This window comes from Megascapheus bottae, unplaced genomic scaffold, assembly GCF_031878675.1.
Source record: "Megascapheus bottae isolate mThoBot1 unplaced genomic scaffold, mThoBot2.hap1 HAP1_SCAFFOLD_53, whole genome shotgun sequence".
Classification (NCBI taxonomy): Eukaryota; Metazoa; Chordata; class Mammalia; order Rodentia; family Geomyidae; genus Megascapheus; species Megascapheus bottae.
This window is the reverse complement of record NW_028327559.1, coordinates 1676366-1739841: the sequence shown is the minus strand read 5'-3', so window position 1 is coordinate 1739841 and position 63476 is coordinate 1676366. Positions and strand designations below refer to the sequence as shown.

Genomic DNA, 63476 nt, shown 5'->3' with positions numbered 1-63476 from the left:
CTTCTCATTGGACGATTCATGAAGACGCTCCTACAATTAGCCAATCAGAAGCAACCTGTGGTGATTGGCTTACCTTGGCCCATCCCACCCCCAGGCCTGAGTCACCCTACTGGGTTCATTTACCTGACTGAGTGGAGTTGAAGGAAGGAATCCAGTAAAAACCATCTCCTGTTAGCTCAAGCTTTAGTCCCTGAGCCAGTTATTTGTACAGCAGACTTTGCTCTATGTATCCATTTGTAGTTTGTGTGTGTGTGTCTGTCTGTCTGTCTGTCTGTACCCTAAAGGCTTGACCTCAGTCGGCCTGGGTGCTGTTTCTAAGCTTTTTTTTAACTCAAGGTTAGCTCTCTACCACTTCAGCTTTTTTTATGTTTATTTGAGTTTGTAAAAGGCACAGGGCGTTGGAGAACCCTCAACAGAGGAGAGTAAGTGTTCACCGAGTTATTGGTGGGGACTCCCACCAGAGAGCCCTAAGGATGCCATAGTTGACACCAAGTTTACTCCCTCAAGAACTGGGAGAAAAATGGCCCATTTCTATTGGCCTGGATGAGGGTTTAGGGCTTGGGTGTTTACAGTTTTGAACTAAGTGTGGGAGTACAGCGTGTACTGTGGAATTGAAAAGACCAGTTTACAGGGGGAGGAAAAGCCTGGGTCCATACATCTGGTCAAGGAGGAGCTGCACCCAAAGCAGCATCATTGGGACTGGCCAGGGACTTGACAATGCAGAGGTTGGTTTGGCACACGTTGGGACTGGACAGGACATCTGAGGAAATAAAAGTTGTATGGCATGGCACAGAGGGATATAAGGGGAGATTTAAGGGCATGGTGTGATGGGTGGAAGTAGGTTTTATTTTAGTAGAAATGTTAACTAGGAACCAAACCACAGGGGATTGTTGTAGGTGAGCCCAAAGAAAATAATCTGTTTTAATTAAAAGATTGGAGAATGGGCCAGGAGCATAGCCTAGTGGTAGAGTTCTTGCCTAGCATGCATGAAGCCCTGGGTTCAATTCCTCAGTACCACCTACATAGAAAAAGCCAGATGTAGTGCTGTGGCTCAAGTGGCAGAGTGCGAGTGTTGAGCAAAAAATGTCCAAGGACAGTGCCCAGGCCCTGAGTTCAAGTCCAAAGACTGGCAAAAAGTTTTTCATAAAACAATTTAGGAGATGAGTATAAAGAAAAAGAAACACTAAAACCATAGAAACCGCCATCATCCAGAAAAATTAACCACTAACTTAGTCTTATAACCAGATAGTTTGCTGATGCTTTTGAATTTTAATATGTTCAGATGATTCCTTTCTGGATATAAATACAAATATGTGCAGATACTATCTCCTAGTACTGACATTGGGGCTTAAACTCAAGGACTTGCTCTCCTGTTTTGGCTTTTTCCTAACTGAAATACTAGGCGAAATAGGCACCCTAGCTATGATTCTGTGTCTGAGGAAGTTGTATCTGCACATACATGTTTGGATTACTGGTCAGTGGCCTCTGCATCCTAAAAAAGACATACTGGCCATACAGGGCTTATCGGAGCCCCATGTATATATGATCTTTCATTTCACAGACAGGCTTCTCACATTTAATATTCCATTGCTCTTGAAAGAGGAAATTCATCTTGTCAGAATGTGATCTTCACAACTCCCCACAGCTCATTTTGTTTATATCATTATTCTAGATTCCTTCTATGGTTCTTTTAATTTAGTTATTTTATATTATTGTCATTATAAAGGTGATGTACAGAGGAGTTAGTTATATTCATCAAGTAAAAAGTACATTCCTTTGTGGACAATGTCATCTCTTCCCTTGCTGTCTCTCAAGCACAATTCTTTTTTTTCCATATATTTTTATTGTAATTAATAGTAGGGTCACATTATATTCATAAGATAGAAGGTGCATTACTTCGAAAATATTGATACCCTTTCTCATGTCCTGTTTCCCATTTCCCTCCCCCCTCCCCTCTCACAACTTAATTTCCCCCTTTCCCTCTCCTATTTCAAATAACCAATTAAGCATATATAAAATATATCAGATAATAAGGTGAAGTATTATAACAATATGAGATAACCAAGGGACAGTAAAACAGATGAGAGATAACATAGTACATCAAGGACAACAATCACTCATTATATGGCTTTTGTTTCTACATCCTGGAGGTCCTTTCATTTAGCGTCATACTATATGGCTTTTTTTTCTGTGTTGATCTTTTGCTCAGTGGCAAGACATATGTATAAAGATTTTCTTTGAGCTAGGCACCAGGGACTCATGCCTGGAATCCTAGCTACTCAGGAAGCTGAGATCTGAGGATCAGATTGAAACCAGTAGTGGCAGCAAAGAATCAGAAGTGGAGCTATGACTCAAGTGGTAGAATGGTAGCCTTGATTGTAAAAAGAGAAAGGATAACATTTAGGCCCTATGTTTAAGCTTACTGTGTTAGAAAACAAGAGCAGGCAAGTTTGCATTTCAATGTAATCTGCTTTTTCGCCTTTCTGAAGTAAGCAGATTTAAAAACATAGAAAAGTGTTATTAGTGAAGAGACTAATTCTCAGCAGTGCTATTAGTTGGAACAAAAGAAAAGATCATGAGAAAGAACATGTATAGGAATGTAGGGTTATGTGCTTTCTTCAGCAATAGATATTTGAATATCATAAGTAAAGGACTGTGATTAGCTGAAGATACCTGAGGCTAGTTTTATAATAGAAATATCAAGTATTTATTTTTTCTTTTAATTGTTACACAGCATTTCACAGAAAAATTCTGAAGCAATGAAGTGATGAATATAAAGATAAAAACTAGTCATAGAAACTGTCACCATACAAAAAGTTTCAAAATTATCTCCTAGACTTCCATAACAAGTTAGATTGCTGATGTCTTTGAATATTAATATGTTCAGATAATTCCTCCCTGAATACAAGTACCTATGTGCAGATATGAGTATACAATCTATCATCTATAAGTCTGTCTTTTCTATCTGTCATTTATGTACTTCCTGGTATAGGAATTGGGGCTTGAACTGAGGACTTGTCCTTCTGTTTTGCTTTTATTCCCAATAAATTCCTGGTTGAACTATGCACCCTAGCTATCACTCTGTGTGTCAGGAAGTTGTGACTGGACATAGGTGTTTGGATTCCTGGTCAATGGCTCTACATCCTAAAAAGACATACTGGCCATACAAGTCGTGTATCAGCCCCTGTATTCATGATCTTTCATGTCATATACATGTTTCTCACATTTTCCTGTCCCATTCCTGCTAAGAGAGGAAGTTCAAGCATCTTGTCAGAATGTGATCTCCACATCTCCCACTGGCTCATTGTTCATCCCATTATTCTGCAGACTCCTTGCTTAGTTCTTTTGAAGAAGTGTGCTGCTCAGTCCTCTGAGGCTGAAGAGCTAAGGATACAAACTCCAGTGAAGGCACGAGGGCAAGGTAAGTAGTCCAGTTTACTTCTAAAAAGTCATTTAACTGAAATTTTCTCAACAGATTTACTGTTATGTTAAATGGTCAATCAAAATGATAGCTAATAAAGGTAAGCTTAGAAGTAGATCCACAGATTAATTAAAGTAGTACACTGCATTTGCCTTTTTCATTACAGGTCAAAAGTGACCTTGTGAATTGATAATTTTTTAAGTCATCAAGCTCTCTGAATAGGATCAGTGGAGCAGGCCACAGAATGGGGCTTCGTAATGAGTTTCACTATCCACTCCTGCTCCTGGCCCTACTGTTTACTTTTTTTTTTGCCAGTGCTAGGCTTGAGCTCAGGGCCTAAGCACTGTCCTTGGATTTTCTCAAGGCTAGAACTCTATCACTTGAGTCTCAGCACCATTTCTGGCTTTGATCTATGTATGTGTTACTGAGGAATCGAACCAGGGTCTTCGCGCAAGCTAGGCAAGCACTCTACCACTATGCCAAACTCCTGCCCCCCCTACTGTTTGTTTTTATCCTGTTGCTTCAATTGCACCCAATAAATTAGCCACCAAAATGGTTCCATGTACTTATCTTGGGTAAGCTTCTGTATATATTCAAGTGATGAAGATCTGGGTCACTGAAGTAATTCCTGCTAGGCCCGGGAGCATGGCCTAGTGGTAGCCTCTTGCCTTGCTTGCATGAGGTCTTAGGTTCGATTCCTCAGGACCCCATACACAAAAAATGCTGGAAGTGATGCTGTGGCTCAAGTGGTATTGCTCTAGCCTTGAGAAAGCCAAAGGTCAGTGTTCAGGCCCTGAATTCAAGTCCCAGGACTGGCAAAAAAAAATTAGCTCTTGGTTACTTTGAATACTTGAGGATTTGTACTTTTGCTTCTTTAAGGATCAAATTTTCTTTTGCTCTAAATACCATGATTTATCTGATTTTAGTAGGTGAGACTGATAAAAGAAAGTGGTTTTCTCGGCAGGACATGACTCAGTCTAATGCAGCAGAAGGGCAAGACATGTGTGAGAGAACATAACCTTTGGTATGTTCATTATTTACATTCTATCTTCTCCTATAAGGGGTCTTTGTATTTTCTATAATATAGCCAAAGGAATTTATATCCCAGGTTACTCTAAACAATCAGTGGGACAAAGCATTAAGTGCTCTATAATACATTTCGTAAGTACGAATATTGAGACACTCAATATCTCATATTCAATATGATACTTAGAGTTACACTCAAAATGGATGATTATGATTTGTGCTTGTGATAATAAATATGCCTCATGTGGATGGGCACGGTGTCTCATGCCTATAATCCTACCTAGTCAGGAGGCTGAGATCTGAGGATCAGGATTCAAAGCCAGCCCTGGCCCTAATGTCCATAAGACACTTATCTCCAATTAACCACCAGAAAAATGGAGGTGGTGCTGTGGTTCAAGGGATAGGGCAGTAGCCTTGGGCTGAGGAGCTCAAGGAAACACCCAGGCCCAGAATTCAGGTCCTACATCCAAGAAAAATAAAAAAAATAAGTAAATATGCCTCATGTGATAAAAGTTTAAATCCCAATGGAAGACTTAGCATTCTGAATTGTGAATCCTATTTTGTTACTAACTCTTAGCTTCTTTCGAATTCGATAATTCTCAGAGGTTTCAAATTCATAATTTCATATTAAAATCATTAGTGCCAAAGATTTGGACAGAAATATATCGTGTGCTGTGCTGTGAACTTCAGTATGTGGATTGAGCGAGTGAAGAATCTGACATAATCTAACTAGTTGTGTCTGAGAGGTGTTTGAGAAGGGTGTTTAATATCACAAAAAAACAGAATATTTCATTTTAATGAATTGGATCAGAAAATAAAATCAAATGTTTATTGGCTAATTTAAATATAGCTCAGCATAGATTCACATTGGATATTTTGCTGTGAATACACACAGATTAAAGAACCAATATGCGTGATAACCAAATGGAAGAAAGCCCAGGAACCCATATATACAATAGGAACTTAGGAATCATGGCTTCATGCCATGTTAAAATTGTGTTATATATTCAAAACTGAATCAGTTTCTCTTTCTGAATATTAACCTATGGAGACACCATCGGTGAACAAACTACGCATGTTTGCATTGTATTGACATGATGGACAAGGTATCTGTCAGCAAAGAATTTTAGCTCTAGCACCCCTTCCAATGGAGATGTTGAGAAAGATTTAAATTTTCTTTGTTCCTGAGATGGAAGCCAGAAGGAGGAAAAGTCCATATTCAGACAACGGATTTCCTAATGAGACCTTGATCCTCCATGGAAAGAAAGCTGACAGACAAGTGAATCTCTAGGAGGATCATTGTCCAGGGAGACGAGCAGAGCATGCCTAGGTTCATCATTTTACCCTGACAGTCAGGGGTTGGGCAGTTGTCAGCTAGAAAGATACCCATTATCCTGGTGTTTACGTTGTAATCAATTGGAAAGAAATTTTGCCAAAAGTCCAAGACTCATTTTTCACACTTAACAAATAACTGTTCTTCTGCCAGACTCAAAGGAACATAGGCTCAATGGTTTTCCTCATTTGTCATAATCAGTAGAAACCTTGGGCTCCCCTAGCAGAGATTTACAACAGAACAAACCGAGATACATAAGGCCATATGGTATGATACTAAATGAAAGGACCTCTGGGATATAGAAACAAAAGCCATATAATGAGTGATTGATATCCTTAACGTGCTATGTTATCTCTCATCTCTTATGCTGTTCCAGGCTTATCTCATATTGTTACGGTTTTTCAGCTTGTTGTCTGATATATTGTACATATGCTTATTTGGTTATTTGAAATAGGGTAGGGAAGGGGGAAAAACAAGATGAGGGGCGGAGCGGAGGGAGGGAAATGGGGACCAAGACATAAGAAAGGGTATCAATGTTTGTGAAGTAATGCACCTTCTATCTGGTGAATATAATGTAACATTTCTAATAATTACAATAAAAATATATGAAAAAAAAGAAATAGCTCTTCTTACCAGATACTTCTCCTTTAGATAATCAAGAGCCTGGGATTTGGTAGGTCCATGTTCAAAGCCAACCCATCACGAAAGTCTGGGAGACACCCTGTTCACAATAAGTAGCATTAAAGGAGGCAGGCAGTGTGCCTTATGAGATGAGGTCAAAGCCAGACATGGTGTAGAAAGGTGAGCAAGAGTTAAGAGAAGCCCTAAGTTTAAAAGTTGACATGGTCAGAATCTGAAATCAAGAGAGAAAGAGAGAGAGAGAGAGAGAGAGAGAGAGAGAGAGAGAGAGAGAGAGAGAGAGAGAGAGACGGAGGGAGGGAGGGAGGGAGGGAGAGGGAGGGAGGGAGGGAGGGAGGGGGAGGGAGGGAGGGAGGGAGAGAGAGCGCACAAGCAGTAAGAAATTGTCCTTTTAATTTCTTTAAGCTTATTATACCTTTTTTCTTCCTAAAGTTTACATTGTGGTAAAACTTTCAGTATTTAAAACTAACACAGTGACTAAAATTCCATTGAGTTTTCTTGTCAGTGAATGCTTTTTCTTAATGCATAGATCAATATGCTCTTGTGTCCTTGTGCATCTAGGAAAATACTCTTTCTTTTTCTATTGCTGTTGATCCTAGGCCTTTAATTGAGGGCCTGGGCACTGAGATGTTTTTCTTTTTTTTCTTCTTTCTTTTTTCTGTGCCAGTTCCAAGGCTTGTACTCATAACTGGGGCCCCGAGCTCAGGCCCCAGGACTAGCAAAAAACAAAAAGAAAGAAAGAAAGAAAGAAAGAACAAAAGAAAGAGGCATTGTCCCTGCGTTTTCACAGGCTAGTGCTCTACCACTTAAGGCACAGCACCACTTTCAGCTTTTTCTATGTATATGGTACCTAGGAATTGAACCCAGAGTTTCGTGCATGCTAGGCAAACACTCTACCACTAGGCCATGCTTCCGGCCCACTGAGGTGTTTTTACTCTTGGTTACCACTCACCCATTTGAGTCACAGCTCTACTACTGAATATTTGAAGGTTTATTAAAGATAAGTCTGTTAGACTTTCATTCCTAAGCAGATTTCAAATATGGATTCTGAGATCTCAGCCTCCTGAGAAGTTAAGATTACAGATGCAAGCTAGTAGAGCCCAGCTCACCATTACCTTTTCTTTTGCTTAATTCAGTATTAGGATCCTTCTTATCATACAAATATCATCTTTTGATACATAAGCAAATTCTCTCCTGGAAAGTGTTTCTGTATTTTATTACTATCCTAGTGAAAATATTAGTACTTTAAAAAATATGTATTTGATACCCCTTCCTCCAAAGCTTATGGGATGTGCAAGGTTGCTTTTTGTGTTCTTGAGTTAATTGCTTGCTGAAATATTCCCACTAGCCATACTTCTGTATATTTGTAAGGTTTTTCTATAGTCACATGCTTGAATGACATGAACAATGACCTGACAACAACCATGGCCGCAACAACAGTGGTTTCACATGAAAATCAGAAGAAAAGAGTTCAGTGATAAAGACACTGAAAACAACAAAGTTAATTTTTTCGAATTCAAACATTTTTACTTAATTAATTTTGAATACCAATTAAGGAATGGTAGCCATGAATTATAGCTGAAATAGGATCTTTACATCTTTATCTTATGCATTTACTTTTTAATTTTTCCTCTAACCTTTAAGAAGAAGAAAGAACTCCAGGTCTGGTAATGAATAATTATCTCATTTGTATATTTGATGTATGGGATTGAATGTATTTTCTGAAATACATATACATTTTCAAATACTGTTATTTAATTTATAGATCACACACCAAATAAATGGTGCAGATGATTCTAATGTCTTCTCTCAGTTGTCTGAATTGGTCTCAGAAGAGTCTGCCTTGCCTCATTATGAGCATTTCTCCATGTAAAATACCACTGAATACCTCTAAGTTCTTTTTGTCTTCCCCCAGTTCTGGGGCTTGAACTGAGACTCAAACTGTGACCCTGAGCCTTCCTTGCTCAAAGATAGGGATCTACCCCTTGAGGCATAGCCCATAGCTGTCTTTCTCTGAGTATTTTACAGGAGATGAGAGTCTTATGGACTTTCCTGCAGCAGCACCCTTCTCCTCTGTGCTCTCCCATTCTCACTGAGGATCATACCGCTTCCACCTACAATACTGCAAGAACCATAGGTGCCTTTCACATTCACGACAACTCCAGAAACCATGGTCAGTTTTGTAAATGCTAATCCCATATTTAGTGTACACCAGATCTTTTCAAGCAACATGGCCACAACGTTATAGCTCTCACTTCTCTAGATTTCTCATACATCTTCTCATATCCTCAAAGGGGGATTCTTGTACCAGAGCTTTCAGTATTCTCAAGGTTTTTTAGGTGTTACTGATGCATGATGAACTATAATTGGCATGAAATTTACAATTTAGTGCTTTCACCTCTGAATTCTGTGTATGTTTAATCATGGCTGCTAAAGAAGTGAACACACATCAGTCACAAAAGTCTCTTACTGCTCATTTATGTGGCTTTCTTGTGAACTTTGCAAAAGCCAGGCCTGGTAACCCATATCTGTAATCTCAGTGTGTCTGTGGCTAAGACCAGATTTGAAGTTCCAGACCAGCTGGGACTACATAGTGGGAACCTCTGTCAAAAATTAGCAGGCGTGGGCAGGAGTGGAAGAAAGGAAAGGTACAAAGAAGGGAAGTTCAAAAAGCTTTGTAAGTTCTCATTGCCTTTAGCCATTAATTGAAGCTTCCTTTCTGTTTTCACACTGTAGGGTAAGATTCGTTGTGTGTTTTAGCATTCTAGTTTGTCCATGCCTTGAATGCACATTGGTGTCCTTTTACTATAAAACTGAAGACTGCTGATGTTTGCTGTCCTTCAAGGGGTGATTTGTGATTGTGTATATTCTTTGGAGATCTGCCTTTCCATACTTTCCATCTACAAGAGTTCAGATTACCATAAATCTAATAACTTTTTTTAGAGTGGATACTTTCTGGCATTAATATGATCAGTGTGTGTGTGTGTGTGTGTGTGTGTGTGTGTGTGTGTGTGTGTGTATAGATGTGTGTAGTAATGCTTGAAATCCAATCCAAGAATCTTGCTTGTTTTTTACTTATGGCGGGCTCTGTTCCACTTGAGCCTCCACTTTCTGGGTTTTGGATGGCCCATTGAAGATAAAGGTCTCCTATATTTGCCTGCCTCTGGTAGCTATGAACCAACATCCTCTGAGCCTTCTGAGTAAATAGGATTATTAGAGATCAACTACTGGCATCCATATATATTGGCATGTGACTTTGATCTTTATTCACTTATAAGAAATGTCAGAGGAAATCAAATGACATCATTAGGATTACTCTGAGAAAACACTGATGTTTAACACATGGGTTAACATTCGCTGTGCTCATCAACCTTCTGTATGATTTCAATCTTTTATATCTGTAATGAGCAATTAGATTTCTTGAGCCCTGTTTTTGGCAATAATTAGGTCACTTACAAAAAAGTTGGTTCTTCCTCTCTTGGTTTTATAAATTGTAGGATATTTCAGGACAGGATTTATTGAGGGTTAATTTTGCCCTGCTGAACAAGGCATTTCTGATGTCCTCTGCTCTGTAATGACATCAATTCCTGGCAGAGTGTGAACAATAGGTAGTTTCCTGTCATCTCTTCATGTGTTTTATTCCTCAATGTCAGGCCCCTTTCTGAACACACGTGATCCACTGCTCTGTCACATATGCAAGGGGGTCCTGTGTAGCTCTCCTGGATTTCCCTCATACCTCTCTGTACTCTCCAGTGCACTGTCATGTGACAGTCAAGCTCCTAGCTTCCTTCAGCCTGTTTTCCTCACCATTGCATCTTGGGAACTTGGAGTATGCACCACCTAGCTTTCTTCTTTTTGTGCCTTGGTCTGTACCCCTCTCACAGAAGGGCCTGGGCACTGGGAACATTTTCTTCACTGTCTCTCAAGGACACCCATCTATAATAGTTTAGCAGTGCATTCACTGACTTCATTCTCTCAAATATGTTGTCTTCAAAGTGCTTTAGTGTGGTTTGCTTGAATACTTTTGGATTGGCTTCATAGAGCACCACAGCTCAGTACAGCTTACTGCACCTTAGGTAGAAACAGACTGCCATGAAGCATCAGTAAATATTGTAGATTGATTGGATACATATCAGCTCATAGTCTCTCTTCCTGTTTCCTTTTTAGGAAAGCTAGTTTCTTCTGGAAAGTACTTCTGTGCCTAGTGAAGGTCAATTCCTAGTGCAAGGAGAAAATGCATCTTATCCCAATACCTACTGAAGCGACAGTGGTCATTTTTCTGCCTTTCCACTGCCCTAGGCTCTAAGCTAACCCAGAACAGGGATGTAACTCATTTATCTGCAAAGCTTCATGCAGTGGTTTCATGGAGTAGAGTCTTCTTATGCACTTGGACAGAAGAGTGAATGAGAAAATATGGATACATGTGTTCCTTTATGGTTAAAAAACTGAGATAGCCTTTTTACTGTTTTTTTTTCAGGTTGTCTATTTCACCTAGAATGCACTTCATTCATGTAATGATCTTCACAACTTTAAAAAAAGACAATGTAAAAGACATATGAGAATATATTTGGAAAATACGTGCAAATGCCGAGAAAAGGAATAAGAAAAAAGCAAAGAATGTATTATCACAATTACAGTGTGAAGAGCAAGAAGGAGAATTTTGTCATTTTGAGGTATGTAATGATCTTCACAACTTTAAAAAAAGACAACGTAAAAGACATATGAGAATATATTTGGAAAATACGTGCAAATGCCGAGAAAAGGAATAAGAAAAAAGCAAAGAATGTATTATCACAATTACAGTGTGAAGAGCAAGAAGGAGAATTTTGTCATTTTGAGGTATGTGCCAGTCTATATGGAAATTCTTGAACAGCATTTAGATCTATACATACAACTTCATAGCTTTCTGACTCCCCTCTCAGGTGCTTAAAGGTGTGTTTTTGTAGTGTTCACAGTTGGGGATAAGTTATTTTACCAATGATACTTGTAATAATTAAAGGCAAATTTCTTAAATCACAATTATAATGACTTCCTAAAATTAGAATGTACTGAGATCTCATTGTAAGACAAAATTTTTGAATATAGTATTTGTTGATGCTGCCAGGAATAATATTTTGTATATGATAATTTTATATGTTCCTATTTACTTACTTTCAATAACTACTATGTATAGTATTGTAAAATTTAACATGCGTAGTTATCAAATTTTTTGATCAATACCTGCAAAATACTCATAAAAATTTGTTTGTTCACAATTCCTCAGCATTCAGCCATATTGTCATACTTTTCCATTATTGCTGACAGTAAATGCATGCAAAGGCATTTTTCATTTATTCTTTTGTCCTGGTCCTCAGAAATTCAAGTTCCTTAGGCATTCTTTATTGACTAACGAAATGCTGGTATTTGTCCTTGGCAACCTTCACAGGACTGTGGACAGAATGAAGGAGGCCATTGAAGGAATTTCCTTGGTGATTGCAAACTCTCAGTCTCTTGCACATACTCCTGTCACAAGGCCAGCATCAAGGGCTCTTCTATGAAAAAACTTCCACATGATGAAGAATTGAAGGGAAGTTTCCCTCCTAGAGAAAACCATGTGACTTCTTCATCAAATGCATATACTTCAGTTAAGAGCCTGGACCAGTACCTGAGCAGGGTCAGTTGCATTTCAATATGTTCCACTGGTTTGCAAAGTTTGAATGATTACGCTTCAGTTTTGACATCCTGACTTGTTTGACTACCTTGTGCTCAGTTAATATTGCTGTCATTCAGTGTAGCTTGTTTTGTTTTGTTTTGTGGATCCTGGGGTTTTAAATCTGGGCCTGGGCTCTTTCCCTGAGCTGTTCTGCTCAAGGCTAGGGCTCTATCACTTTGAGTTTCAATGCCACTTCCGTTTTTCTGGTGATTAATTGGAGATCAGAGTCTCATGGATTTCCTGCCTAGGCTGGCTTTGCATCGTGATCCTCAGATCTCAGTCTCCTGAGTAGCTAGCATGGCAGGCGTGAGTCACCAGTGCCCAGCTTCAGCTCTTTTGAATAGTGCTAATATAAGCACAAAGGTACAATGAGAAAAGATACATTTTTGTGTGCCTTGACCCCATAAGTATATTGGAAATTGAAATATTTTAACTTTCTGTGGTAGCTGCATCAGATACAATAGCCCTTAATGCTTTAAAGCAGCTTCCACAAAATAATGAAGTAGAAATAAGGCAACTTATTTGAACTAATCAGATAATTTTGAAACAGAAAGTAGGTATAATTCTGAATGTTTTTTTTTAATAGCAATCAGTGACATGTGACTAAGCTCACATAGAAATGCCATTGATACAATCAGATCACTACACTTAATTTGCAATGGTCAAAAAGCACAATATAGCTAAAAAAAACTACAAGAAAGGCAATGTTCTCTTTTAACATGTTATACATTTATCCAAATAAATCAAAAAGGTACCTCTCCTGCTACAATGAACATGCAAAAATGCTGACAGTGATATCTGTAGTGCAGTTTTTATATATGAACTTCCCCAATGCAAATTCCACATTCTGAGTATTTTGTGTATGAATATATGTTATATATGCTTATATGTACCGTATATATAGGAAATCTGGTTTATATTAGGTATTACATATAGCATATCTTATATAATACTGTTATCTGTGTTATGGGTATAATATGTACAATATATACTTAGATAGAAGCTCATGTATGAATATGTACATACATATCCAAAAACACAAAGATACCTATGTCCACACATATTTCATATATATGTGATTAGAATAAATTACTATTTATCACCTTGTATCTGTACATATTATGTGCTCATTTATCTCCAACCTTTCATTTTACTGGGAAAGGAAAGGTTTGAATAATAACCTTTTACACTTTTTTCAGAGAAATCCAAAAGATACAACAGTGCAAGCATATACTACAATATGACTATGCAGAAATATAGACAGTGACACTCTGTGTAAGATTAGTCCTCATTATGATCTTCCTACATGCCAACTTCAGGCTTTCTTTGTGTGTACTCAGTTGGCCGTGGACACACTTGCCTACGTATATACAAATATATACATATATATACATATATACATGTGCATGTACACATGCATATATACACACAAGACACTTCACAGGTAGTATGGATTTCTATTTGACCATCATTATTTCCCACATATTTTTGTGAATATTAGTTTCCAGTCTATCCCAGGTAATCAAAATGTGAGCCATAAAAATAAGAATGCAATATTGTTATGTAATTAAAAAGTACTTATGACTCTGACATTATATGACTTCCTAGATCATACATTCTGGTTAATATTTCTCTACAGCTAAATGATTAGTGTGATTTGTTCTCACATAAAGTAGTTGCTTATAATTTTTTCATCATTTTTCTATGTCTTTGAGTTTGACAGATTTGTGATAGACCCATTTAGTTTTACAACATCAGTTCAACAATGGAACCTTTGTGTTTAAGTGTTTAGAGTGGCAGCTTTTTGTGTTGTGCTTTCTTGCTTCTTTTGTACTTTTCTTGTTATTACATAGGTGATATACAGAGGGGTTACCATATCACAAGTGAGGTAATGAATATATTTGTCTTTAGATAATGACATCCCCTCCTTTATACTCTCCCATTTTTCACCTCTGTTGCTTCCACAAGTTATATAGTTCATTTTCAACATGATTTCTACTGAGTATCATTACTTCATTTGTTCACTCTCTGTCCTTCCACTTTTGTCTACCTCCCTCATCCTCCCCATAGACAGAAGCAGAGAGGCATTATACCTCTTAATTCCTCCTCTAAGAGTACCTGCTTTGGTCTCACTATATACGAATGACCACAGTCCTCTATGACTTTTCATGTCACCAAGTATTTTAGATTTACTCTCTGCCTATGTGTCATTTGTCTTTCTGAACTTGACTTATCTTCACTTACTATGATTTGTTCTGGGCCCATCCATTAACCCCCAAAAGACAGATTTTTTTTGCCATTCCTGGAGCTTTAGTTCAGAGCCTGGGCAATGATTTCTGAGGCTAGCACTCTACCACTAGAGCCACAGTACCACTTCCAGCTTTTGTCTATATAAGAAACTAAGTAATTGAACTCAGGGCTTCTTACATGGTAGGTGAACACTCTACCACTAGGCCACACTCTAGGCTCCCAAATTACATAATTTTATTTTATTTTTTGGTCAGTCCTGGGTTTGAACTCAGGGCCTGAGCATTGTCCTTTGGCTTTTTCCTCAAAGATAGTGCTCTACCACTTGAGCCACAGCACCACTTCCCGCTTTTGTATGTATGTAGTACCAAGAAATTGAACCTAGGTCTTTGTGCATCCTGGGCAAGCATTCTACCACTAGGCCAAACCCCCGACCCCAAATTACATAATTTTTAATGGCAGTGTAAAACTACATTGTGTATCAGTATCGTACATTATTTGGATCCACTCACCATTGTAGGACACCTGGACTGTTCCCAAGACTGGGCTATTTTGAATATTACAGAAATGAACATAGAGGCACAACTGTATTTACAGTGTTCTGGCTTGTGTTTGTCTGTATAGATGTCCTGGAATGTTATGGCTAGTTCACAGTTAAGGGATTTTTTTGAGGAACCTGTAGACTGCTGTCCAAAGTGGTTGTATTAGTTTACAGTGAAATAGGATACCTTTTCCCTCAAATCCCCACCAGCATTTGTTGTTCTAACTCCTAATGTTGGGCAATGTAACTGGAATAAGATGGAATCTCAGAGCCATTTTGATTTGCATTTTCTTATGGCTAGGGATGGTGGATTGCACATCCTCTGTTTCTTTGTCATTCTTACCTCTTCCTCTGAGAAGTGTCTGCTCACTGTTTCTCATTCATTCACCTAACTTGGAAAAGAAAGGAATGGTACAGATAACAGCTGCACTGCTATGACTTTGAAAATAGTTCCTTGGTCTCTACATATCTTTATACACATGTGTATTTATATGCAGATATCTAGCCTTTGATGGAAGACTTTTTTAATTTTGTTTTAGTCATGGGCCTTGAACTCATGGCCTGAGTATTGTCTCAGTTCATCAGCTCAAGGATAGTACTCTATTGCTTTGAACCTCAGCATCAGTTTAAGTTTTCTGATGGTTTACTGGAGAAAAGAGTCTCTCAGATTTCTTGCCTGGGCTGCTTTGAACTGTGATCCTCAGAGCTTAGGCTCCTGAGTAGATAGGAGTGCAGTCATGAGCCATCAGTGCCTGGCTGTTCATTTTCATCTGTGCTAAATGATTAAACTATACACAATCAAGGCCCATGTGAATTCATAGACTTAGTTTTTCATTGATGTTAACAATAGTTCACCTAATACCAACTTTACATACTGTAAATGCAAAGGGTATTTCCTGCTTTTGTCTAGAAATGAAGCTTCTTCTAGCAAAAGCTAAAATGTAAACTCTGCAAACAAAGCTTTTATGCAAGATTGAGACATATTATTTTCCTAGCTAACCTAATTCAGTGTTCATTGTGCTTTTGTTGCTTTATGTATTTTGCATTTCATGTGCTAATAGGAGTTCAATATGATATAACATCTAAATTTCTGCTTCTATGTCTTTTCTATTTCTTGTTTGCTCTAATGTTGGCTGTCTGTCCTGCTGCTCTGATGGATAAAAGCATCTGCAGGAGGAATGCAGGACTCCATCCAAAGTGATGCTTAGCATTTCAAGCTGCAGAGTCCTGGGGTATGAGGGACTGACGCAAGGTCAAATAGCTCTTCCTCATCTGAAATCTTTGTCACGTCCCAGGACTTTTTGTGAGTGGCGTACACAGACTGTGATTATCTGACTAAGCATTGTGGTTGCAAGTACTTGACCTCACAACGGAAAATGTCTTTGACTTTGTCTACTGTTTCTGTTTCATTTCAAAATTGAACATAATTGCATCCCTGAGCAAGATATGGACAGGCTTTCGAGTATACTATGTATTGTTATATTCCAGAATGGCTTAACAGTCAGAGGACAAGTACATGGATATGCCAGGTATTTGGCTAGGAAGTTCAAGTATGATAATATTTGTTAGTATATTGTCATCATTTTCAGCATTGCAAGTACACAAAATGTTAATTTGGACAATATCAGAGAAATCATACTTTTTAACCACAGTGATAGGTATTGAAAGCATGGCCTTGTGCATGCTAGGCATGTGGTCTGCCAGTTGAGCGACATCTCCAGCTTAGGTTTCCCCTCTACCACTTCTCTCCGGTGGTGAGATATGAACTCAGAACCTTGAACTTTCCAATTTAGTTTCAAAACCGAACACGAGGACATAGTGATACCAATACTCTGTCTTGTATACTGGTATTGTCTCAATATTCTAAAGCATTCAGATGACAAGGACATGGACTCAGCAGGTGCTTAGGTCCAGACAGGCACTGAGGACATTACTCTTTGAGACCTGTATCTCCCAGTGCTGTGATGTAAATTGTTAGTGCATAGGCACTTACTTGCTGATTATTTGTTGTTGTACTTCAGAAAATGCGTACAGCCCCTTTGAATAGGGTTTGATGAGGATTTTTTTAAGAGTTCTATTCTCTGCTCAGTAGAAGAAGAATCCATCTCCTCACTAGTGTCTCAGTCATTCCCCCAACTTGTCAAAGGGCAGAATGGCACAGACAAAGGCTGCACTCCTGTGACCTTCAAACTAGTTCCTCACAAACTTGGTGCTTGTTCTCTGTACATCTTTATACACCTTCTATGTATATTTGGGTGTCTGAACTTTTTTGGCTGACCCCTCTGGATGTATGTGTACTCTGCTCCTTATTATCAGCACTGAATTGTTAGATTCTACACAGTCAAATACTATGTGAATTTCTACACATACTTGTCCTCCCCAAATACCTATAATTCAACAAAAACTAAGTCTACAAGGCTGTATTTCCTGCCTCTTCGGGAAATGAGGTTTCTTATTCCATTTAAATATTCACCTCTGCTAAACAAAGCTTTTATGGAAGGAAGACCAAGAGTTCATGCCTTATGAATCTACACCAATCTTTCCTGTGGTTTTGTGGCTTATTTTCCAGTTCACTTACTATGTGGGATACAAAGCTCATTTATTATCTACATCTCTGCTTCCATGGTGCTTCTGTTCCTCCTGTTGGCACCACTGTTGGCTATCTGTCCAGCCTATCTGATTGATAAAGGATCTGCAGGATTCCCATCCAATCTGGTGGTGGGCCTTTCAGTGTAACAGAGGTGTGGGCTACAGAAAACTGATTCGTGCGCCATTAGCTACTCTGTATGTGAAGTCCACTTCCATTACCACCAGTAAGTGTGAGCTGCATACATGCACTCTGGCCATCTGCATTTACCTTGTAGCTCCTCCTACTTGACTTCCAAAGGGAAGAGGAGAAATTGTCTTTCCACATAGTCTACTTTTGCTTATTTTCAAAACTCAATATTAGGATGTACTGTTACTGATAGCCTGTCATGTGTACTGTCTATGGTGACAATACTCCATAAATTGTTTAACACTCAGGTGAAAACTACATGCACTCACTTGGCATTGATAGCTGGCCATAAATGGCCAGCTTACCCTTTTGGTCATCAATACCTTCACTGTGAAGGCATATAAGTCTAACACAGGTCATTAGTCCTCTGCGTTCAGGAAAAAAATCGTATTTTCTATATACAGTGCTGGGTTTTGAAACCCTGGCCTCTCTATGTTAGTCCACAATCTTCTATTTGAGCTACATCTCCACCTCTTCTATCCCTGCCACGCCTCTCTGCAGTATTGAGGTTTGACTTCAGAAGCCTGTAGTAGATGAAGCTGGATAGGAGTAAGTTGAACTTTTGGCGTGAACCACTGTGCCCTCAGCATGGCCAGGAATGGATTGATGAGGGAATGGCTCAACTTGATGATAATATTTACTGGGAGGGATGGGGCCAGATGGTGCAAATTGGAAGGCATAAGAATGTCTTTGAAAGGCCATTTCCAATTCACCAACATAATGCTGGATGGGAAATGAATAGTTCAAGACTTCAAACATCAGCAAGAAATAGAGACTCCTGGATTATAATGCCATAAAAGCAATGTGCATGCATGCACACACACACGCACACAACACACACCCACTATAATTTCTTTGAGAATGGGATTTCACTAGAATACCCAGTCACAAAAGTATAATCAACGATTTTTCTTGACGTAGCTCTTTTCACATAATTGTCCTCATTATTCTTATGAAAGAATGAAATTATACATAGTCAAGTACCATGTAAATTCATTTGAATTGATTTGGCACTCCCATTTACTTCAGTTTATCTAAGCACCATTTTATATGGTGTGTATGGAAAAGGATATTTCCTGGTTTTTTCATAGACATGAGACTCTACAAAAGCAAAGTTTTATGCTGCAGTGATTAATATTTCTATCCTGGTTAACCAAACCATTGTTTAATGTCCTCTTGTTTAAATCATTTTAAAGCTAATATACTTCGTAGGAACTTATGCCCTTGCTCTACCTCTAAAATTCTGCTTGCATGTTCCCTCTTCTCACTCCTTGCTGTGATAATGCTTCCTGTCTGACCTGCCTATCTGATAGAGAAAGGGAACTGCAGGTTAGAAGCAGAACTCTCATTGAATGGGGCAGTCAGTCAGAGTAGGAGAATTGTTTGGTATTAAGTGTTGATCCTGGGTTTGTTTGCTCCTTTGTTTCTTAGGGCCTTCTCACTTCAGGGGCTTGTGACTTCCATATGTCCATTGTGGCAATCTTACTAAGCATTGTGTTTGCTAGTAGTTGATTTCACAACAGACCATAAGCACTTATCCTTTGTCCTCTTCAGTTGTTTTCCATTTGTTTTTGTTGTATGGGAACTCAGTCAGTGAAAAACAGAGAAGCCAGATTTTGAGAGGCAGATTTGGGAGTCTTTATTGGAGAGCCAGTGACTGTAGGAAGACTTCTGTCTCCAAGACTGCAGCCCAGCACAGAGCTTACACAAAGCTTTTAAAGACAAAAACCACATGACTTGGGTATGGAGGAGTCATTCACTGGAGCCAATCTTCCCTAAAGCCAAACAGCATGACATCTCCATATTCTCTGAAGACAAGCTCTCCTTAAATTGGCTTGTTTCACTTTGAAGGTTTTGTAGCTGGATTAAAAGCTCTTATCACCCAGCTAGGTGCCAGGATGGCTGGGAGAACAAGGTGATGGTGTGTAGACCCAGTCTCCTTATTTAATTTTCACATTTGAAAATATTTGCATGCTGGTGGTTATGGGCTGTTATATATCCTGTATATTCTTATCATATTCCAAAATGATTTAACACAAATGACAAGTCAACTCAACAATGCTCATGTACAGTTGAGGAAGTGGCAATGGCTGTTAACAAGCTGTTTTCACCATTAACAAATTCAACACATACATGCAAAAAGAATCTGGAAGTAATTATGGAAGAAATCGTACATCTTTCCATAGTGGATTGTGCACAGTAGTGTACCCTTGGACTTGAGCGTGTTTGGTATGTGCACTGCCACTTGAGATCCATCTGTAGCTCTTCCTCCACAGCACTTGGGTACTGAGATGGCAATTCAGAGCCCTATAATAGACAAAGCTCTCAAGATAGAGTCATTATTTCACACGTGCTTGATTCCTCAATGATCCCCTTTGTGCTTCCCCATAATTTGATCTTGAGCATCCTGCTGTCTAACATCTAAAATAGTTTCTCCTCTTATGCCTGAAGCCAGGGGAAACAATTTTGAAGGAAACGCAGGGTAGACATGTGTCAGCATACAAATCCAATTCTTCAGCAAAATGGTGCCTGGAAGTATGGTGCCTGATTTTAGTGCATCAGCCATGAGGTAGAAGGTAGAATATCTGCAATGCCCTAGGCCAGAAGATATAGTGGTAGAATACAGGCACATGTGCACACACACAAATACCTCAGGATTCTAGCCTTTCCCATGTTGCACCACATCATCTCCTGTCTATGTCTGGCTGGTGTGTAACTCCTGGCTCTGAGCCCTGTTCATCTGTCTCTGTTTTTGATGTGGTGCCACACCTACGGGAAACTCTATATCTTCTGGCTAGTGTCTTCCCCTTCTGGAGATGTATGAATCAGGAATTTGACACTCAGCTGGGGAGAGCTGGGGCACACTGGGATGCCTTCCATCCACTTCCTCATTCCCTCTTTGACCTCAAGAATCATATGTCCTTGTAGACTCCCTCTGTGTCCTTACTGGATTCCACGAATATCCTCACCACACTCATTTCCCTTAGCCTCACCCTATATGGCCGTAGGTTCATTGCTTTTGAGCTAATGTGATTCTCTGCTAGGAAAATCCTAGATGTATACTAATAATTACAAATGAGGGAAACCATGCAGCCTAAGTTTCTTTGAGTTGGCTTACTTCACTTAATATGATTTTTTCCAAGTCTTTCAACTTCCTTAAAAAATGGGGTGGGGCTGGGAGTTTGGCCTAGTGGTAGAGTGCTTGCCTAGCATGCACGAAGACCCGCGTTCGATTCCTGGGTACCACATACTTAGAAAAAGCCAGAAGCGGTGCTGAAGCTCAAGTGGTAGAGTTCTAGCACTGAGAAAAATCCAAGGACAGTGCTCAGGCCCTGAGCTCAAGCCCAGGACTAGGAAAAAAAATGGGGTGATGTCATTCTTCCTGATGGCAGCATTGAATTCCATTGTGTATACATACCACACTGTCTTGATCCAATCTTCAACTGAGGGACATCAGGATTGGTTCCATATCTTAGGTATGGTAAGTAATGCTGCAATGAACGTGGTGGTGTTACTAGCTTTAACATGTACTTTTTATGGACATTTGGGAAAATGCCCAGGAGTGGAATTGCTAGGTGATAGGGGAGCTGTACATTAAGCCTTTTGAGGAATTGCCACACTGTTTTCCACAGTGGTTGAACAAGTTTACAGACCCACTCACAATGCAGTAGACATCACTTCTGAACACATCTCTACTGGCAACTGTTACTATTCGATTTCTTGATAGCGGCCATTCTATCTGATGGGGGTGGAATCTCAAAGTTGTTTGGATTTAGATTTCCTTTTTTTCTTTTTTGCTACTACTGGGCTTGAGCTCAGGGCATAGAACTATCCTTTGGACTCTCTCAAGTCTAGCACTCTTACTACTTGAGCCTCAGCACCACTTTCTATGTATGTAGTACCGAGGAATCAAACCAAGGTCCTTGTGCATGCTAGGCAAGCACTCTACCACTAGGCCAATTTCCTGGGCCCTACATTTCTTTTATGGCAAGAGATGTTGAGGATTTCTTCATGTGTCTCTTGGCCATTCTTATTTCCTCTTCTGAGAAGTTTCTCTTTAAGTCTTTAACCCACCTTTAAATGGGATCCTTGGGTTTTTTTTTTTTGAGGATTTGTTTTTAAGAGAGTCAATACTTTGAGCCATTAGTATATTTTTGTTATGAGGTCCTTGTCTATTGTATGCCTAGTGAAGTCCTCCCACTCTCTGAGCTTTCTATTTGACTTGCTAGCTATATGTTTTGCACACAGAACCAAACCAGTTACTGCAGTCCTATTTGTTCAAACATTTTTTATTATGTTGTGTTTCTGGGCCTTCATTAACCTGTGCTAAGGAGCCCTAGTATGTCTCTTATTTATTCCTGTAAAGTTTCCAGGGTAGACACCCTTTACCTCAAGGTCTTTGAGCCATTGGGAATTAATTCTGGTGCAGGGTGATATATAAGGGTCCGATTTTGGCTTTGTACAGGTGCTTAATCAATTCTGCCAGCACCATTTGTTGACCAGGATATCTTTCTTCCATTCATATTTTTGCTCTCTTATCACAGATTAGGTGGCATTAATTTCTGGGTCCTCAGTTCTATTCCATTGGTCCTCTGGCCGGTTTTGGTACCAGTACCATGTTGTTTTGATTACTATAGCTCTGTAATGGAGTCTGAAGTTTGGTATTGATATTCCTCCATCACCAATCATTCAGTCTTTCAGCTCTTTGTACCTTCATGTTCTGGGAAAAGAAAAAAAATGTAATCTAATAGAATGTAAGGAAGGGCTGCCTCCTTTCCTTGAAAATCTGTTCAGGGCACTTTCCCCAATTCTCCTTGCAGGTCCTGGAGACTGCTACCCACCTAGGAAAAGAGAAAGGTCATGTGGTGGGTATCCTTGTGCCCAACATTCTTCTTCCCATCTTTCTCCTTCACCAACGAAGGTGTTCAAAAGTCATTGTAAAGAAAACAGGAAGGAGATTAGTAATGTAAAGAAATGGAGGGAAGTTAATAAAGGATGCCTTGGGAAAGGAAGCAAGGAAGAAAGGATTTGGGAAGTAAGAATTGGCTTAAAATGTTGTTCCCAAGTAGAGAAAGGAGGAAATGAAGACTACTGGATTGAGTAAGGAGCAGCTGGTATGAGTATGTCTTGGTTTGAGAAGGTAAAGCTTCTTGGTAAAGTTAGTGAAGATGGTATGCAAGAAGAGGAAAAAGGGAGTTTCCACACACCCCTTCACAGAACTACTGCTGCCACAAGTTTCCCCCCAGAGGAAGCTGGGGAGAACTGGTCAGGTAAGAGGGGATGTTAAATCCCATACAGAGTCAGTTAGTGCTTCCCATTTCAAAATTAACCAGAGCCCAGATATCAAAAGTACAGACTTCATGAGCATGCCTATCTAGTAATCATTCCTATCTGTCTTTTAACTGGGAAGGAACACATATCTACTACCTATTAGTTCTATTTATACTGAGTGTACCATCCATATTCTTTACTCCAGAACATGACCAAGGCCTCCCACCGGGCCATTACCATTCTAATCCAGTCACAGATTCTCACAGGTTATTCTTAGATAGCCCTTGGCAAGATTGTCATTTTCACCATATTGATTCTTCAAATCCAGGAGGAAATCAAAGCAGACTTAAATGAATTGGAGTCTAAAAGAACTATAGAAAGAATCAACAAAACAAGGAGTTGGGTCTTTGACAAAAATTAACAAAATTGACAGACCCTTAGCAAATCTTACCAAAATGCCGAAATAAAATCACAGATGAGAAAGGTAGTATCACGACAGAAATTACCAAGATCCAGGGCATCATGAGGGAATACTTTTCAAACCTTTATACCAACAAGTTCTAGAATCTAGAAGAAATGGATGAATTTCTAGCCACTATTAACATACCCACACTGAACCAAGAAGACCTAATCCAACTAAACAGGCCTATGTCAAGCACTGAAATTGAAATGGCAATAAGAGACCTTTCACCTAAGAAAAGCCCAGAGCCAGATGGATTCACAGCTGAATTCTATAAGGTCTTCAAAGCAGAGCTCACACCAATACTCCTCAAGGTCTTCAACAAAATTGAAAACAAAGGCTGTTTGCCAAACTCATTCTATGAAGCCAGAATAACCATCATCCCCAAAACAGACAGAGATTCATCAAAGAAAGAGAACTATAGACCCATTTCTTTGATGGATATTGATGCAAAATTTCTCAACAAAATCCTGGCCAACCGTCTACAACAACTCATCAAAAAAATTATACACTATGATCAAACAGGATTCATCACAGGGTTGCAACACAGCAACAGGAACAAGGCCAAAAATCACATGATTGTCTCAATAGGTGCAGAAAAGGCATTTGACAAGATCCAACACCCCTTTACGCTAAAAGCTCTGGAGAAACTAGGAATCCATGGAACATTCCTCAGTATAATAAAGGCTGTGAATAACAAACCCACAGGTAGTATTATACTTATTGGTGAAAAGCTAAAGTAGCTATCCTTTTTTCCTTATTCACTTTGCATCATAATGATAGGTAGGCTTTGGAGAAAAACCAAGGGAATCCAAAGGGCAAATCAGGAATGATGTCATTGAGCAGTTTTAATAAGTCTCCACTAGCACTGTCTCCTCCAGCTCTACTAAGCACTCAAAGAAATCTAGTGTATGTGTGTGTTTAAATTTGTCTTCTTTTGCTAACTGCTAAAAAGAACTTAAATGACATATTTAAGTTAAAATGCATTTTTTATAAACTTGTCATGAACTACAGTATAAAATTTTGGGGCTGGGAAAGTGGCTAATGGTAGAGTGCTTGCCAAGCATGCATAAAGACCTGGGTTCGATTTCCTAATATACATACACAGAAAAATCCAGAAGTGGTGCTTGAAACAAGTGGCCTTGAAAAAGCCCCAAAACAGTGGACAGGCCTGAGTTTAACCCCCAGGACTGGCAAAATAAAAAGAACGATTTTAACAAAGAAAAATTCAGATAAAAAAATAGAAGAGTGAATGTGATAATATTAGCAAATGTGTCATTTATATACATGTATACATAGTAATATCTTCAAAATGAGTGGAAGTTCTTCAGGGCAAAGGAAAATGCTATTAGAACAAAGATCTGGCAAAGAAGAATGTACAAAATGATTTAAATACTAAAGTCCTTTGTTATGCTCTTCTCACACATCAATATTCTTAGCAATACAGGAGTAATTACAATCTCTGAAGAGAAAATCCTTAAGGATATCAGCTGCATATAGGATGGGAGAAATCCAGAGTATTCTAAGACACCTGCATTAACTCTGAAATAGGACGACGTTATATGAAAGTGGACTTAGAACTCAGGTGTTTAAAATTCTACATACTAGGAAGGTATATTAGGAATGAATTAGAGGCTACTCTGGGCCACTTGGCAACATTCTGTGTCCAAATAAAGCAAGGAAAACAAAAAGCTAGGCATAGGTGGGTCATATATATAATCCTAGATCTCAAGATGTTCATATCCAAAAATCATGGTTTGAGGCCAACCTAGAAATTCCATGATACTTGCTCCAATAAGCCAATTAAAAAAATGGAACTGGAGATATGGTTCAAGTGGCAAAGCAATAGTCTTGAGCAAAAAGAGCTCAAGACAGCACTCAGACTCTGAGTTCAAGCCTCAAGACCAGCAATAAAAATGAATGCATGAATGAATAAATAAAGAAAGCAGAATAGCTAGAGGATATAGCTCAGAACTAGAAGGCATATCTAATAAGCACAAACCCTTGGTTTCAACCTCCAGTGAATACTTCCCCAAATGATAACTTTACATTCAATGTAAATAAATCCTTGTAAAATCTAGGAGAGTAAAATTAGGAGACAAATGTATTTAATATCCAAACAAATAAGATGAATATAGAGAGTGCAAAAATAAATGGAAAGGCAGAAATGGGAAACATTATGCAAGTGAAAACTCTGATGAGTAGAAAAGTTTACCAATACGACTAAAAATCGAGTATCACTTCGACTTTGTGTAAATATGTGAAGAAGCACAGTGTACTAAAAACCAAAACCAAACTGTTGTCTACAGGAAAACTCTTTTAAATTTAATATATTTTAGCATAAAAGAGATGGATTGGAAGAGTAAATACTGGCCAAAGAATTAAAATGTTCAGTGATAGCCAGGCACTCCTTACTCACATCTGTTAATCTTTTGAATTCAGATGGCTGAAAACTGAGGATCAGAGTTCCAAGCCAGTTTTTGAAGAAAAGTACCAGAGATTCTTATCTCGAATTAAACACCTGAAGTAGAAAATGGAACAATGGCTGAAGCGGTACAGTGTCAGACTTATAGTGGAAAAAATTAAAAAGTCAGAATTAGAGCCTAGGCCTGAGTTCAAGCTCCTGGAACCACCCCACAAAAGAAAGGAAAGAAGGAAGGAATTAAGGAAGGAAGGAAGGAAGGAAGGAAGGAAGGAAGGAAGGAAGGAAGGAAGGGAGGGAGGGAGGGAGGAAGGAAGGAAAGAACAGAAGGAAGGAAGGAAGGAAGCAAGCTAGCAAGCATGCTGCAATGTAAGATTCAGTGAAAAAGGAAGGATGCAATGAAAGTAATAAAATAGCATGTTGAATTCTGTGTGTGTGTGTGTGTGTGTGTGTGTGTGTGTGTGTGTGTGTGGGCACGGTGGCTCAAGCCTGTAATCCTAGCAACTCAGAGATTTTAATATGAGGATCGCAGTTCCTTTATTGCCATCCTGGGCAATAAAGTCCATGAGACGCTTATCTCCAAAATTAACCACCACAAAACCAGAAGTGGTGTTGTGGTCAAGTGGTAGAACACTAGCCTTCAGCTGAAGTGCTCAGGAACAGTGCCCAGGCCCAGAGTTCAATCCCCAGGACCAAGAACCACAGCCTTTTAAACAAGCCATGTGGAATTGGCTCATGCCTGGCATCCTTGCTGAAAGGAGGCTGAGATTGGAGGATGACAGTTGCAACTCATCCTGGGAAAGTGAAGTCCTTGAGACTTGAAGTCCTTGAGCCCCTGGTGCTCACACACACATGGATGCCTGGGGAAAAAATCTGATGTATCCCTAAGCTGAGTTCGAACGCCCCAAGAGCTAAAGCTTGAACTGATAGAGGTGTTTTACTAGATTCTTTCCCTGGAAGTCAACTCAGTCAGGGCAACACATCTGGTGATTCAGGCTTCCAGGAAGAGAAGGGGGTGGGGCTATGCTAGGCGGAGACAGTCGCACAGATTGTTTCTGATTGGCTGAGGGGAAGAGCGGCTTCAGGAGCTGACCAATGAGAAGCGTCCTTGGTAGGAGGGTCCTGGCGAGGGCGGTGGGGCTGTTTCTCCCAAAGGCGCCAGTTTTATTCCCTCTCTGCTGCCCCGTGGCCCAGGAGGTCACAGCCTCGGCAATGCGGTCTGGAAGCTGAGCTGCGGTCCTGAGCGCGGCCTCTCGGGCTCTTCCCTGGACGCCAACGCCCTCCACCCCGGGCCTAGGCCCCGCTGCTGACGTTTCTCCGGGTTAGACTCACACAGACGTCAGGGCCCGGGCTGGTTTCAGAGCCGCCTGCGGGTGTGTGGGGTGCAGTGCCTGTGGATCTCCGCGAGGACAGCGGGGTGCGCGGGGAGCTGGAAGTGGTGAGTGCAGACGCTGGTCGTCCGCGGTCAGGATCCTGGGCGGGGTGGGGGGCGGATCCGGAAGGCAGGGCCTCAGCTGGGTCTGGTAGGCCCTAGGGGCCGGGTAGTGAAGAGCTCCTCCAGGTAGGGAAGGGCTCCTCAGCCCTCCAAGGCCTGGAGAAGGGCTGGGGCGGGGCGGGGCTGGCAGCGGGCACCTGAGTCCTAGGAGTCCTGCCACCCGGTCCTGGCCATCCTGTCTGCTCCAGAGGAGGTGAAGTCACCACAGGCTGGGGCTTTTCCATCCTGGAAAAGACTCCTGGTGTAATAGTGGAGAGAATTGATGATTCATTTGTGACATCTGAATTTCCACCTGTCTCCCACATTGCCACCCTCCTTGGAAAGGGGGATCCATACGCACCCACGTGGTGGCGGTGGATGTTGGGGAGATTTGTTGTCCTCTCTGACCTGTACGGATTTCAGACTTGTTTTATGATATTGGTTGTGTGTGTGTGTGTGTGTGTGTGTGTGTGTGTGTGTGTGTGTGTGTGTTGTGTGTGTGCTCACACGCGCAGGTGTGGGCGCTAAATTCGGGGCCTGACTACTGCCCCTGAGCTTTTTCACTCAGGCTGGTGCTCTACCACTTGTGCCACAGCTGCCCTTCCTGCTTTCTGGTGGATAATTGGAGATAAGAGTCTCACTGATGTTCCTGCCTAATCTAGCTTTGAACCAGAAACTACACATGTCATCCTCCGGGGTAGCTAGCATTGCAGGCTGCCTGTGTCCCTGGCAACAAGCTAGATGTTGACTTTTGATTATCAGGGGTTTTTTTATTGTGATTAATAAGGGTTACATTATATTCACCAGATAAAAGGTGCATAACTTCACAAACACTGATACTCTTTCTCATGACATGGTCCCCATTTCCCTTCCAACCCCCCCATCTTGATTTCCCCTCTTCCCTATCCAATTTCAAATAACCAATTAAGCACATATAAAATATATCAGATAACAAGGTGAAATATTGTAATAATAAGAGATAACCAAGGGATGGCAAAAGAGATGAGTTCCTGGTGCAGGTCTGCCAGGTCCAAGCCCCTAGCCCTGCCTCTAGGAATTCATGCAGACCTCTACCTGAGGGTGGGTGGGGCCTCACCTCTTAAGAGTTTTCAGGAATTTCCTATCCTTCACCACAATTCTAAGGTGCTAACTTTGGACAAAGTTTTACAGCTTACTGGTCATAAGCTACATCTATGTCATACTTATAGTTCTCATCCATGACTCTTTTGGAACCCACCAAACTTCAGTGGACTGACTGCTTTTATTCACCTCAAATATCTTTCCTTTTAGATAGAAAAGAGTCAAACCTTAATTTCCACCAGGTGTGTGAGGATGTTTGTGGGTGTTGAATGAACCTTGAATTGTAACATATACAGAAACATGTTTCCAGAATGAAGGGTTAAGAAGAAAAGAGGGGTTAGCAAGTAGGAACCAATAATCAGAAAGTCCAAGTTAGAACACTGAACCACTTTGTCTCTTGATGCCAACTTTGAAGGAGAAATGGGAGAAAGAAAGACAAAATTGTAAGGATAAACAGATTCTTTTTCTCAATGATTTACTTATATAGATTATTAGTCCTGTTTCTATATACATAATATGTCAAACTCAACTACCATGAAATTTCTAAAATGGACTCATTTTTGTTTTGTTTTGTTTTCCTTTTTAGAAAAAAAGAAGGTAAAGATCACATACTTTTCTTCCACTTTCTTCATTTCAATTTTTTTTTTTGTCAGACCTGGCCTTAAGCTCAGGCCTAAGCACTGTCCTTGGATTTTTCTCAAGGCTAGAGCTCTACCACTTGAGCCTCAGCACCACTTCCGGCTTTTTCTGAGTATGTGGTACCAAGTAATTGAACCTGGTCTTCGTGCATGCTAGGCAAGCACTCTACCACTAGGCCAAACTCCCAGCCCATTTCAAATTCTTAACTGAAACATTACATGTAACAATAGCTGGTCCTAACTTCTATAAAAGGCTATACCAGTGGCAGGGAATTTGACCTAGTGGTAGAGTGCTTGCCTAGCATGCAGGAAGACCCAGGCTGGATTCCGCAGTACTACATTCACAGAAAAAAGCCGGAGGTGGTGATGAAGCTCAAGTGACAGAACTCTAGCCTTGAGAAAGTCCAAGGACAGTGCTCAGTCACTGAGCTCAAGCTCAGAACTGGCAAAAAAAAAGACTAAATCACATTAAGTTTCTTTGCCAACATAGACAGTTACAACAATACTTTTATAGTTGCCTTAAACATAGGCATGAGAAAAACTTACTGAAGGAATTGAAAAGGAAAAGGAAAACCATAGAGAAAAGAAATGGATGATAAATGTAACAAATAATTTTGAAACACTCAGATCTGAGAGTCAACTATTTAAAAAGCCCCAAAAGACACAGTGAACACAATCTATTGTTCTAATCAGCAAAATAAGACAGAAATCTCACACGTAAGAAATACTGTTTTGCATATGCATTTCAGAAGTTTCTGTTAGGAAGTGAGTGGAAGATAGAGATTTTCTTATTCAGGACTTGAGAGCATAGAATAAAGAAACAGATTTCTTATAATTGATTACTTCAAGCTGAATGTGCATGAGATTATGAATATGTGCAGTATCACTGTCGGTGAATGTAAGACCATGCTCACTCTTTCTAATGTAATCTTTCTCTCTATCCACATTGGCCAAAAGATGAATTACGTAGACATTCTTTTTACGTTGTAAACACATCTTGTCTAGCCAGCACTCTAGTGGTGGAGTGCTTGCCTAGCATGCATGAAGCCCTGGGTTCAATTCCTCAGTGCAACATACATAGAAAAAGTCAGAAGTGGTACTGTGGCTTAAGTGGCAGATTCCTAGCCCTGACCAAAAACTGTCCAAAGACAGTGCCCAGGTCCTGAGTTCAAGCCCTAGGAATGGCAGACAAAAGAAAAAGGGAAAAAAAGAAAAGTCTATGTTGTTTCCTTGTCAGAGTAACAGTGACTTCATAGAATGAATGAGAGTTACTGTCTTTCCATTTAGTGGGACATTATTGATACTTCTTTTAGTCTGGAAGAATTCTATAGTGAATCTCTTCATTCCAGGGCTTTTCATTACCTTGGCACTGTTACTTCTAGCAGTGAGGGGTTCAGGTGGTCTCCCTGCAGTTTCAGTTCTCTCAGATCTCACCCATGTAGGGGGAGGGGGGCCACCTGCTGCCATATGTGTTGCTGATTGCTTTCAGTCCCATCTAGCAGCCAGCACCCAGGGACAGCAGATAGACCCTGAGTGCTGCTGATTCTCTTCCTTCCAAAGGCTTGGATGATTCTCCTCCAGGGATCCCAGTCCACTGATCAGAAGGCACACCACTGTCCAGCATCTTGGAGCTGCTTTCATTTATCAGCTTTCAGAGTTCCTAGAACCTGGCCCCTGTTTCACTATGGAAACACTAGGAAACACTTAGCTTTAATTTTTTAATATATAAGTATACATAGATATGTATATATATGTATATATATATATATTTTTTTATTCAGAGCTGAGGACCAAACTTAAGGCCTTATACTTGCTAGGAAAGTGCCCTTCCACAGAGTCAAACTGCCAACTCCTTAAGAGGCTCTTAAGCAGGGGCTTCCAAGCTATTCCCATTGGATCTTTCAGCTCACCCAAGTCAAAACTTGTTCGTGTTTACTACTGGTTCTGGAAGCCATTTCCCCATTGGACAGTACATGTACACTGTGACAGAGTGTGCCAGACTCAGAGCTTCAGAATCGAACCTGGGCCTTGTTGGATGCTAGACAAGCACTCAACCACTGGGCAAAACTCCCAGCTGTAATATTTATTTGCTGTTTTTTCTTGCCAGTCCTGGTGCTTGAACTCAGGGCCTGGCACTGTCCTTGGGCTTTTTCAAGGCCAACACTCTACCACTTGAACCACAGCACCACTTCTGGCTTTTTCTGTTTATGTGGTAATGAGAAATCAAACCCAGGGCTTCGTGCATGCTAGGCAAGTACTCTGCCACTAGGCCATGCTCCCTTTCTTTCTTCCTTTCTTCAATGCAAATCCTGGGTCTTCGATGCAGGGCAGTGTTCCTTGTTTTTTTTTCACTCAAAGCTGATTCTCTACCACTTATTCCTCCCACTTCCAGATTTTTGCTGGTCAATTGAAAATCAGAGTCTCACGGACTGGCCTGTTTACCCTGGACTTGTGACATGATCCTCACATGTCAGTCTCCCGAGTAACTAGGATTTTAGGCATGATCTACTAACCCCAGCCCCATGAATCCTTTTAGCCATGTCTTCTTCAGACACTGTGCTGAGGTCTCTTAAGACTCCTGGAACTGAGATTGCTCCTGTTTTCAATAGCTTCAAGTACTTAAGTCTTGGACAGAAGGCCCTCTTCCAAGATAATGCTTTCTTCAGCTTTCTGCAATATGAGAAGCTAGATTGTCTTATCCTTTGCTGATGTGTCATGTGTCCCATGCTGGGAGAGTCACTACCCTGCCAGGTCCAAACACTGTAATTAGGCTCTGAATAGAAGTCACTTCATTAACTAGGTCTGTCACCATATTACCTTGTGATGAGGATGGGGCCTCTAGACTCACTTCCCGTGCAGCCAGGGCTAGAGCTGCAATCTCTTACTTTCCTGTGTACATGCTCTCCCTTGTCCTGTCTGCTTTTCATAGGTCCTGGAGCCCTTGCTTTCCCCTTAGAACTTCTTTTTTTCATTATTTTGTCGGTAGTGAAGCTTACCCTGAGCTTTTCCACTCAAGGATATTCTTTAAGTCATAGCTTCCCTTCAGGCATTTTTGGTGATTAATTGGAGATCGAGTCTCACAGAGTTTCTTTCCCTGCCTGACTTGGAACTGTGACCCTCGTATGTCAGCCTCCTGGTAGTTTGGTTATAGCTATGAGGTCGTAGCACCTGGCCTTCTATTTTTAATTGTATCTCTGTATGATTACACACTGAATACTATTCTTTTACTTTTGACCCTTGAAAGTTCCAAAAGCAAATGCTGAAGTTGTTCCAGATGAAATCCTAGGATCTTTTTTGCCTTTGTAGGTTTCACACATGTATGAGGTTAGAGACAGCCTGCTTCCTCATTTACTAAGGTGGTCCTGATGTGGAGGCCATTTAAGATGACTTTTCAAAACACATATATATGCGAGAGAAACAAATCCACATTACATTTTCTGGATATTAAAAAGATAGCACATGATTCACAGGACTACAGTCATTTACCACAGTGAGACCAAAGGAGGACATTTTTAGGAAAGGAACATGAAGGGGCAATGCCTCTGTGCATCAGATCATATAAAATAATGCTTATCTAAATGAACTCCAGCATGTGGAAATGGGGATTCTTTTTCTTTCTTGTTGTTTTCTTTTCATCTTCTTTCTTTATGTATATATGTCTTTACCAGGTTAAGGAGAAACAGAAATGGCCAGGCAAACAGTGAATAAATGTAACAGTGGTATGTTTAACTATAATGAAAATGAACTAAGAACTTGTGGATTGGGATGAAAAGGCAAGGGATAACATTGTCCAAAAAGAAATGTATTTAGTCCTTGACTGATATAACCATGGTCTCCTGTACATCACCTTTACAATAATAACATTTTGAAAAGATGGCATATAGAGCCTGGACTTTAGCTTAGTGGTAGAATGCTTGTCTAGCATGCACAAAGTCTGGGGTTCAATTCCTTGGTATCACTAAATAGAAAAAAACTTGAAGTGGTGTTGTGGCTGAAGTGGTACAGCTGTAGCCTTGAAAAAGTCCAAGGACAGTGCTCAGGCACTGAGTTCAAACCCCAGGACTGGCCAAATTAAAAAAACGTGGCATATGTCCCGATGCCAATGGCTCAGATCTTTAATTTTAGCCAATCAAGTTAGGAAAGTGTGCATCATTTTCAATTTTATTCGTGCATAACATTTTACTTTGTGATTGTGAGTCAGTCCCAGGGAAATTTGTTTATATGTACAAAATTATCTTGACTAGCTAGTCATTCCTGTGTATTTGGTTTTTTTCTTTTATTTATTTATTTTGCCAATCCTTGGCTTGATCTCAGGGCCTGAGCACTGTCCTTGGCTATAGCTCTTCTACCACTTGAGCCTCACCACCATTTCTAGCTTTTTTCTATGTACGTGATAGTGAGGAATTGAACCCCGGTTTCGTGCATGCTAGGCCAGCACTCTACCACTAGGCCAAACTCCTGCCCCAACCTTGTGTATTTTTATATAGTTTCATTCATTAGTGTACTGAACATATTAATCCTTTGTTTTGACTTGTATTGCACCTAATTTTCTTTTGTCTCCCTTAGTTTACACATATTGAACTACTCCATGTGTTGGCTAATATTATTACAGACAAGGTTTTATTGGCTACAATACTTTGCGACGAAAGTGTTGGGACATAAGTCGGGAGCTGGGCCAGATGTCCATTAGCTCATTTCTGTGATCCTATCTACTCAAAAGACGGAAATCTAAGGACTAGAGTTCAAAGCTAGCCTAAGTAGGAAAGTTTATGGGTTTCCTTTCACCACTTAACTAAAACATGACTAGAGGCTGTGCTGTAGCTCATGAGGTAAAGCACTCACCTTGAGGAAAAAAGCTACATGACAGTGTTCAGGCTGTGAGTTGAAGCCCTGACAAAAATATACGAGTCTGAAACAAATTATTTAGCCCTTGCTGACCTTGAACTTCAGATTGTGCTACATCATCCTCTCCATGCTTTAAATTTTAGGCCTTTGCCATTATGTAGGGGAAAGCGTTCTACTTTTAGCTTTCCTGTTTCAAGACAATGTAATTATTGTCTCTGATACAAAGAAATGCAGTACATGTTTCCCGATAGATACCAGATTGCCAAAAATGTCTGATTGTAGACTTGCTCTTACTGTGTGCTATCTACTGTGTCCTGAATGAATTTATGTTTTATCCTAGTAAGGATTCAAGTTCCCTCCTTTGATCTATTTTGCCAGTCACTTTGTAGAATATCATCTAGACAAATTCAAAGTTCTTTTGTTCTTCCTCTGTTACATCATATTTTTCCCGTTTAGCTCTTTCTTCCTTTCTCAGGTTTAAGGAGTGCTAGAATTGTGGGTTTGTGGGGAGGAAAAAGTAACAAAGTACTATGTGAGAAGTACCATGTAGAAAAGATGTCTGGTGAGTATTTAATAATTGACTATATAGACAACATTAGGACTATACCTATAATCCTAGCTACTCAGGAGGCTGAGATTGAGAGTATCACAGTCCAAGGCTAGAGCAAGCGAAGTGTAACCCTAATCGCAATAATTAAAAGCAGGACATGATGACTCATGCCTGTCATCCCAATTCTGTGAGAACCATAAATATGGAGATAGAGGTCCTGGATGACCTGGGATAAAGGAAGGCCTATTTAAACAATAACAGAAGCAAAAGTGGCTAGGGGTATGGATCAACTGCTTAAAAAAATCACTCCCAAACCTTGGTTGGCAAGCACAAGCCTCTGAGTTCAAACCTCACTAAGGAAACTAAAGAGACAGACAGACAGACAGATAGACAGACACCAGGAAAAAGAAATTATCTGAATTATCCATAACAGTATTGGATCTTGTATTGGATTGGGAAGGACTTATCCATTTCTTTCTGAACAACATTCCATTCACTGGTTCTCTTTCACGTTTGAAAATGACACTCATTTGTCATTTAAAACTGATTTAATTCCTGATTTAAGCAATCATGGAAAAATAGACATGCGTGAAGAAATAGGAATTTTTATAAGCAATCTCTTCTGAAAGCAAAAATGGGAAAGGCAAAGGAGTGGAATTTGACATAGTCCACATCCTGCATAGATTATTTTCTTAGAAAGAGCTTCAGGCTGCATGAGCACCTGACTGCAACAACTGCACAGGGTGTGGACCATGGAGTGGTCTTTTCTTCCACTAAATCATGTTTCAGGACCTCAGTTTCTTCCAACTGCAGGGGCAGCAATGAGAAAACCTCACAGGCCACTATTTGTTATTTTTCTATCCAAAAAAGTGTTCAGATAATTTAGTATTTTTTCCATTAGTTTTCCCCTCATTTTCCATGCTAGTGTCTGAAATGTTTTAAGAGTCATAGCTCTACTTCTGGCTTTTGGGTTTTGGTTTTTGGAGGGCTTTTTTTTTTTTTTGGCTAATGATAATATTATTGAGTTTCCTGTCTGAGCTTGCTTCCGATCAGGGTCTTTAGTGCCCAATGTCCCAAGTATTAGGTTTGCAGATGTGAGACACTAGCAGACAGAAAATATTATTAACCTAATCTAAAATATATTCACAATAAATACAAGTTTTAGGTATGTAGGTATGGACATAGGTAGGTACTTACAGAAATAGATAAATAGATAGATCCTTCAATAACTCTTCACTGAAACACAGAAAAATACATTCTCATTTCTGTGGGATATGAAAAAGAAAAATGGAGCTTGTATTTAGGTCACCAAGTTGGATTAGTAGGCATTCTGCTGTTGAGCCATACTTTAAGCCCTTTTTCTGCACTGATTATTTTCTTTGAAAGGTAATAAGATCAATATTAATTGATGCCTAACAGCTTGTTTTGAAGAGAACTCCAAAAATGATTTAAAAAATTATATGAAATTGGATACTGTAAGAAACTGGCATTGTTTTCTAATATTTCACATACATAGTTATTATTTTGATATTCACATTCAAATAGGACTAGACTTACAAAGTGTTATTTAGCTCTCTAAAATAAAAGGTACAGATTGTATCGTATTGTAAGTCATTAAAATGTGTGAGGATAAAAAGCCAGACCATGAACACATTTTATACAAGGGACTTGGCTCTGGGTGGGAAAATGGGGACCAAGACATGAGAAAGGGTATTAATGTATGTGAAGTAATGAACTGTCTCTCTGGTGAATATAATGTAACCCTTCTATTAATTACAATAAAAATATGAAAAAAAAGGGACTTGGCTCTACATAGTTCAATTTAGCTGTCCTTTCAGCCAAAGTCTGGAAAAAATGCTTAAAATATCATAGAAAAATTATTCAATCTACATTAATGAAAATAATGATGCTTTTTAAGATTAAATACAACTCAACAGAATGTCTATATGAGAGCAGAAATGGAATTAACAAGTACATGTCTGATGCCAGAATTATCTGTATTTTATTTTCTTTACAGAGTAGACAGACAAATGAAAATATCAGAGGGAACTTCCAAGAGAACATCATGAACGTCAGGCAAATTTTCTAATAAAGACACTTTTGAGGGCCGGGAGATCGACCTAGAAGTAGAGTGCTTGCCTCGCATGCATAAAGTCCTGGGTTCGATTCCCTGGTACCACATACAGAGAAAAGCTGGAACTGATGCTGTGGTTCAAGTGGTAGATGCTAGCTTTGAGAAAGCTCAATGATAGTGCTCAGGCCCTGAGTTCAAGCCACAGGACTGGCCATAAATAAATAAAGAAAAAAAGAAACTTTTGAAGTTCTAGATTTTTGCAGAAACAATATACATGAAAATGTAATATATTGCATATATTGTTGTATCATTCAGTGAAACATCAATTGTATTTCACACTTGTATTTTCTAATGCTATATGTACCTAATTGTACCAGTTATTTTAAGACAGGGTTTTGGTTTTTGCCCAGGGTGTATCTGGACAGTGACTCTCCTATTTCATATTCTGCCATTGGCCACAGATGAAAGGAGCATGACACCATGGCTGGCTTTCTCTGTTAAGATGGAGCCTCAGTAACTTTTATGGCATATAGTCTGCAATCATCATCCTCTCAATCTCAATTTCCCACAGAGCTGAGATGGCAGGCATGAGCTACTGCGCTAAACTTTAATGTTTTTCTCTTATACTTCATAAAAGTGAGAACAAACTTCTGGTGTCTAGTTCATTCATGATCCAGTGGTGAAGCTAACAGTTACTGATGCTTATAGTTGAGTGACCTGATGCAAAGACAAACCTTCTGTATCTCAGATACAAAAGAAGCGTCCATGACTCTTACAGTAATAACTCAGTACTTGATAGTCACACCGGGTCACATTTTCTTCCCTTTTACTTTTTACCTCGTTTTCTGCTAGGAACTTGGATTCCTCCCTCTGGTTTCTAAGTTTTGTTTTCATTTCTGCTGCATATAGTATTTTTGTTTACTTCAGGAAATTCATTAAGTGGTCAGGTACTGGTGCTCAGGTCTGTAATCCTAGCTACTCAGGAGGCTGACTTCTGTGTATCATGCATGGAAGTCAGCCCAGGCAGGAATGCCCATCCTTCTCTTCAATTAATCAGAAAAGAAGCTGGAAATGGAGGTGTGCTGCGCTTAGAGTGTGCCAGCCTTGAGCAAAACAGGCAAGAACGTGGGAAAGGCCCTGAGTTCAAGTGCCAGCACTACCACCTCCCAAAACAACTCATGAGGAGAAATCTAGGTATATCCACGTGTAAGCAAGTATGAGGACTTGCTCTGAACTCTAGCATGGAAGACACACACACACACACACACACACACACACACACACACACACCACTTGAATGGCCCTTAGTTACCATTAGTTCATCTTTGGCTACTGATGCGCTGTAAAATGTAATGACTGGATTTCAGTTATTCCCTTCATATAGAAATTCTTTGATAAAACTATCTTTGTCTTCATATTCTGCTTTTAGAGTGTGTAAAATAGTATGGGTACAGCTTGTAACACCTCAGGCCTCTTTATAATTTACATGTTATTTACACTCCCTTAGGTGGCCATATTTAATGGTTTAAATAAAATGTAAGAAGTACATTTGGACAACTTACAGTAGGGTATTTTTTTTGTGGGTCATGGGGCTTGGACTCAGCCTGGGCACTATCCCTAAGTTCTTCAGCTCAAGGCTACCACCCTACTGCTGGGCCTGGACATAGTCCCTGAGCTCTTCAGTTCAAGGCTAATGCCCTACCCAGCTTAGTAGTGCCTTTTTTTTTACATATGATCATAATTTACACTTTGTAAATTGTGAGAAACTTTACACATATGAGCAGATAGTATTATACTTTATATTGCAGTATGAGAACATCACCAGGTAACAGTAGTAGCTCACACCTGTAATTCTAACTACTTAGGAGGCTGAGATATGAGGATTGTGATTCAAAGCCAGCCTGGGCAATAAAATCAACATGACATCTTTTTTTGTCATAAAAACGTGAAAACATTTTATTCTATGTACAATAATGTACACAAATTTAAATAGGTACCAAAGAGACCAGAAGTAATTAAAGAGGTATATTTACAGTAGCACATCACAGTAAACAGAAAACCATTCACAGATTCAACATTGATACTGTTTTTTTGTGCTTGGTTACACACTGAAGTGAAGCATATTACTTCATTTTGGATGAACTGAATTTTAAACGAATACCTCAATGATTAGTAAATGCTATTTTAATCAGTGTCATCATTAACAAGTTCTTCAGCTGCTGCGCCTGTGGGCCAAATTCCTCCATTTCTTTCTCTTTGAACATCAGCATCATCATCAACATTGTCATTATCATCATCATCATCATCATCATCACAATCAGTACTGTCATCTTCATTTAATTCTCTGTCAGATTCAGCAGATTCTTCTCTTATAGCTTCCTCTGGATTTTGATTTTCATTGGGTGCAATAAATCCATTGTTGTTAGACACATTTGAATCATCCTTGATATCATCTTCAATGTATACTTTTTGATGGCACATTGGACAAGTATCTTGAATGTACAGCCACTTCGAAGGCAAAGTGCATGGAAATAATGATTACAAGGTGTAACACCAGCAGATGTTGTAAACTCATGGTAGCAGATTGCACATACATCACCTGTTTCTTGCAAGCGGCTCCCTTTTACTTCAAGAAGTGAATTGATTTTCTTAACGGCAGTTCTACGGTTCATGAATGTCTTCCAACCCTTTTTTGCTTGTAAGTAGATGTTAAAATAAGCATGTAGGCACATCATACAAGCCCGAATTTTACTTCCTGACTCAAACATCATAGTATAAGCCCCATTTTAAACATCACTACTCCAAATATAAATTCAATAATATTGCCTATTGAACGAACGTAGTAGACATAATCATCAAGCTTTTCCCAGAGGACATTATAGTAGCCATCAATCATGAATAATGTATAAACAGTGAGAGAAACAATTACTTTTAAGCAGAGTTCCACGCAAAGGCTGTTACTGCAAACAACCATGTATTTAGTGCATAGTGATGCCAGAGAACATAACTGAGTAAAACAGGAAGGACAACCAGGCAAGCAGAGACAAACAGCATGGGAAAATGTCTATGAAAAGATGACACATGGGAGGCACTGAGAGACATTAATACAGGATCTGTCATTCCATGGATGAAATGCAGGACTGCAGTTAATAAAAGGCACATGTTTCTACTTAAGCGAATAAGTCTCTCTTCTGGCCTTAACCCACTTAAACCAGTCTGAAGAGCCAAAATAAAAAATAAAACAGGTACTACAAAGCCAAGCCGCCTGTCATCTTCTTCAGTTGATCCAATAAAGGCCAATATTCCAAGGCCCAAGTAATGGGCTACTGAAGAAATTACAGCACTCAAGCCCAGTACAGTTAGGGTAGAATCACATCCACTAATTATAAGGTTACAAATGAGGTCCCAGAAATCATCCCAAGAAATAAAATAGGACTCAGTTTCATTTGCCATCCTTAAAATGTATATTAACACTGTAGCCTGGGCTGTAACTCTTGTTAGCCCGAAGACGCGAAGTATATCTGGGAAACGAATCCTCTTCCATGTGTCTTCCATCAATAACTGTAATCCATAAATTCGATACATGTGCCTCACTAAAAGATAAACATATCGTGTAGAATAATAAGAATAGATGGACTGAATCTGGAGTGGTGTGATGTATCCAATTCCAGATGTGAGCTGTAGAACAATGAGTGCCGTCCACAGTGAGGGCCCTTTCCGAGGAAGCAGCTCAACCCTGAAAGCTGATGTGTTGTAGGCACCATTGAAGTCAGTGTGCGAAGCAGCATAATAATTCACCAGCACTGAAGTTGCGGCTAACAGAAAGGCTGAGCTGTACACGTAAAACTTGAAAAGTGATCATTGTGACGAGATCGGAACAATACTGGATACAAATATCCCGAGGAGCCGGAGGAGGACCTGGAGCGCCATACAGAACCGGCTCTGGCTGGAATCACAGTAGGAGTTGAAGATGGCGTCGATGATGTCAAGGCAGGGCACCTGGAGTGCCACCTCAAGCGCTGTCCACATCTGCTGATGGGCCATCCTCCCCTGCTGCTGTGGGGCCCCTCTGCCACTGCCACACCAGGGGCACGCGGGGCAGGGCCAGGGCCTGCGGCCAGGAGGGGCAGGGGCTTGGGCCGACGCCCTCCTCTCCTCTCCAGCAGCCCACCCCGCCGCCCGCTGGCTTCATGGCTTGAAGCCAGCTTAAGCAGAAGTCCAGAGTTAGCCAGTAAAAATTCAGTAGTGGAGAAGAGTGGTTCAGCCTTAAGTGACAGTCTAGGGGTAGCCTCCAGGGCCTAAGCTCAAGTTTCCATGCCAGCACCTTCCCTGCCAAAAATCCACCCTAAAACAATTTGTATGTTGTCTAGTTACTGTATGGATTTCAAACTCATGATCCTTCTGCCTCCAGACTAGCTGAGATTAAAAGCATGTGACAGTATACCCAACTTCTCCTTCTTGTCTTCCTCCTTCCTTCCCTTCCTCCTTCTTTCCTTGCTTCCCTCCTTCCCTCTTCCTTTCCCCTCCCTCTTCCCTGTCTCTCTTGTTCATCATATGAATGAAACAATCTGGCATGATGCTCTGTTTCATAGAAAAGTTCTTTCATTCTGAGATACTTATTACATAAACCCTCTGCATTCTTTTTGTATTTTGGAGTATTATTTCATCACATTTTATTTATTCATTCTATTCATGGACACTGGGAATGTTTGTATTTTTGGCTGTGATGAATGCAACTGTTATGGATATTCCCTCTTTTTTTCTGTTTTGTTTTGCTTTTGTTATGACTAGTGAGGTTTGAATTCAGAGTCTTGTGTTGTTGTTTGGTACATAGTGGGGCTTGAACTCTGGGCCTGGGCACTGTGTTTGAGCTCTTCAGCTCAAGCCTAGAGCTCCATCACTTAAGCCATAGGGCCGCTGCCAATTTTCTGGTACTTAATTGGGGCTAAGAATCTCATGGACTTTTCATGCCCTGGCTGGCTTTGAACTGAGATCCTCAGATCTCAGCCTTCAGAGTAGCTAGGATAACAGGTGTGAGCCACAGGCGCCCAGTTGATATTGATTTTTTTTAACCAGTAGAGCCATACCTCTGGCTAGTTTTGCTTTTGTTATTGTTTAAATAGGCCTTCCTTTATCCCAGGCCATTGTGGACTACTATCCCCCTATTTATGCTTCTCACAGAACTGGGATGACAGGCATGAGTCACTATGTCTAGCTTTTAATTATTGAGATGAGGGTTTGTGAACACTTCACTTTGTCTGGCCCTGGACAATGATACTCGCAATCTCAGCCTCCTGAGTAGCTAGAATTAGAGGTTTGAGCTACTGAGCCTGGCCGACACATTCCATTAGTAGTAGTCTTGTTTAGATATGTTTTCATTTTTCCCAAGGAAATACTCTAGAATCTAATCTCTGGCTCATAAAACATACATGTTGATTTATTGAAATTGATAGATTTTTTCCCCAAATCATATTATTAGACACTCCTTCCCAAAATGTATGAATATGCCACTTGCACTGGCTGATTTTTTGTGTTTTTGGCTTTTTAAGTTTTATCTCTCATGCTAGAAGTATAGTGGTTTTTGCCTTGCATTTTAACTGATGCTGTGTTAATACTGAGCTTCATAGAAGTCAAGGTAATCAAATGAAGGGTATATACGTATGGTATGAGTATGAATAGGAAGTGAAGCTAATGTGTTAGTAGTTTGGGGAATTTGACAAAATCTGAAGCCAAAAATATGAAACACTTGGCTGGGAATAGGAAAATTGTCTGTCCAAAAGTTCTAAACTATATGGTATTTGAAGTCAAGATTACTTAAGTGTAGCTTACTAGTGTATACAGTATGTATGAAGCCTTTGGCTTCAATTGCCAGCATCAAATAAAAGACAAAAGGAGGAAAAAAATAATAACGTTTTATGCCAATAACATGTTTACGCTGCCATTTGTTCACAGGTGCAGATGGTGCAAACTGTGCCCTTGGCACCAGAGACTGGTGATGACAATAGCTGTTCTATTAAAGGAAACAACCCGAACTATGACACTGAGGTAAAAAATTCAGTCCAGTTTTTGTTGTTGTTGTTGTTGTTGTTGTTGTTGTGAGTCACCAGGCTTGTACTAGGCCTGGGCACTGTCCCTGAACTCTTTGGCTCAAGGCTACCACCCTACCCTTGAGCCAAGCCCCACTTCCGGTTCTCTAGAGGTTAGAGATAAGAGTCTCAGGTCCTTTTGTGCCTGGGCTGGCTTTGAACTGTGATTCTCAGATCTCAGCCTCCTAATTAGCCAGGATTATAGGTGTGAGCCACTGTGCCCAGCAAGTCCAGTTTTGTTTTTTTTTAATATTGATCTTTTACACAGTGGCAAGGCATATGCATATGCACATATTCCTTTTTTGTGGGTCATGGGTTCCTCAGTTCTTCAGCTGTGTCCCTTTGAGCCACAGAACCACTCCTAGTTTTCTGGTAGTTAATTGGAGATAAGAATCTCATGGAGGACCGGGAGTTTGGCCTAGTGGTTAAAGTGTTTGCCTAGCATGCATGAAGACCCGGGTTCGATTCCTCGGTACCACATACATAGAAAAAAGCTGGAAGTGGTGCTGAGGCTCAAGTGGTAGAGCTCTAGCCTTGAGAAAGTCCAAGGACAGTGCTCAAGCCCTTAGCTCAAGCCCAGGACTGGCAAAAAAAAAAAAAAAAAGAATCTCATGGACTTTTTTGCTGGGCTGGCTTTGAACCACAATCCTAGCTCTCAGCCAGTACCCAGCAACATAAAGATTTTGAGCCAGGCACCAGAAACTCATGCCTGTGATCCTAGCTACTCCAGAGGCTGAGATCTGAGGATCACAGTTTGAAGCCAGTAGTGGCAGCAAAGGGTCAGAAGTGGAGCTAATAGTCAAGTGGTAGGATGTTAGCCTAGACTGGAAAAGGGGAATGCATAACATTTAGACTCTACATTCAAGCCCCAGTACTGTGAAAAAAAAGCCAATCTTGTATTTCAAGTTATCTGCTTTTTGGACTTTAGTTAACTAAGCTGATTTAAACATCTAGAAAAGTTCTATTAGTGAAGAAACTAATTCTCGGCAATAATACTAATTGCATCCAAAGGAAAAATCATGAGAAAATATGTGTTTATTTATTATGAATTAGATACTTTCATTCTTTGCCTATAGTCATTGGAATGTCTTAAGTTAAAAGACTGAGATTAGCCAAAGACACCTAAGGCTAGTGTTGTAGACTCTGGGTTAGAAATGCCAAGTACTTATTTTTCCTTTTAATTATTACACAAGCATTTTATTAAAATCTTAGAAGAGATTAATAGAAATGAATATAAAGGAAAAAATCTAAAGTCATACAAATTGTCACCATCCAAACAATTAGGCACTAACTCATATCCATATGAGTTTAACCATATGGTTTCCTGATGCCTTTGAATTTTAATATGTTCAGCTGATTCCTTCCTATATACAAATACATATGATTTATACTCATTATCTATCTATCTATCTATCATCTATCTATTATCTGGACTCTTTCTTTGCTTTTTTTCTCAATGACTCACTTTTTTATCAATGAAATAAGCATCCTAAGTATGATTCTGTATACAGGAAAATATGTCTGGACATGTTTGGATTACTGGTCAGTGCCCTCCACATCCTAAAAAGATATACTGGATATAGAGGGCATATATGAGCCCCTGTATTCATGTGCTTTTGTTTCACATATATACTTCTCACATTTTCCCGTTCCACTCTTTCTAAAAGAAGTTGTTCAAGCATCTCATCAGAATGTGATTCCCACATCTTCCCACAGCTTATTGTTCATCCCATTATTCTTCAGACTCCTTGCTTTGTTCTTTTAAAGAAGGGTGCTGCTCAATCCTCTGAGGCTGCAGATCTAACAACACGAAGTCCAGTAAAGGCACGAGTACTAAGTAAGAAGTCCTATTTAATTCTAAAAATTTATTTGACAAATTTTCTTTGTAATATATTGGCTGCCATGTTTCATAATCAATAAAAATGATAGCTAACAAAGGTAAATTTAAAAGGTGGATCCAAGGAACAATTACAATTGCATACTTCATTTTTTTTTTTTTGCCCATACTGGGACTTGAGCTCAGGACCTGAGCGCTGTCATTGGGCTTTGTCAAGGCTAGAGCTCTACTATTTGAGCCACAGCACCACTTCTGGATTTTCCTATGTATGTGGCAACAAGGAATCAAACCTGGGTCTTTGTGCATGCTAGGCAAGCACTCTACCACTAGGTCAAACTCCTGGTCTCCCTTTTTCCTTATAGGCCAAAAGTCACTTTGTAAATTGACCAATTTTTTATCATCAAGTTCTTTGAATAGGTTCATTAGAGTATGCCACAGAATTGGATTCCATAATGAGTTTCAATTTAATGTGTTCTGATACAATAGGAATGTCATGGGATCACTTACAGGGGAGAAGAAGTGATAAGCTCACTTAGACAAGAGACTAGATTTAGGAAAATAAGGTATGGATATAGAAATGGCAATGAGCAGATGAAGAACTTTGTTGGAAAAGGAAAGACACAGTGGACAATTATGAGAAAATATCAATTCACTTTCTACAACAGCATCTTTTTTAAGAAATATAATAAATCACTCTCTCAGAAATTATGCTTAAAGTTGCGAGAGCTATTATTAATGGAGAGTCTGATCTGAAACACAATCCTAAAGGTGCATGGTCACAAGGCCGTTCCTCCCTGGTCTTGTCAGAGAAAGTGACACAGTAGGAACCACCTTGCCACTAGGGAAGTGAAAACCATCTAAGGAAATATTGTTCATTCTGAAAGTTTTAGATGCAGTGCAAATTTGATAAAGAAGTAAACTTCACTTCAAAGAATGCCCGATCTGGGCAAGTAGGGAAAAAAGGCATCTTTAATGAATGTTACAAATAGTAGATTAAGTCACAAAAGAGGAAAACTGATTGCCAAATAAGAAAAGAAATAGTTCTTGAAAACACTTGCTGTTGAGGTGAAAACAATTGGAATGAGCTGCTGATAGGTTACTTAAATGAGGCAGATAAGAATAGGGTGATTGTGATTCTTAATGTACAGTTATTTCTTTTTTCTTTTTCCCCTTCTGGTTAATCTCATGTAGTTACTGTATCTGGCTTTGTTACCTGGTATTTTATATATACATTTATTTGTATATTTGCAACTAGAGAAGAGGGGAACAAGATGATTGGGAGGGGTGGGTGGTGAGAAACGGGACAAACATGAGAAGGGTTATCAGTGTGCTAGAAGTAATGTACCCACTACCTGACAAGTGTAACTATAATCCCCTATACATTACCCTGACAATAAAATAAAAATAAAAATAAAAGAATATGCACTTTGAATTTGCTCTTTTTTATTATTTTTTTTACATTTTATTTTTAGCCTCTTGTGTTGGTTCACTTATATCAAATAAATTAATCACAGAAATGTTTCCATGTCTTCCTCTCAGATGATATTCAGTATATATTCAATTGATGAAAATCTGGATCATTAAAGTAATTCCTGAAGGGAGAAATAAAAGTATTTTGCTCAGGGTTACTTTGAACACTTGAGGATAAACTTTTGTTATGTCTAATTTAAGAATAGGCTTCTTTCTTTTACTATCATTTATCTGACTTCAGTAGATGACTGGTGAAAAATATGGTTTTCTCAGCAGGCCATGACTCTCAGTCTATTGCAGCAGAAGAGCAAGAGAGTTGTGAGGGCAGGGAGCATAAACAGCCTTTGGTATGTTCATCCTTTACATTCTATCTTCTCCTGCAAATGTATTTTATTTATTCAATAATATAACCAAAGGAATTTATTTACCTCACAGACTACTCTAAACAATCAATAGTTCAAAATAACAAGTGCACTATAGTTATTTTACTAAGTATGAATATTGAGACATTATTGCAACTGAAGGAGATGACTAATAAGGAAGGGTTTATAATATTACAACACAAACAAATTTTTTTTTGCCAGTCCTGGGCTTGAGCTCAGGGCTTGAGCACTGTCCTTGGACTTTCTCAAGGCTAACGCTCTACCACTTTAGCCTCAGCACCACTTCTGGCCTTTTTTCTATGTATGTGGTACCAACGAATCGAACCCGGGTCTTTGTGCATGCTAGGCAAGCACTCTACCACTAGGACAAACTCCCGGCCCAGAATTTTTTATTTTAATGAATGGAATCAGAAAATATAACTAAAAATTTATAGATGGATTTAATGATAACTTAGCATATGTTGATATTGGGTAATCTGCCGTGGTTATACACATATGAATGACGTAGAGATTACCAAGTTGAAGAAAACCATTAGCCAATGCATCCTACAGGAACGTAGGGCTTGGTTTTTTTATAGCACATTAAAAATTGTTATGTGTTAGACACTGAATCCATTTCCCTTTCTGAATAATTACCTTTGGAGAGATAGTCAGGAAACAAACAGGATGAATATTTACATGAGAGAAAAGGAATCTGTCAGCAAAGAATTTTCATCTCTAGAATCCCTTCCAGTGAAGATGTTAAAAAGGATTTCATTTTTCTTGCTTGCGGAAATGGAAGCCATTAGGAAGAAAATTCTATATTCAGACAATTGGTTCCCTAATATGACATTGTATCAGACAAATGAATATCTAGGATACATTATCCAGGGAGACAGAGCAGAGAATGCCTAGGTTCATCATTTTATCCTTACAGTCATAGATTGAGCAGTTGATAGTAAGATACTCATTATCCTGGCATCTACATTGTTACAATGAATAAGAAAGGAATGATGGCAGAAAGACAAGACACATTTTTCACATTTAAGAAATAGCTTCTTACCAGATACAGAGGCTGGGAATTGGAAGGTCCAGGTTCAAAGCCAACCCCCACAACAGTCTGGGAGACTCCTGGTCAACAATAAGTAGCCAAAAAGGAGGCAGGCAGTGTACCTCATGGGGTAGAGTCCCGAAGTGGTCTAGAAAGCTGAACAAGAGTAAGAGGGGCCCTCAGTGTAAAGGTTGGAACCAGCTGAATCTGAAAACCAAAGAAACAAAAACTGTCCTATTGCTTTCATTCTTAAAACTTATTATAATTTTTCCTCATAGGGAAGAGTTGTATATTGTGATAAAACTTTCAGTATTTAAATCTAATGTAAAGAACAAAATTTCCATGGAGCTCTCTGTGATTTACTGCTTTCTTCTCACTGAAAGCTTTTCCTTAATATATAGGTTCTGTACTTCTGTCTTTGTGTATCTAGGACAATACTCTTCTTTTTTCTTTTGATGTTAATCCTGAGTTGTGATCTCAGGGCCCCTGCCCTGAGGGTATTTTTTTTTTGCTCCAGACTAGCAGTCTCCCACTTGAGCCAGGCTCTATTTCTGGATTTTTAGTGGTTCATTGGAGAAAGAGTCTCACAGACTTTGCTGCCTAAGCTATTTCAAACTGTGATTCTTTGACCTCAGCCTCCTGAGTAGTTAGGATTACAGTTGTGAGCCATTAGAGCCCAGCTGACATTACCTTTTCTTTTGCTTAATTCAGTATTAGGATCTCTCTTTATTATACAAATATCATCTTTTGAGATGTAAGCTATTCTCCTGGAAAGTGTTTTTATATTTAATTCTATCCCACTGAAAATAGTAGTACTTTTAAAATTATGTATTTGATACCCTATCCTCCAAAGCTCATGGGATATTCACGGTGGCTGTCTATGTTCTTGAGTTAGTTGCTTGCTGAAATACTCCCACCAGCCATAGTTCTGTGCATCTGCTGGGTTTTTCTATAGTCACACGCTTGAATGACATGATCAATGACCTGACGACAACCACAGCAGCAACAACAGTTGTTTCACATGCAAATCAGAAAGAAATAGGCACTGCAAATAACAGGGTCCTTTTTAATGAACGGTAGCATTTACCCTTAATATTGAAAAAGTAATTAAATAATAGCTAGTATTCATACTTAAAATATATCTTTTTATCTTTATCTTATATATTTGATTCTTGATTTTTCCTCTAACCTTACATGAAATGAGTTCATTTCAGAAGGATCTTTAGTGCAAATATAAAAAGATGAATAATTACCATATTTGTATATTCGATATATGGCATTAGAAGTATTTTCAGAAACACATACACATTTTGAAATACTGTTACTTACTTTATAGACCACAGACCAAATCAATGGAACAGGTGGCACTAATGTCTTCTCTAAGTCATCTGAATCAGTCCCAGAAGAGTCTACATTGCCTCATTATGAGCAAAGTAAACAACACAGAATGGAAGGTGAAGGTAAGGCCACTGAATACCTGTAAGGTCCTTTTTTAACCAGTCCTGGGACTTGAACCCCAGCTTTGGGTACTGTCTCTGAGCTTCTTTTGCTCAAGGCTAGGACTCTACTACTTGAGCCCCAGCCCCATTACTCTTTTTCTGAGATGAGACCATTATGGAACTTCCTGCCTTGACTGGCCTTTAACCCAAATCCTCAGAACTCAGATAGCTTAGAATACAGTTGTTGTGAGTCACCGGCACCTGGCTTCTAAGGTCTTTTAGATTACTTACACTAGCGCTGCTTATCACTGTTATACAATACCAATGTGTTATTCTTGCATTAGTGTCACAAATATGCCTCAGGTTAAAGTAGAATGAGGGCTACACACTTTGCCATGGAGAGATGATTCCCACTGCATCGCTCTCAGTGGAAAATCCCTCCTGTGTCTTTTCACTGTGCTTCTCCTCTATGCTCTCCCATTCTCACGGAGGGTCACACCTACAATACTACAGGAACTTTAGGTACCTTTCACTTTCACCCCAACTTAGGAGACCCTAGTCAGCTCTGTAAATGCTAATCCCATATTTAGTGCCTACCATATCTTTTCAAGCCTTGGTTCAAAAGCCAGCTACTGTTTCTCATTGCTACAGATTTCTCTAGATTTCTCATGTACCTTCCCATATCCATACAGGGGTATTCTTGCAGTAGAGCATTTAGTTTTCTTTTGATTTTTTAGGTGTTACTGATGCCTGATGAACTACACATGATATGAAATTTACAGTTTATTTTTTCACTAATGTATTCCATATATGTTTATTCATGGCCACTAAAGGAGCGAATAAACATCACTCACAAAATCTCTTCATGCTCCTTTATGTGACTTTATTGGGAGCTTTCCAAAAGCCAGGCAGGGTGACATGTATTTATTTTGTTTTGTTTTTTGGCCAGTCCTGGGCTTGAGCTCAGGGCCTGAGCACTGTCCTTGGACTTTCTCAAGGCTAGAGCTCTACCACTTGAGCCTCAGCACCACTTCCAGCTTTTTTCTATGTATGTGGTACCGAGGAATTGAACCTGGGTCTTCATGCATGCAAGGCAAGCACTCTACCACTAGGCCAAACTCCTGGCCCCGTCAACATGTATTTGTAATCCCAGTGCATCTCTGGCTAAGACTGGATTTAAAGTTTCAGACCAGCTGGAACTACATAGTGAGGCCCTGTGTCAAAACAAGTGGGGAGAAGGTGAGTGGCAGAAAGGAAAGATAAAGTAAGGAAATTTCCAAAAGTTATGTAAATTCTCATTGCCATTAGCTATTAACATCAACATTACTGGTTTCCTTTTCTCTGTTTTTACAGGTACACTGTAATGTGACATTGGTTGTGAGTTTTAGCATTTTAGCTGGTCCCTGCCCTGCTGCATATCCAAGTCCTTTCATTGCATCACAGACGCATGCTGATGGTTGCTATCCTGCCAGGGCCAATTCTATTTGTGTATCATCTCTGGTGAATTGTCTTTCCACAGCTCATCCTGAAGAGTTCAGATCACCGTTACTCTAACAGCTTTCATTTTCGAGAGGATACATTTTTGGCTTTATTTTTTAAGCTCTTAATATGATCACTGTGTGTGTGTGTGTGTGTGTGTGTGTGTGTGTGTGTACACGTGTGTACACACATGTGCAGAAAGTCTGGAAGTCTGAGGCTCAAATGCTTGGCATTTTGCTTTTGGTTGGTTCTGTACCACTTGAGTCTAGGCTCAACCCTCTGGGGGTTTGCTAACTAACTGAAGATAAGGGCCTCCTGTATTTATTTACTTGCCCACCCTGATCCTGTGAGCCTCCTGAGTATCTAGGATTATAGGGTTGAGCTTCAGCATCCAGATCTATCAGCATATGATTTCTTTCTTTTATTAAGTTCTCCCAAGTGCAGAATAAAATGTATCAGTTGGGACTACTGAGAAAACTACAGAGTAATCACGGTGGTTAATACATGATTAGTTATGCTCATCAACCTTCTGTATGATTTCTGTAATGTACAACTTGATTTCTTGAGCCCTATTTTTGGAAGCAAGTCACTTTCAGATAAAGTCCTCTTCCTCCTTTCCTCCTCCTCCCTGCCCTTTTCCTTCTGCTTCTCCTCCTCTTTAAATTATCTTTAAGGGGGTCTCAATTGAACATGTCAGGTTGTGAGTACAGTAAATCTTCCATCATTCTCCCCATCTCTCCAAGCCTCTGCCATCCCCTCAATTTTCCTAGTTCGTTATTCACATATGCATATTGAATAGTGCACCTATATTTGTCCTTTCTTCCTTTCTCTATTTGTCTGCCTCTCCTTCCCTTGACCTTACTACCTTATCCTGACTCCACGAGTTCCGGCTGGCTTGCTTTCTTTCTTTCTTTCTTTCTTTCTTTCTTTCTTTCTTTCTTTCTTTCTTCTTTCTTTCTCTCTCTCTCTCTCTCTTTCTCTCTCTCTCTTTCTTTCTTTCTTTCTTCCTTTCTCTCTTTCTCTCTCTCTCTTTCTTTCTTTCTCTCTCTTTCTTTCTTTCTTTCTTTCTTTCATTCTTTCTTTCTTTCTCCTTTACCTCTTTCTCTCTTCCATCTTTTCTTTTTTGGTACTGGGAATCAAACCCAGGATACTGCACTTGCTGGGCAAATGCTTTGGCACTGAGCTACATCCCAGCCCAAATTCCAGCTTTCTGGTATCCATTTTGTTAAACTGTAAGACAGTGGTGGAAGGGGGTTACACCATTGAAATTCTCTGCTGCATATTCCATGCTTTAGTTAATATGATGGTGTATATGTGCATAGGACATTGTATATGCTTATGTGTTCTTGCCTCTGTCTCTTTTCCAAGGTTTGAGATGGCCCCTGGGGATAAAGCCAGGTCCCCTGAGGACAATTGCCTAATGACAACTTGCTTGTGTTTGGCAGACTGTGTGTTATCTTGTTTAATCGTTTTTTTTTTGCTCAGTCCATAATTATTGACTTCCTGGTATCTGCTGGTCATGGGCTATGGCAGTAGAATGTATGACAAAGGACGAAGGGAGACCCAGCATGGTCCTTTCCTATGAAGAGCCTAATCATCATTATAGCAGGTACAGGGTCACTGTGTGTGCTCTGTGTGCTTCCTTAGAGGGACAGGCGTGGGACCTCAGACAAGCTTCCAGGCCAATGGTCATCTGAGCCTAACTCTGATACAGAGTCAGACAAGTATTGTGTCAGTCCTTACATCCAAAAGATATAAGGAGGGTTGTGGGACTGAGATGTGATCCCAAATCTTGGGGCTTGAAGTAAAAGAAGTGGGACCTATTTCTTAGAATCTCATGCCCTACAATAATACTTGGACTAGTGAGGCAATCTGGGGTAGTTTGGGGCTGTTTAGGACTTGCTGAGCTTCGGTCTGGGGCCTCACTTCTCCTATTCTAAGTTTCTGCCTTACTAATCAGGAGGCTCACAAATCCTATGGATTTACTAGGATTCAATCCCTTCCTGTTTGTTCTGGAACTTGGTTGGTAGCTGCTTCTGTGGGGGCTAAAGAATTCACAAGGTCATGGACTAGAAAGGTGTCCCCTTGAGGCCTGCTGTGTAACCAGATGGGCAATTCAATCACAGGAAAGTCATATTGGCTGGCAAAGGACACCAGGACTTCATGAAGCTCACCTCTCACCCTCAGGGATAAGCTTTGTCCCAGTGCCCCATTTTCTATACATTGAGCTGACCCAGGAAGAAAGACATCTCTAGATTCTTCAATCATTGTTTGCTTTTGCTGGGTTGCCCAGACCGGGAGGCAGACAGGCCTATCCAGTCAGCAGAGGCTGAAGTGTTTTCCCTGGGGCTGGCACCAGTCTGCAAAGAAGCCATGGGAGGCGCCGCCAGGCATCGGCTTTAGCAGGTGTTTCAGCCCTAGAGCCAGCACCACAGTTTCTGCTTACACAGTCAGAATCCTGAAATTTGAAAATAGATCATAAATAGACATGTGGATGACCTAAATCCAAATGGACTGGGTACCCTGGGGGAAGACAGAGCTTATTTATTTATTTTTATTTATTTATACCCTACCTCATCACAGAAAGGGATTAGTTGAAGCTTATGCCTGTGCAGAAATACTTAATATACAACTGAAGGGTTTAAAAATATTTTTTTCTAATCAAGAAATGGAAGAAATTAGGGCAGAGAGAAAATGAGGGCAGGGATTCAGGATGAGGCTGGGAGAAGGATAGATATATAAAATGCATGCACTGCCATGCTCCACATCCCACCCCTGCTCCCCTCCCCAAGATTTTTATTCTTGCTTTTATTGTTGGTCATGGGACTTGAACTCAGGGTACTGGGCACTGTCCCTGATCTCTTTTACTCAAAGCTAGTACTCTACTACTGTGAGTTACAACTTCACTTCTTTTCAGCGTTCAGTGGTTAATTAGAGATTAAAAATCTTGTGGATGTCCCTGTGTGGATTGGCTCAGGGACAGCACCCAGGCTGAGTACAAGCCCCATGACCCACAAAAATAAAAAATAAAAACAAGATCTGGAGAAAAGCACTTCTTGACAAACAAAATGCCCAACGTTTTGTTCTGGCTCATGGAAAATGAGATCACACAGAAATGTGAAAAGATAAAGAGTGAAAATGTATTTAAATCTCTTTTTTCAACTCTCCCCACGTTTTCTATGAGCATCAATAAATTGAACCAGAAATATTTATTTATCTCCCTCTCTCCTTCCCTCCCTCCCTCCTTCCTTCCTTCCTTCCTTTCTTTCTTTTTTTCTTTCCTTCTTTCTTTCTTCTTTCCTTCCTTCCTTCCTTCCTTCCTTCCTTCCTTCCTTCCTTCCTTCCTTTCTGCTGGTCTTGGGGCTTGAACTTAGGGCCTAGCAGATGTCCCTGAGCCTCTTTGTGATCAAAGTTAGCACTCTCTAATTTAAGCCACAGTGACACTTGGAGAATTTTCTGATGGTTATAGAAGAGTTCTATCTTTTGAGTAGTATGGAACACAAATAATGTCACTTTATAATTAAAATGGGTCACCTTCCCATTTGTAATATCAACAAAGTTAAAAACAACTTTTACCAGAAAATACAAGGAAATATCCTTTTTACATCAGATTTAGATAGTGCTGTTTAAAGTAAATCTTGATTTTTAAAGAATTTGTTTTAATTTTAATGCATAGAGGGGTTACAGTTATATTCGCCAGATAGTAGGTGCATTTCTTCTCACACACTGATAACCCTAACACTTGAAAGATATAGAAATCATGATACAAACCTGTAGGTGAGACTGTGTACTTTAAGCCAAAACCTATAAACTCTAGGAAGATAGGAGGAAATCCCATTAATCAGTAAGCAAGAGAGAAATGATGAAGTAGAAAAATTAGCAAAATAAATGAACATTAACTGAAAAAGCATATGCTAAGTTAACTTATGAAGAGATGTGCAAAAGGGATATGCAAATCAGGATAAAAATGTGATATCACTTTATACCTGCTTGACTGTCAAAATAAATCTAAAAATAGTTAAGGATAAGCAATATGTAAACCAGCTGGTCACCAGTGGTTTATTCAGGGGGATGAGATCTGATGATCAAGGTTCAAAGCCAGGCAGGGGAAGAAAGTCATGAGGTTCTTATCTCCAATTAACTACCAAAAGAAGCTAGAAGTGGATCTGTGGCTCAACTAGTAGAGCACTAGCTTTGAGCCAAATAGCTCAGGGAAAGGGCCGAAGACCTTGCATTCAAGCCCCAAGATCAATGCGTGTGCATGCGCACACACATGTATTAAGTAAAACAATAGGATATATTAGATGTGTGTGTATGTATTTCTTGGATATAATGATTCTAGAAAGTATAATTATAAGACAACTTTAAAGTTGATTATCATTACCCACCAATTCTATCACGGTTCATAGTGGAAAGAGTTATGTACATAAACACGTGTGCAAGTGAGCTAATGCACATAACAATAATTTTTGGAATGGACAAAAACATAAATAAATAGAAACAAACCAAGCATCCATGTTTAAGGCAATAGACAGATAAGTCATATGCTTAGAAAATAAGATATTAGACAGCTTTTAAAATAAAACCACTTAGCCACACTCATAATAAACTTTATTAATGTAATAACATTGAAATTTAAAAATAACTCCAAGGAGAATATTTATATGACACCCTTACTTGAATGTTTAAAAGTATATAAATTGAACAGTACTTCAGGGAGACATAAATAAATACGAGACAGTATCATATAATAGAGAACTTCCCACTGCAAACAACTATAAAGTCTTTTACAATGCACAAAATAAATGCTTCTAGGCATCACATATAAACCAGCACAGGACTAATTTACAAAAAAAAAGAACAAGACGAGAGAGGCTCCGTATTCCCCAGATCTGACCTGAGTTCCTTTTCCATAAAAATTAAGGATGGGCTTTCTATGTAGAGGGAACAAAATTAGAGTCTGTGGCTGGAAGCTGCTGATCTCGCACCTATAATCCTAGCTATTCCCATGTTTCAAAGCCAGCCTGGGCAGAAAAGTCCACTGAGAGTCTCAGTTCTGCATTATCAAAAAAGCTGGAAGCAGAACTATAGAAAGGTGGCAGAGCACTATCCTTTAGCAAAAGGAGCTTAGCAACAGCATCCAGGTACTGAGTTTGAACCCAAGACCAGCCAAAAAGGAAAAGCCTTAGAGTGTGCTGTGGCAAGGTATGAAGGATGTTAAAAGATAAGAAGAGATGAAGAGATAGGAAGCAGTGGCCCATGCCTATAATCCTAGCTACTCAGGAGACCGAGCTCTAAGTTTCGTAGCTCAAAACCAGCTCATGCAAAAAGGTCCATAAGACTCTGATGTCCAACTAACTCAAAAAAGTGCCAGAAGTGGAGCTTTGGCTCAAGGAATAGGGCGCTTGCTTTGAACAAAACAGCTCAGGACAGTGCCCAGGCACTGAATTCAAGCCCCACCTCCCCCCACACACATGAAGAAACTGCAGAACTGAAGTGAAAAATTTCCAAAGTGCCCCAGTAAATTATACTCAGGATCTCAGATGACTTCAAAGAAACACATGAAGGAGTACAGAAGGATGTGATCACTTGAAGAGAGCTCACCTGGAGACGCTATTTCAATAGAGAGGTGTCAAACTACAGGCCCAAATTACTAACACCCTTATGAATGCCAATGACTTTCAGATGAACTGAAGGGAGGCCCAGACCTCAATGTGGTTTGGTTCTGACAGTGAGGGACCACTAACACAATACACTAGGGAGCCAAATTTCCTTGGATGAAGACTATTTGTTCATAACAGCAATTTACTATGATGAGGAAAGGTAAAAATAGGTCCAAACCTTTATAACATGGATTCCATGGTGGTCAAAATAACAAAAATTGTTAGTATGCATGTGACAGAACAAGAATTACTGATAACCAAGAAATAAAACAATGATTAGAATAAGAATTTTAAGATGAAGCCAATAAAGCCAACAGAAAAGGACATGGAAATAAACATGTGTATATCATGAAGGTGTAAAGACAATAGAGGAGATGAGAGATAACCAGAGCCAAAAGCTGCAAAAATATGAACTGGTAATATGAAGCCATTGAATAAGTATTAAAATAGACAAAATTATAAAATTAAATATTCTCTGAATATTCACTCAATCAATAGAAAAACTAATTAAACCACATAAAAATGTAGCATTAGAGAGTTCCAAACTATGTATGTACCCAACATTCAACTAAGACACTAAAAAAAATTGAGAGGAAAAGCTGGAGAGCATCAATCATGAGTTTCTACCTCATATGTCTCACAAATATTTAACTAAAAAATGAAAGGAAGGATGAAAGGTTTAAATAACATTAAAGGAAATGAGTAAAAATTTCCCCAGTCTGAATAAATACATCCAACCATTGATTCAAAAAATGTAGTAGGATAAAGGCGAAGAAAGCCACAAATACCTGATACATTACAGACAAGTTGTGAAAAATGAAATGCAGAAAACATCTCCAATTAAAGAGAAAAATACATGTTAGGCCTAGGGAAGGAGAGAAAACAAGATGAGGGGTGGGGGTGGGGAGAGGTAAATGGGGACCAAGACATGAGAAAGGGTATCAATGTTTGTGAAGTAATGCACCTTCTATCTGGTGGATATAATGTAACCCTTCTAGTAATTACAATAAAAATATATGGAAAAAGTTAAAATCCCTCCTGAGTTTAAAAAAAAGAAAGAAAGGAGCAAAGATACATTGGTAATGAACATCTCCAATAATTCAACTGAGATGATTGACCATAAACTTACTTTTGTTAACAGATAAAAGAAAAGGAACTAGGAACCTGGAATTTGAGACCCAGAAAATAACCTTCAAGATAGAAGAAGCTCCCTCTGAACACGATGACTGACATTGAAGATCTATTCTCTTAACCTACTTAAAACACTTATGAGAGCTCCATCCATCTCAGCTATCCTGATGGATGAGTAAAATGTCATCAGATGTATAACACATTCTCTTGATCCACATATACACTGTAGAGCACTTGGGTTGTTTCCATTCCTTGCGATGGTAAATACTACAACAGTGTACATGAACTGTATCCCAACTTGTAATGTTTCTGATACATGTCAAAGAGAATTGCTAAGACATAGTGTTAGTTATATGTTTTATATTACAGCAGGCTCGGTGAAACAAAGGACACATGTTTTCTCTCACATGAGGAAGTTAGCTATGTTATAAATATGTATATATATGTAAACATATACAGAATCCTATGCCTACATGCCTATAAGTAAATCATGGTATACACAGAGGTGAAGCCCAGTTGTGCTAGCTACTTTGAACAGCTACTGTACAGTTTAACAAAAGGAATACAAAGAAACTGGAAATTGTGGTATTGAGGAGTGGGACAAGAGAAGGGAGAAGAAAAATGGAGAGAAAAGGGGTAGGGGAACACAATCATAATATCTGTGTGTGTGTGTGTGTGTGTGTGTAAATGAGGGGATTGGTGTGAGGTTGAGATAGGGGGAGCATTCTGAAACGAATGGCATTGACTAAGATAAATTGTACTTATAAATGGCATGTGGAAACAAAATCTTTCTATATGACTAGAGATCATAAAAATCAATTAAAAATAAAACATGTGTGACTGGAGCTCTAGTTTTAGCAGGAGGACCCAGCTACCAGTCATCATATCCTCTTTGGGACAATCATTTCTAGATCCAGTACAGAAGAAACAATTTCCCTCCTAAGTCTCAAAAGTAAAGAAACAGATAAATTTTCTGAGAGCCCAAACTAGAGAAACAAATGAACAAAGCAAACTTTGTAGTGTGTGAGTGTGTGGGGATGGGCATGTGTTTGAAGTGTGTGTGTGTGTGTGTGTGTGTGAAAGATAGAGGGGGAAGAGGGAGTCTCTCCCTGTGTCCTATCTCAGTTTTGCCCTTACCGGGTCTCTAGTGGATCAGTGTGGTGGAGATGGCTGTGTATTGTTGACAAGTAAAGGAATAAAATAACACATATACAGCTATATTCACTGTATTTGAATACAGGGCAACAGAAACTACTGGACTTGAAAATTAAAGACTGAAAAAGGAAGATAAGAATCTCAAAGATCTATTAAGCTATACCACAAGTTGTACTATATAAGCTATTTGAGACCCAAAAGAGAGAAACCTGACAGATTTTTCTCACACAAATATATTTAAAGCAATAATTGTAGAAAAGCTTCCAAGTTTAGTATAAAAATACATATTTACAGATTTCAGGCTCTTGATAAACTCCAAAAATATGCGAACACACACATCAAAAAAAAAGAAGTCAAGCTGCATCTTAATTAAATTGCTGAAAACCAAAAGAAAATAAAGATTCCTGAAAACAGCTAAAGTAAAATGGAGGAACATGACAGGATTTAGATAGGCTTTTCCTAAGAAGATAGGGAGACCAGGATAAAATGGAACACAGAGTATTTAACATACATTATCGTGAACAAAACAACTGTTGACCAGAATTTGTGTGTGTGTGTGTGTGTTGGTATGGATGCTTGGCTCAGGGTCTAGTTGCTTTCCTTTAGCTTTTACATTCAAGGCTGACTCTACCACTTGAGCCACAGCTCCACTTCCAGCTTTTTGGTGGTTATGTAAAGATGCAAGACATTCCTACCTGGCCAGCTTTGAATAGGATCTCAAAGTCCTGAGTGACTAGAATTACAAGCACTGGCAAGATCACACAGATTTTATAATCAGTGACAATATCCTTCAGAAAAAAATCAAAACCTACGACCTTCTCAAAACGACAATGAAAAGATTTCTTTTGTCTAGCAGTCCTGCAGAATAAATGTTAAGATAATTGCTCAAGGTAAAGTAAAATAATATCAGGAAACAGAGCTTCAGGAATGAACAAAAATAAGATAAATAGTAAAACTTTTTTATTTTAAGCACTTTGAAGTACGAATGACTGTTGAAATAAACCAATCACATTCTGTACTAGAAGTTTCAATGGATGCAAACAGCCTTAATAATTATCATACAAAATAGCATAAGGATAAGAGAGGATAGTTATTTAAAAAAAAAAAACCTTTGTGCCACAAAGTTACAGTTCTAATTTCATGTGAAGTGGTACAATGTAAACTCTTAATAGTTCCCATAAATATTATTAGCCCAGATATATCCAAAAAAGAAAATATGTGCAATAAAGTATTTAAAATATTCAAATAGCTCAAAAGAAATGGGTTATGGAAGACCAAAATATAGAACAAAAAATCCATAATAAAATTGCAGATAAAATCCAACTCTATCAATATCTTCATTAAATTATAATGTTTAGAACACTCCACTGAAAGGTACATATTAACAGTGAATAAAAAGCAAAGTGCTTCTATGAATCACAACTGAACCATAAATATTAGACAGATTGAAATAAATGGATTAATAATGGTAGGATTTGTTCAATTTTGTGGAATGGAGGTAAAGCAGGACTTGGAGGGAAATGTCTCAAGTTAAATACTTATATTACTAAAAGAATAGGGACATAAAATAAGTAATCTGTGGTAGGCTCAGGTCACTCATGTCTGTAATCCTTGCTACTCAGGAGGCTGAGATATGAGGATTGCAGTTAGAAGCCAGGCTGGGCAGGAAAGTCTGGGAGACTCTTATCTCCAATAAACTGCGAAAGGATGGAAGCAGAGTTGTGGCTCAAGTGGTAGAGCACTAGCTTTGAGAAAAATCTGTGGAAAAGATCTGAAAAGTTCTGAGATCTCTAATACTCATCATCCTCTAGCTAAACTGACTGGGAAACAAATAGACATGAACTAAACTAGCAACATCTACAATGCAACAAGCACAATTCATAGTTTAAAATATTGTGAATAATTCAATGCCATAAAGTGAAGGACTCAGAAGAAAAGGGCCAATTCCTTAAAAGACTTAAACTACCATATTGTGTACAAAAAGAAATAGAAAACCAAAATATCCTTCATATCTATTGAGGATACTGAATGGATAATTTAAAACCTTTGTAAGCTGAGTTCAAGCCCCAGGTTCACACACACACATAGTTCTAAACGGTATCTTAAGACCTAAACAGCTTTCCAGATGGAATCTGAAAGAAATCATACCATTCCACATACTTCCTTGCAAATAGACATTACCAGAAACCTTAAAGAAGAGATGATCCTGTAATCATACATGCAAAATGTTCAGCACAATATTGGCAAATTGGATTGAGCCTTTTATATAAAAAAAATGATGCTCCCTGACCAGCATTTGTTTCAGAAGTGTAGGATTGATTTAGCACACAATAATCAATTACTAGAATTCATCAATGATGATACTAGAAACGTAAAAGAAAAGAAAAAACGTATAATCACATTGGAGAACATTCAACATAATTCTGCATGTAATAATGACCTTAACAAAACCTCTCAATAAACTAAGAGCAGGGAGGAATTTCCTTGACCTAATGAAGGGTTTCTAGAAAAAAGTAAATACAAATTAATTTTGTACTTATTCATAACAGGCTGAATGCTATCTGCCTAAAAAAGAAACAAGGAAAGGATTCTGTATTTCATTATTCCCAGCCACCACAATCATGGAAAACTAAACAAAAGAAAGATTAGAAAGAAATAAGACTGTCTCTATTCACAGATCCAGGTATGGCTATGGGGAAAAAATCCTAAGGAATTACGTGAAAAGCTACTGCCTTTTTTTTTGCCATTCCTGGGGCTTGAACTCAGGGCCTGAACACTGTATTTGTGCTTTCTCAAGAAGAAATTTTGCTGTGTATGTGATATAAAGGAATAGAACCCCGGGCTTCGTGAATGCTACGCAAATACTCTACTGCTAGGTCACACTCCAGGCCCAAAAGCTACTACTTTAATAGCAAGTAATATTAGCTACACAAAAGGCTGAGATCTAAGGATAGTGGTTTGAATACAGCCCATGCAGCAAAGTCTTTGATACTCTTATCTCCATTGAAAATCTCCACTGAAAACTACTCAAAAATTAGAAGTGGAGCTTTGGCCCAAGTGGTAGAGCACCAGACTTGAGTAAAATAAGTTCAGGAACAGTGCCCAAACCCTGAGTTCAAACCCCAGAACAGACACTAAAAAGCAAACAAAAACTATTAAGAAAAAGGAAAAGGCAAACGTAGGGGGGAAAAAAAGCTTTAGAACTCATAAACACATATCCATTGAATGACTTATATCAAGAAAGCATGTACAATGACTGCTTACGTCTCAACAATAATACAACAAATAAGTATCTTAAAAATGAACATGAAATAATCAGTAGAAACCTCGGGCTCTCCTAGCAGAGGTTTACTATAGAACAAAACCTAGATACATAAGGCCATATAGTATGACGCTAAATGAAAGGACCTCCAGGATATAGAAACAAAAGCCACATGAGTAATTATTGTCCTAAATGTACTATGTTATCTCTCATCTCTTTTGCTGTCCCTTGGTTATCTCATATCGTTACAGTATTTCACCTTGTTATCTGATATATTGTATATATGCTTATTTGGTTATTTGAAATAAGATAAGGAAGGGGGGAAAACAAGATGAGGGGCGGGGGTAAGGGAAGGGAAATGGGGACCAAGACATGAAAAAGGGTATCAATGTTTGTGAAGTAATGTACCTTCTATCTGGTAAATATAATGTAATCCTTCTATTAATCACAATATAAATATATGGAAAAAATAAAATTAAAAAATAAAAATAAAAAATATATATGGAAAAAAATGAACATGAGAAGCCAACTACTAGTGATTCACAGCTAACCTAGCTACTACTTGGGAGTCTAGAACCTGAGGATTGTGGTTTGAGACCAGCCCAGATAGACAATCTGATAAATTATTACCTATAATTTACCAATAAAAATCCAGAACTAAAATGTGGCCCAATTGCTACTCCAGCCTTGAGTGAAAAAGCTGAGTAAGAGCACAAGATCATGAATTCCAGCCTTCTTACCAGCTCAAAAGACAAAATTGGGGGGGGGGGAAGGGGAGGACAAGTTTAAATAATGAGGGTCACCAAACAAAGATATACAGACTGTAATAGCAAGATGTGAATTGATGTTCATGTCCATTAGACAATAATACACTGCAAATTAACTATCAAAAGGCTCTAGAGTACATCAAGTAGAATGGTTAAAATAAATAATAATAGCAATTAGTAACAATAAACAGAGAGTACCAAATGCTAGAGATGATTTCAGCAACAAGAACACTGATTAATTAGTGGTAGAAATGCAGTTTCCCAGCACATAGGTAAGATCTTGGCGGTTCTTTAGAAACACAAATGCATACAATATGTCCCATTAATCCCACTTCAAAGCATTTATCCAAATGAATCAATATGTATGTTCACATAAAAAAATGTTTACAGGCCGCCGCCGCCGCCGCCACTGCCGCAGGTGGCTTGGCCCAGCCCGCGGACGGGGGGCCACCGCCCCGTGATGCCTCGCCTCTGACCTCGGCGGCCCGCCCCTCGCTCAGGCCGTCTCCCTCCCCGCCCGCTCGGAGCTTGCTAAGCCGCGGCGGCGGCGGCGGCGGCGGCGGCGGCGGCGGCGGCGGCGGCGGCGGCGGCGGCGGCGGCGGCGGCAGGGCGCGTGCGCCGGACTCCGGGAGAGGCCCGGTGTGCGTCCCGGGCGCGGCGGCTCCATTTCGCGGCGAGACCCAGGCCGGGCAACTTGGTTCAGCCTCACCACTTTCCCCATCCCCATATTCCAATCCACACATCACACTCCTACACACACACACACACACACACACACACACACACACACACACACACACACTGGCTTTCACACTCACCATTCCTTCTGCTTGGACCCCAGGATGCTCTTTCCTCCCCATCACTACCAGCTCCATCCTTCCCATCCAGTCCAGATTTACAAGGACAGTTGGCATATCCCAGAGCCCACATCTGAATTGAGCCCCATGAATAATCCCGCTTTCCATTCTTTATACCCTAATCTTTTCCTTCACAAACACCCTAACTTGTGATTCCTCTGTGTGATGAATCCATCACTGGTTTAATACCTGTCTCCTCCACTCACTGAAAATACCATGCAGGAAGCTTGGGTAAGAGAATTCCCTGTGCCTTTCACACACGTTGGTTCACAAGGAAGGAACCGAGGTAACTGCAAGTCCAAATGAATAAATATATGTGATTCCTAGCCAATCTTCAAACCCAGTTCACGTGTCATTTCTTTTTTTTTTCTTCTTGACCTCTAGACACCACCTGACAGAACTGGATGTCCTCCACTGCATTCCCAGTA

The 63476-nt window shown here is 39.5% G+C and overlaps 1 protein-coding gene and 1 pseudogene across 1 annotated transcript; one reads left to right on the top strand and one right to left on the bottom strand.

Annotated features, from left to right (window-relative positions):
• Window positions 1-3020: 3020 nt before the first annotated feature.
• LOC150039676 (uncharacterized) lies at window positions 3021-57106 on the top strand. The gene is made up of 6 exons (XM_090327660.1): window positions 3021-3421; window positions 42442-42534; window positions 44319-44412; window positions 46156-46229; window positions 48632-48755; window positions 57018-57106. The coding sequence occupies exons 2-6, from the start codon at window positions 42448-42450 to the stop codon at window positions 57104-57106; spliced, it is 468 nt and encodes a 155-aa protein (XP_090183786.1). The 5' UTR covers window positions 3021-3421; window positions 42442-42447.
• On the bottom strand, window positions 38525-40545 carry LOC150039677 (E3 ubiquitin-protein ligase RNF139 pseudogene; annotated as a pseudogene).
• Window positions 57107-63476: the final 6370 nt, after the last annotated feature.

Coding starts and splice junctions, on each gene's coding strand:
- LOC150039676 (XM_090327660.1), top strand. CDS start 42,448: ATGGTGCAAACTGTGCCCTTGGCACCAGAGACTGGTGATGACAATAGC. Junction 42,535..44,318: donor ACCCGAACTATGACACTGAG/GTAAAAAATTCA, acceptor ATTATTCTTCAG/ACTCCTTGCTTTGTTCTTTT. Junction 48,756..57,017: donor ACACAGAATGGAAGGTGAAG/GTAAGGCCACTG, acceptor TTTTGTTAACAG/ATAAAAGAAAAGGAACTAGG.